The 72,089-nt window shown below is 40.1% G+C and overlaps 1 protein-coding gene across 1 annotated transcript; it reads left to right on the top strand.

The window, feature by feature from the left end:
* The first annotated feature begins 18,088 nt into the window (after positions 1 to 18,088).
* Positions 18,089 to 62,241, top strand: LRIG3 (leucine rich repeats and immunoglobulin like domains 3). Its single transcript, XM_086610067.1, is given in 20 exon segments — positions 18,089 to 18,291; positions 25,595 to 25,666; positions 26,009 to 26,083; positions 40,332 to 40,466; positions 41,116 to 41,259; positions 43,464 to 43,607; positions 43,928 to 44,071; positions 44,495 to 44,638; positions 46,013 to 46,093; positions 47,717 to 47,788; positions 48,156 to 48,227; positions 50,790 to 50,953; positions 54,437 to 54,712; positions 54,715 to 54,759; positions 55,292 to 55,573; positions 56,475 to 56,927; positions 57,139 to 57,297; positions 58,406 to 58,549; positions 58,636 to 58,911; positions 61,997 to 62,241. Coding segments are annotated over 20 exon segments (3,330 nt in total).
* The last annotated feature ends 9,848 nt before the right edge of the window (positions 62,242 to 72,089 follow it).

Genomic DNA, 72,089 nt, shown 5'->3' with positions numbered 1-72,089 from the left:
ATTGTGGAAAAAAAAAAAACGAAAAAAAAAAAAAAAAAAAGACCTATACGAAAACTACGAAAACCAGAACTCCATTATATTTAATGCCATATGAAGAGTTTAGAAACCAGTAATGCACCCAGTGACAAATGCACTGATCAATTTCATCTAGGATTTTTAGATCTTTAGATTTTTACATGATTTTTCAGAAAATATCATATGGTTTCTCATCTTTCTTGAGAGAGAAAATGAGTCTTAATGAAAAGCTTTCAAAGGGGAGATTTTCAGAATGGAGTTTTTGATCAAAACAAGCATAAAGAAGACAGAAGAGCAGCCAGTAGCTGTGAGAGGCAAGTACAGCATAAGAGCTCTGGATTTAAGTTCTTGAATTGCTTATACAAATTGGAACAGCTGCGCCATGAGAGGCTGGGAGGTGTGACTGAGCACTCAGTGATCCTGTGGTTAAGACATTCATGGGGTTGCGCAAAGAACTAGTTGTGCAAAGCATGGGTATGAATTATACTCCTCTACACCACTGCGGTACCAGCCAGCTTATTCCATGGTGGGTCTCTTGGCCTTTGGTTTTGACCAGACATGCCACCTGGTCAATACATACCAGTTTCTGTATTTTCCAATAAATCAAGTTTCACTGGAAAATTCTCAACCAGCTCTCATCAAGAATGGGCTCTTGTTTGTCAGGCCAGATGAGCCACCCCACCACTTGACAACCTCTCCCACACTTTTTGGCACGTAGCACTTGGTATGAATGCCAATGGGCATCATCCCAACCCCGGAAGGTGTTCACTAAACTCAAGCAGCCGTCAAGGGGACTCCCATGAATCGAGACAGCAGCTGGGAATGTTTCCATTACTGGAGCAGAGAGGTCTGGAGAGAAGCAGCCCACAGCCACAGCATCAAGCTTCAGCAGATGCCTACACAGGTGCTAAGGCAGAAATATCGGGCTGAAAGCAAACTGAGGGAAAATTATGTTCACATTCCAGTTAGACAGTGAGACATAAAAAGTCACGAGTCCAGTGCCCAGAAGTAAAAATGAAAACAGACTGTGGTGATGTACCTTTTCAGATACTGAAATTACCTATAAGAAACCAATGCATACTTCAGGCATTAATTATGAAGTGTAAAAACAGACAGAGACACAAGAAAAGAACATAAGCAACGTGTTAGTCCGGAGGTACACAGTCCCTACAGGACAGCTAGAACTGCGCTGCCCAGAGCAGCATTAGCACTGCAGGAAAACCCGAGGCCATGTTCTCTGGAAGGGGATGAGTTAGTGGGATGCGTGGTCTCATCACCAGTAACCATCACAAAGAAAACACCTTGCATGCTGCAAGATGGAGCACAATTCCGGTTACTGAGACACTAGCGTTATGCTGCAAGGATAAGGAAAAACTCACTAACAGCATTACTAATGACAGGGATACACATCAAAGCATGCCTTCTGGAGACAAGCATACTTCCAGCTCTATAAACAAAAAATATATGCAGAATGAAATATTTTTGTTTCTGAGAGTGTTGAGAATGGCAGACAGTAGAAAAGTTCGTACTCCAGAGCTAGCTGTGTCTCAAGGAGCAAATGCCTCAGGAAGTTAGTCCCTATTATAGATGAAGCTACAAGATGGAGTTTTGTTTAAAAAGGTGGGGATAAAGCAGTAGTTCCAGAGGACTTAGAAGTCGGCACAAACGCATTCATCACATGTGGAGAAAGAGACATGTCTGAGACAAGCTGGGGGAACAGCCACTTCACAAGGAAAAATGCTAAATCAGTACCACACGTAGATCTAGGAAAAAATAGTCCAGAAATCAACAGAACAAGGAGATCAGTAGTAGATTGTTTCATTATTAAAAGTTACAGAACTTACAAGATAGCAACAGATCAGTACTCCATTTTCTAGGAGGTGATCTGAATGGAGGGCAAAACTAAGGTCCATAGGCAAAAATATTTGTGATGTTTATAAAGCCTGTCAACTGGTTGCTCTGATTGTGTTGAGACCACTAACATCACACTGACCAAGAGCTTCTTATTGCTTCTTTGCACTTCCCTAACATCATTTCTACTTTCGTGCACTGATTCTCAGTTTACACACAAATTCAGGCAGAGGGTCTCTTTTTGATCTTGGAAAGATTTGTAGCAAACCTGACTTGTCCAGACAACAGGCCTCTGTGCCCCGAGGTAGAACACAAATCAGTCAGTGTCAATTGGGAACTTAAGCACAAATTATCATCTAATAGGTGCTTTGAAAGCAAATGAAGACAGAGCTGCAAGACGTCCTAGAGTGTCACAGTAGTTATCAAGCACACAAGAAGTGACATCAGAAAAGGACGCATCAAAGAGCAATGTTTTTGTTTCACACTCTGGCAGAAGAATGAACGACAGAACAAAAAAGCAGTAAATGACAGGGGATGATAACGATCCGAAAATCCAAGGCCAATGTACTCAGGTCAGCAGATCTGGGTACGGTCCTCAAGGAATGGGAGAATGCAAAAGCCTGAGCCGAACTGGAACGAGAACATGGAAGGCACACGGCAGATTGCCCTGCGGTAGGCAAAGCAAGCAGTGAAGAGTTAATCAGTGATCAGTCTTCTTATATGTAGTTAGGCCAAGGCCGGGATCTGAACTTAACAAGAATCTCAGTGATGAGTGACACACAATGCTTCTGATTTTTCCCCAAGACTTGCAAACATCAGATAACAGCAAACAACATCAGTCAGCTGGAGGCTACATTAAACAGAACTCAAACAAGCACATAGAAAAGACTAGTAAAACCGTTAACGGCATGAAGGGAAAGGATGGCTTCCCAGAACATCTGCACACTGCTAATGCCTGGGCCTAGTAAGACAAGAAAAGCTTTCACAGAGAACACACAATTATTACTAAAGGAACTTGTACGTACAAGGGATACGGCCTTCCCTTTGAGAGTTCATTAGCTGCTGCTGCTTAAGCTGTGGAAAAACGTTCCCTTACAGCAAAACTGTTCAAGAAGTACACGCTGAGCTCGTACTAACTCAGTGGGGATAAGTTATAAACAGTATGCAATGAGGACTGTTTATATTTTCTCTGAAAAGGGATCGGTATTAAGATGTATATTCTCCAAAAACAGCATCTTTGAAACACCTCCAATCCAGACCTCATACTCCCCTCGTTGGTGCTAAGAGAGGATTTTTCTCTGGGTCTGTCCATGAAATTCTCCAGCAAGTTCTGATGATCACACTGGAGGCAGCTAGCACTTCTCCTTCTTCATGCAGAAGTGAAAACAAATAGTGTGAGAGCATCTCTTATTAAAACAGAGTAAATTATTTATGTATGTATTAGGATTTAGATTACATTGAAGCAGATTTACAGCAAACAAATGAGATCAATGAAGGGAGTGCTGACAGATATAGGGAAATGGTTAAGAAAGTCATCAAAAGTTTTTCAAATGTTGGCTGCAGATGTTTGTCCACAAGTAACTATATTCTTTAAGAATCTGTGAATCCTTGTTTGGTGAATTAACTGCTTTCAAAATAAGTAACCGTTCTTAGCATGCCACTCCAGGCAGTGTGCAGGGGGCACTCAGGAACTCCAGTAACCAAAATCTAGGCAGGATTTTGATAACAGTAGTCTTGGGATTAGGAACTTCATTTTAATTTATCATACCTGACTGCTTCCGTGGGCCTAAATCGCTTATTCAAAGGTGTATTTGAAGTCAATGCCAGAGTCGGAAACTGAGTTTTTACTTATGCATTAGAACTCCATGCTGAGGCCATTCTTATGTGACTGAATGAAAACTGAAATTACCAGGTCCATAATTTAGAAAACATGTGGAACAGTGTCCTTGCTTATCTTAAAGCAGAGACAAACTCTCTCTGCCTTTTTTTCTGAGTGGCTTCGTTTCATACATCACTTTCAAGTATGTGTTTTGTTTAAGGTGGGTTTTTTTTAGGTTTTGAGGGGAGTGAGAGAGAGGAAGGGAGGAAGGAGAACAACATCATTAGTTCCCCTTCAAAACTATTTTGCAAATACAGATTTTACTTTTCTGTACATAAAATTTTGATCAGCCCGGTAACATCCATTTTGCCTGAGGCTAAGACAGTCTTTTCTGCTTACGTAAGGGAGAGAACTGAAACCTATTGGATCTGTCTACAGATATCTATGGTCTCTCCATGACCTTATGAATCTTCACTCTGTGGAAGCTCTTGCCTTTGCATAACACGGAGTTTTGGAGATGGAAAGCAGAAGGAGAGGGAGCCCATCTGCTAGCCACAGGAGCTTCCCCTGCTGACCCCACGTATTTCCACTTGGAAATCCAAGGAGTTAATGCCTGCTTCAAAGCCTGAGGCACAGATCACTTTGCTTCCACTCTACTTGGCTGCAAGCCAGAGCTGCTGGGGGTCTCAGTACATGGCAGCCAGCTCTTGTGGCCATGCTGCAGGGACTACACTGGGCACGGTGAAGAACAGGCTCCAAATCGGACCCTAGCTGTCCTCATTCCTGTGAATCAAAGAATCACAAAATACCTACCTACATCTAAACACAAAAAAAGCACAACCTTCTGTTATCAAAATTTGACAAAATTATTCCAGAAACGAATTTACACCTCCACAGGCTACATGAGTCCCAGAGAGCACCATCAGTCACTGCACTGAAATACCTGATATGTTATATACATGTATGAGATAGTTACTACATATTTATTACTTACTATTTTGTGTTTATTTTGGAGAGGCAATAGACTATCTGTAATTAGGTTTGCATCCATTACAAAGTCCTTTTTTTAAATGTTTTATGCCTTTGACTTGCCTTGGCTTGAAAATTACCACCTTTATTCTGCAGGCAATGGGGGATGGGTCGTTTGAAAAAAGCATGTCTTAGCACTTCAGTCACCGAATTTCAACTCCGAAACAGCAAAAGGGAAGTTACTTTTCTCACTCATTTCATTAAGAAGGCAAAAAAAGGTTTGATGGAGGAATTGCATCTGTTTTGTTCAGCTTTGACAAGTTTCCTACGAAATCACTGGCTCTAAAGCACATGGGCCTTAGTCCTGCCACGAGTTCCATCCTTGCAAAAGTCTGAGCATTCACGAAGACTGCGTGAAGCAAATCCACATCTGCCTATTCACAATTCATCCCCAGGCTCAGGGGTTTATGACCCGTTTTCCATTTGTTTCCCAGGCATCATACTCTGTCAGATCAATAGGATATTTGGTCACAAAACAAGGAAATAAACTAGTTTGAACCGAAGCACTTTGAGTTCTTTATGGGTTCCCATTGCCGTGTTTGAACTGGTGGGTGTTTTTTTTAGAACAGATTTTATTACCAAAAGTTTGTGTGCTCTTTTCTTATTACTTAGATGCAAAACATGTTCCCCTAAACAAGGTCCTCTCCTTTTAGTGGTAGAACAGTGGAAAGTAAAACATTTGATTAACACATTCCCTGGCAATTTCCCATCAGCACAACCAGAGATAGGATTATTTTTTATAAGAATAATCTTTTCCCTCAGTAACTGTTACTTGAGGGTCCCTATAAACCTACTAGGGTCAAGCTCTAAGTCCTCAAGTGCAATTGGTTTTATCATACTCCCCTTCAGTACGTAAACGCAGTTGTTTTTATTCCATTTTGCTCTATTCCTTCAGGAGAAAAAAAGTTTTTTACGAGTTTACAATTTTTAAAAATCCTAACAGTGACATCCCATTGACTTCAAAACTTTTTGGCATCTAATTTCCTCATTTTATTTCAACATTTTGTAGTCATCCTAGATTAATTTAAAATTGAAATAACATCTAAAGAGAAGTGTTAAAAGATTTTTTTTTTTCTTCCTTAGGCAATAAACATCTTGAGACTTCACAATGGGTCTTTCATTTGTTTACTTAAAACACATCTTTATTACTTCTTCCAGCTGACGGGAAAAGGTGCAAACATTTCGCCATACTAAAAGCTTTTTGGTGTGCCGAGCTCAGAGAAATAAACAGACCCGGAGCTGCCAGCGATAGTCTGAAAAAGTAATTACCCAGGGACCTTCTAGAAGGATTAGCGCCCTTTAATACGCCGATTCATCAGCTTTTAAATGGTGAAGACCCTTAAGTAAGTCTTTCCGAGTGAAAGGAACGTCTTTACTTGCCGGTATATGACAGTCGTGTTCGAAAAATCGAAAGCGATTAATACCCGAAGTGTGTGTAATTGCACAAACATAATTATTTTCCGAAAGGAAAAAAGCGCTTAGTAACACGTGGATTGCCTACCCAGCCTGCCCGGCTGACCGCTTAGTTCAGGGGTCTCCTTACTCTCTCAGGAGCGGGCAACGAACACCCCACTCACCTGACAGGGCGAGCGACCGACCCGCCGCCTCCCGCCTTCCCGCGGGGCTCGCGAGGGCCGCCGCGTCCTCGCGCTCAGAGCCCGTAACCCCGCCCGCCTCGTATCGTATCGTATCGTATCGTACAGTACAGTACAGTACCGTGCCGTACCGCCCCCCCCCGTACCGTACCGCACCGCCCCGGCAGGGGCGAGTCACGGGGGGAGGGGGGGCGGGCTGCGGCACCTCAAAGCGCCTCGCCCTTTGCGAAAGTTAAGTGCTAAGAGGCCCGCTCTTTCCAGCTCTAATTAGTCCTACGCATCGGAAACGGCTCCCGACAGCTGCTTGTGAGCTCTCAGTAGAAGGCAACCATGAAAAGCAAGCAAATAGCAGATAAATACCGCTTTAAAAGCCCAGTTATAATTGTTTCTTCACTGTAACATAGGAATACTCCGCCTCTTTCTTACGAGTAAACACGGTTATTTGCAAAGGCTTCTTAACTTTCAAGTGGCTTGCCACACCCACGGCTTTATGCGAATTTAATGAAAGGAAAACGTCAAATGTCCCGTTGAGTGAAACGGGATTGAGCCTTCTGTCTGTGGTCAGCTCAGGAGCGTACTTCCCTGGTCTTTCACCTGCACACCTGCTTTTGTGATAATTTTCTTGCCTTCCAAGTATCCTCCGTTATTACAATCTAAACTTCAGAGTGTAATTCACTATATATATTGATTTAACTTTTTATATGTTTTAATCTCCTTCAGAAAGCATACCCCCAACTCGTAACGCCTTTATGTGACTTTAGATATGGGACTGGTCTGCTCAAATTAGAAGACCACTCACACTTTTAAATTTAAGCACATGTATAACTGTTTGCAGAACAGAGGCCTAAATTACCTCGTCTCTATTTCTAATATCTCCAGGTTGCATTTTTTATTTGCTGTCCTTTGTTGTGTTTATATTCTTTACCAATTACAAATATATATATATATAAAAAAAAAACCCCACAACGACTTTTGCCGATTCCTTGAGACCACAAATGAAAACAAATGCAAGCCTCGACATCCTACAGGACCTTTCTTTCCAATGTCTTTCCATATCCTTTGTTGGTCTTTCCTGAAGTTTCCAGACGGTGTGACAGATCAATCAATCAATCAATTAGATTTCCTGATGTCCTGTATTGAGTTCTCCACCTCAGTTCCTTGAATGGACTAAATACTTTCCCAGAATAATTCACCAAACCTATGGCAGTTGTAGGACTGTGTTTAAGGTCACAGCTGGACACTACGAGATAGCGCTGTACCATTAACTATGGAACAGAACAGCATCTTTCTGATGGGGAGAAATGCCCAGCCTTTTATTTCCTGAGGAGAAATGCCAGCCTCCTTAAAGTCATGCAATAAAACTCCCATTAGCTCCGGTGTTATCCCCCATACATGATGCTTATTTACTGTATATGTGGCAATAACATATGCCAAGTTTAGCATCAGAGAGACTCAAAATTGCAGTTGTATAACAGTTTGGTGAGTTTGCAAGAGTGAAGTGGAGGTTCTTTATTTGGGAACTTGTAACGCCTCAGCAGAGAGGATGTTTCTATCAGCACTGCAAGTCACAGAAACGTGTGGGGTGCAGCAGGATTTGCAGGTTTCCCTGCCAGGCTGTTGAGCCTGAGGCTGCCCTAGATAGTCTCGGTTGAAGGCTGCACTAGATGCCCTTGGAACCTGACAAAAATGCATGCAGTACATGAAGATAAATATCATGTGCGCAAAAATTTAAAGTACACATAAAATACATTTGTGTGTCTATGTACATATACGCGTGTGCATATGAATTTACGTATACAATTAAAAAATGGGGGTCTGAGCATTAACTGCACATAATTCAAATTCAGAAAGCAGAATAAAAAATGTGCATTAAAGAACTGTAGGAGACATGCAAACTTTGTGGCTTTAGACAAGCTTCTACAGCACTAGAAATGGAAGAAGAACGTAAAGTACAAGCAGTAATGGATGCTGTCTGGTTTGCTTTCAACTATTTTTCAGTTTTTCAGCCCCTGTACATTGTTTACTGGCAATGTGAACATCTGTCAGGCTTATGAAAATGAGCTTGTTTTTCTTGTACTGCTGGTTGCGTGATCACTAATACCAGACCTGTGCATTACTGGAGTAAATAGAAGTAGAGCCAGATCAGCTGTAAATACGCAATTACATTACGATAAACTGGACAGTAAGATGTTTAGTGCTATCTCTAGTGTCTTATAGCAGTTTTGTTTGAGCTACAGTTAGATCAGATCTGATACAGCATGAAGTTAAACCAGTGGAGAGAGGCAACATTTTTGAGCCAGCACAGTTTCAAGCACAAAGATACCTATGGAAAAAAAAAAAAAAAGAATTCAGTGCCCATAACCTGGATTTGCCACCACATTAAATGGGGTTTTTTTGGTATGTTGTTTTCATTGGTACAACAGTTCAAGGTGCACTTGGGACCCCTAATGCCTTGCCACTTGTCCCCTGGTCCATATCATGGCACCTGACATCGTTTGTGGGGCCAAATGACAAACCAGATGAATGACCAGAGACAGGTTAAAAATAACTCCAACAAAAAAAACGTAATCTGGCTTCCTGTAAGGCACCACAAGCAGCTGTGCTCACACAGTGGAAAGGGTGGTAGGGGCAGGTCTGAGCAAGCATCGTGCTGGATGGGAAAATCTGAAGCCACCACGGCTTGAGAAAATGGTATGAGGAACTGTTCACAGGGATACTGCATTGGCTCTGCACTCCCTCATCCTCGCCACTTGAAAACTTGTCCGTGCATATGGAAAGGTACTCAGGCCACAGGCTAAAGGCTATTCAGGCACAGCTGATTTGCTGAAGGAGTGCCGCTAGAGACAGCTTTGGGCTGCTCATGGTTACCGAAGGCTTGGAATTCATGAAGGGGTCCTGGTCAGAGAGGTTCTCACTATCCCCCCAACAGGCGTTCTCATTTGTGTCCAAACCTTCATCTTAAATACATGCTGGAGTGCTCTTCTGAACCAGAGCTTTTTACGATAGTCTCTTACAGCTCTGGAGATCAGTGCATACCATGAAATAACCACGATGACAAAGGGTTGTTTGCATTTGCAAAGCAGTCAGTAGTAGCTTCTTCAGTAGAATTATTCATTTGTGTGAGCTGCTCTAACATATTTTATAATTAAATATATACTTAATTTAAAGACATCTGTTTAGGAAAATAAATTAGAATGAAGTATTTGGAAAGCATTAGAGTAAGTTTAAGAGATTTAAAATGCAAAAGAAGTCAGACAGCTATACTTAATAATGAAAAAAAAATCCTTCCACTTCATATTTAACTGTTGTCATGTTTTAGACAACGACTTACATTCAAAAGTCATGTAAGAGTTTATGGTTTTAGTTTTAACTCTGAATGCCCTTTTCTTGTTGATTTTATTTCAACATACTTTATTTTTTATGACACGCAGCCATATATATATGTTAAAAGCACATTTACTTATAATTTAAGAGATTAATTTATATATGAATTGAAATACATACAAGGCTAAGTTTCTTGGCTAGATTTCTTTTGATACTATTTTTAAATTGTATTCTTTTGCTAATAAGATGCAAGCCCAAGGGTTTAACATTGCCCCAGGAGAATTATGGTCTCTGAGGAACACATTGCTCACAGCTGCAGTGAAATATCCATCACTGAAAATTTCAGCACTTTTAATTCCATCTCAGTGACATCAGTGGGATAACTGAAATATTACTCGCATGTGGTACTCGGTGAGTGTGTGTATGATTTTATAAAAATTTTAGGCAAGTAATTTTGTGTTTACCATTACTAGTTTTTTCCTAACAAAAAATCAGAATGAAAAATATTACTGTGTGGTGTATTAGTGGTGGATTTTTTTTTTCATTATGATTAAAATAAGATGTAATTTTCCCAAAGTTTAAAATGATCAGCAAACTTCTTTTTTCCTGTTTACTTTAGTTTCTAGCTCCCCCCCAAATTAGGAAATTCGTACTGTAGAAGTAGCTTAGCCAACTTTATGGAGATTTTTCTGATTCTAAATAACTCAAAGGATAACTGAATTGTCGAGTGTCTGCAGTTCGGTGAAACCCATGGTTTCTTAATCATTGCTGCCAGACTTGCATCCAGCCTGATCATGTGGTAGTACTGCTTTGATTTTGACGCTGTACACATGGGCCAAGGCCTCTAATAACCCACCTCGTGGCACTGTGTCTTCTTACCCACCCAGGATGTGGCAGGATGCTGACACTGTTGGTTTCTCTCTAGAAGGTTGGTTTTTGTAATGTTACGGTCAGTACAGTCCAGAGCTATTTGCCATGTAGCACTGCTAAAGCATTGCACCCTTTTATCCTGTTTATTTCCTCTCCATGGGCTGCAAGAGCAATGGAGAACACAGCTGCAAGGAGAGTCCCTGAACCAGAAGTTTCTTGTTTGGAGACGACAGCACACAACCAGAAAAGTATTTCAAGATTGGACATGTGCAACCCTGCACTGCTAAATATTTCCTTTGATAGATCAGAGAGTGTAGAGAGGCCTGTGAGAGGGAGCAAAGACTGAGAGGAGATGACTAGGCTGCAAACCTGGGACAGAAAACAACAAAGGAAAAACTTCACAACAGACAACATTCATGGAAATGTGTGCTGATGGCTGTCTTAGCTGCCCCTAGGAGAAAACTCCTTTGAGAAAGTCACTGAGGGCCAAGAGAAGGTGTCATGGCCATTAGGAAATGGACAAACCTCAGTCTCCCAGTGTTAGCTGGCAGCCAACAAAACTATTTGGAAGGTGACATCTGCATTTCAGAGGCTTCCCAAACCACGTTGCCTGAATGTCAGAGATGTGAAAGAGGCCATAGAAAGTTTTGCTTGTATAAGATTCCCAAACAGCGTCAGTGCCATGAACAGGATCCATGCCAGTATCCCTTGCAGTTTCTCCCAATTCCATATTAACAAGATCAATACAAAGAGCGTGTTGCAGACCATTGTTCACCAATCTGGCTGGCCGGTGCACAGTGCTGGTATTTGCTGCAGCTCCTTCTGGGCTATCGCTGGCCCCCAGCCCATCCAGATTAGCAGGCTGTGTTTGTTGCCCTCTGATTCAGCGCGGTCTTTGATGTTCCGGCTCAGAAAGTCAGAGTTTATTGGCAAACATGGCTATTGCAAGTAACCACTTGAGCAGCTGTGGAAATGGTGCAATGTGTGTTTGGCTAACTTCTTACCGGGACGGTGCTTGCTTATTTTGTTTTATATAATAATTGGGAAAGCAACAGGCAGCAGACAGCAGAAAGGGAGGAGCAAGTCCGGACGACACTACAGTCTGCTATGACTCACTGGTTTCCCAGTGATGGCAATGGGATAGCTTTGTGCAAAATCTCAAGTGCTGCTTGGGGCGCTGCTCACTGGGTATTCATTTTGTGAGAGCTGTAAACTGTGTCCTCCCGAGCCTGTCACCAGCTTTCTGTAGCCCTCTCCTCTCCACTCCTCTCCTTTTATATCTGATCCCCAAATGGGATATAGTACTTCATCTCAGCCCCTCACTGGAACATTATTTGTTTCTCTCACATGGAAAATTCCAACTGATATACCCCAAAACGCCACCTTTGATGTTTCATTGTTGACACATATTTGCTCAGTTTGTGATGCACTACTAGATCCTTTTCCACAGGGTCCTCATTTTATATTTGTACATGATACTTCACTTAAGCGTAGCACTTCCCCTGTTTTACTAAATCTTAAAAGATTTAATCTGTTAATAAATCCTTAACACAACTTGTTACATCAGCAGATAAGAAAGCAAACTATCACAGGGATATAATAAAATTAAACCCTAGAACTCATATTTATGAGAAATTTTGCTTTTTACTGTTACAACGACATTTAAGGTACCTATAATAGAAGTTTGAGAAATGCACTTAGATATTAGTCTACTTAGCTATTTAACATGTATGTTTGAAGGCACAGAGTGGGAATCATCTAAAAATCCAGGGTGTAAACTAGTGATAAGGCTCTTTCTAGTCAATGGAGAAAGAGAAAGTCCTCTAGAGGCTGATTCATTCCAAATGCCTTGATTGCTTATTTTAGAAAGGTAGTAATCACTCTCTGGATGTGTCTTTCTCCACTGACTACAGAAGAAGACAAGACAACTGCTTTAGAATAAATACCAAACTTCCAAATTGCTAAAATTACACAAGATGAGTCCCAGCTGCAGCTTGTTCCCCCCTCCGGAACAGACAATCAGATCTAAATTTTTGAAAGATTTAGGCTGTAACTCCCGTTGATTTCTCACTGTGAGATTCTTTCAAGCCGTTGACTTCAGTGAGACTTACACACCTAAACGTGGTGAATGCTTAACATCGGGGACTGCAAAACACTGACAAAAATCAACTCTGCCCGATTTAAGCAGATGCAGCCTTCAAGCACCCGCGCCTCTCCTCTGGCAAGAATTTCCATCCTCGTTACACAAGGCAACGCGTTCGTGCTTCAGGTGCAGCGACCCCCCACCCCAAGGAAGAGGAGGAGGGGAGAGCTGAAGACAACACTGGGAGAGCCACGGCTGGGTTCGACAGAACGTCTCTTTTGGATTCCCTTTTTGGCCACTTGTTGATCTTTCTTACCGCAAAACGTTTACTTATTTTGAAAAAGATTATTCAAAAAACCCCAACAAACTAAAAAACCGAGTAGAACAGACCTGGTAGGTGTTTTATTACAGCAGCACCATCCTGAAATTGCATCTTCTCATTCTTATTCAAATTGACAACATTTCAACTTGAGTGTTCCCTAATGACATAAAACTAACTCTTCTTTTTTTCCTCTTTGAAGCTCCAGCGTTGTAGATGTTGATTGTTTAATTGTCCTTCCAATCATGCACTTAACTTCCCACTTAGCCCCATGCAGGACACGACTTGAAGACATTAACAGTCGTCACTAATGCGGATTGCCTTAGGATGTTTAAGTTTATTTGTAATGGAGGCAAACACTCACCGTTTGGATGAATTCTATAAAAGCTGAACATTTTCTGCCCCAGGCAAAGTTTTCAGAAAGAGTTCATATGGTTTTTCTGGTTGTAATCAGTGCATTCAAATTATGCATAATTTGGTTTTCATGGTTTCAGTGTTGGATCACATAAAGTCAAGTATAATTACTACCAAAAATAAATTTCTGTATGCACCTTGGGATATTCACCGTGGACTTATGACACATTAGTAGGAGACTGACAATTACTAGGAAATTATTTAAGAACGTTTTATTGTTTTCCTCAAATGCAAGTGAAATTGCAACGATTAATCACAGGAATTGAAATAAACGCTCATAAAATCCTAGTGCTTTTATAAACTAAAAGTAATATCAATTGCTATACTCAATGGGCAGAAGAAAAAGAGGGTGGGAACCTTTGCATTTAGAGTCATTTCCATGAAAAATATTCCATGCTATTAGATGAGATTCTTGTTTACACACACAAAATGAAGAAGTGAAAAGGGTCTTCTGCCTCCAATAGGGAATTTTCGTGGGACTTTCTAGTAACTTTCAAATAGGTGCCTGAGGCAAAACCTTCTATTGCCGGTTACAAGCTATTTTCGTGTATGCAAGCAGGCTCCACAAAAAGCAGGTCCTCATCCACTTTTTTTTTTTTTTTTTAAGCTGGATGGGTCTCACTGGTTCATCTCCCTCTCCAGATGTGGCTTTAGAAAAGGTTTTATTAGCCTTAAGATTTTTTTTTTTAAATGGATTAAATTGGGGAACCTGCAATAGGGAGTGATGATCTTGAGAGGATGGACTCTTGATTTCCTCCTCCCAGACAGTCCTAAACGTCTTCTTTGACTATAAATAAAATGGAACTGGGAAAATTTAGGAATAAATAGATAGGACATTAATTCTACCAGTACTCCTACAGGGCAGTTTACCGATAGGAAAGTGGATAGATGGGCCACTGACTTCTATCTCACTCTATCAGAACTGAGATGTGTCAGAGCATAAGCAATGTTTTTCTTCGTTTCTGCTTTTTGCTGCTGAACATTACCTCAAACACTTTTATTTACCCATGAAAAGTAGAAACTCTGAAACGAATACTAGACACAGATTTGGATTACCTGGTGACCCAGGAGTACATGGTGAGACCCGTAATTCCCAGTGTCCTCAATGGACGTAATAATTTAGTAGATGTAACTGTTCACTCCGTTTGACCTTCTGACATAAATCCTGCAGATTTAACTATACATAACTACATACAACTATATGTAACTGTCTCTTGGAGTGGCTTTAGACTCCTTTGAAAACTGTCTAAACCCCCTGAATTTAGATTAATCAAACTGTTAAAGTTACTAATGTTATAAAAGATGTTCTAATTTTAATTTGGTTTTGCTTAACTTAGCAGTAGGTAAATTACTTTTAATAATCTTCTAAAACCAGCCTGATTTAAGGCTGACCTTTTCTGAAAGTAGGTTACTTGAAAGCAGTGCCTGATTTCAATGCGTTAATGATATGTAAAAAAATCAGACAGCTTCTGGGTGTGTCTTTTGCCTGAAGTGAATGCATATTTTAAACAACATATGTTTGGACTTGAATCTGTAAACCCACATTTATCTTCTTTAAAATATGAAAAAGACACCATTAGAGTCAACCTATAACATCCCAGTGAAGGGTCTACAGTTCAATGTGCAACGTCCTTTCCTCCACTCCCAACTCACCCAGACTACTATGCTCAGTAGTCTCACGGAGGAAACTAATCTTATTAGCTCAAGAGAGAGCTTGAGGGTCTAGTTTTACAAGAATTTTCCTCTGTAGTGTGCTCCCCCCTCCTCAACACCATCCCCTCAGGCTGACCTATATTCAGGCTGCCATGGAAAGGGCCTGTCTTTGCGTAACCACCATGATTAAGTTCTCTTCCTTGTGCAGCTACATGGAAAACTGGAAGAGGGAATTATTTAACTCAGAACTAAAGCGAGGGAGGGGGGGATTTTTTTTGATGGGGTTTCAGTCAAATCAGTCCCTTAATCCTGCTGAATATGCATTCACACTAACGCTGATGCCAAACAAGGGTCGGCAGAAATCCCTTGCTACAGGTGGAGATAACAGGGTAGAGGAACCTGAGACCTCTCGTTTTGATATAAACTTACTTAGGGCAGATACAGTCCAGCCAAACCTGTGAAGGAGACATTTGTATTTGCTTATGTACAGTCATGGTGCACTCTCAACCTACAACTAACGCTGAAGAGACCCCTGGGCTTGAGGGCTGCCAGCGCTTGTAGCATTCATACCAGGTGCACAGTTGGTCCCCGAGACTTCCTAAGACAGCAGATCTCCCTGTGGGAAGACTTTCTGTCATGGGCTCTGCAATACAGCACATAAGCATTTTATAATTCTTAATATAGTCAGTTTTTAAATGTTTTATTGAGTATTTCGAGAAAAGAAGCGGCAAAGACAAATGGATTAATTTTCTGAATTGATTTACCTTGCTTAATTTAAAACAGCTTCATATATTATTAGCACTAAATATGCATTAGGTCTTTCTAAGGGCACAGTATTCCATGACCGCATGAGTGGTTTTCAAAATTACAAAAACACTTCTTGCCCTTTTCAACATTTTAATCTCTTTTTTTTTCCGGCTTTTCTCAGATTCTCTCTTGTTCCGTAGTTCAAATACGCATCGTGTGTATCATTGACTGTTATAATAAAATAAGTTCAAAATGCTATGTTTCTATTTTTTCTTTTGCTTTGATGTTAAAACTGACAGCTTAATGACTCTGTTTCCACTTACCAGTGAATTACTGCCCTTGCCAACACTCAAGATAAGACAAGCTTGCTTTTCCCAAGTAAGAGGCCCTTTGCTGTGCACTCTGGGAACTGTAGTACAAGGCTTAGTTACTTTAAATCCGTTTTAATTTAACTGAGGTGCTCAGTAATTCACCGGAGCCACATAAAACATAAAGGCCTTCCTCCTGAAATTTTGATTACTTCGTAGAAGTAGCGAGTATAGCATATTTTACCTAAATATGAACACAACATGTTGAAGTGTGTCTGTGTCTTAGTATAGTGGTGTGAAACAACTGGACAGCGAGAACAAACGGTGGCACTTTTGAAAGAGAAGGGAGCTTTCCCACTGACTTCAATGGGAACAGGTACAGGCTAACGATGGATAGCTTTGAAAATCTGAATTTGGCACTGTCCTAGTGGCTGTTGAGAACAGCTCGGTGTTTCACAGGCTTTGTTGATCTAATGTCACCCTAACGTTTTTGAAAGGAAGGCAGCGGCTGCAAAGAAACTGAACTGTGACAGGCCAAGGCTGCCGAGACAGTTTTCATTTACAACAAATAAACAGCAGTAACTTGTAAATATATACTAATTAATTTTTATCCTGTATTTTATTTGCTGGCATTTATGAGTAGAAAATTGTGTGTTCCTGCAGCATTTGTTTTCCCGCAGTAGTTTCCTTAAGGAGCACCAGTGGTCAATGGAACACAAGCTGAGGAAGCACCGCCCAGCTCTGCACACCCCGTGCACCTGAAACAGTCGTGCTGACAGTGGCACCTGAATGTCTGCAGTTACTCGGGACTCGCCTGCTTGCCTTGCAAATTCATGATTCCCAACTAAAATGTAGTTTCATTTCTTTAATATAACCTGTGTCCTGAGATGCACATGGGAACAATAAAACAGGAACAAAGTTTCAGCCTTACTGATCTTGATATTGGAGCTGACAGGCTTTTGAGGCTCCAGGTTCCCAGCGTCTTTAGATGTCTACAATCTTTCAGGTGAAACATATAAAGGTGGAAAAGAACAGAGTGTCCACGAGCAGTCTGGTGTCTTGCTGCTGCCGAGTAGGGGTGTATGAAGCCTACACTAACTGAATCTGTTGCAGGGTCCAGGCTTACATATGGAACTTGAACAATAGGTATTTACTTAAATTACATAGATTACCTCAGAGATGTGGAATCTGTTATGCCCTGCCCACTTCCCTGAACCTCTGGAGCTGGGATCCTGTGGGGAACATAATGGGCTTAATTACGGTGTCTGGACTAGCCGCGCAGGACCCGGAAGGCAGGAGTTAACCTCACCTCACCTTTTACATGCCAGTGACCCCAAGCTTGGCTGGGAACCTGTTGGGGCCTCTGGAGCAGCTTCTGGATCGCCCCGACTGGCGCTACCTGGCGCGATGGTGAAGGGAAATCCCGCACGGGCAGGGCCTGGGTGCCCTCGCCTTCGCACCTCGGCCTGCGCGCCGCGGGCGACGCTCATGGCAGCCGGGGCCCGCTGCCCGCTCCCGCCCGCCCCCGGAGAGGCCGGGGAAGGCAGCAAGGGCCCACACGTGCGCCCGCCGTGTTGCGAGGCCGGCCGTCGGCTGCCTCCCAGGGCGGGCAACGGGCCCGGGGTGCCGCTGCCGCCCCACCCGCGCCCCTCGCCCCTGCCCGCCATCATGCACCCAGCCCCCCCCCCCAGCCCCGCGGGGACAGTTCGGCCGCCCCCGGTGCCGGCCGGGGCGGGCGGGGGGTGCGGCTGTCACATGGCAGGGGGAGGGGGCTGCGGCGGGGCGGGCCGCGCTCGAGGCTCCCCCGGCCGCGCGGAGGCGGGCTGAGGCGGCGGAAAGTTTGCGGAGTGGCTGGCGGCGGGCGGACCCCTCCCGCGTTCTCGCTTTACTTTTCTTCCACGCTCCCCCCTTCTCCCACCGCCTTCCCCCCCCTTGGCGGCGGCTCCGGGGCATGAGCGTCAGCCGCCACCCGCGCTGAGAGGCGGGAGGTCGCGCTGCGCCCGGCTCTGTCAGTGAGGGAGCGCCAGGAACGCGAGCGCGGGACGCGGCTCCGAGCCCGCCATGCCCCGCCGGCCCCGCGCGGCGCCCGCCGCCCTCCTGGCGCTGCTGCTGCTGCTGCCGCTGCCGCCGCTGCTGCTAGTGAGGGGCCGCGCAGCCGCCACCCGCTGCCCCGCGCCCTGCCGCTGCTCCGGGCACCTCGTCGCTTGCAGCCGGCTGGAGCTGAGCCGGCTGCCCGAGCGGCTGCCGCGGGGAGCGGTGCAGCTGTGAGTATCGGGGCGGTGGGCACCGGGAAGGGGCGGGGGGAGGCTGGGGGTGCCGGCCCGCGCCCGGCCGCCATCTTCTGCCCCTGGGGGTCGCAGTGTCCGCTGGGGGCCGCGGTCCCGTCCGCTGGCGCGTTTTGGGGAGGGAAACGCGGGTTTCGTGGCGGGAGCGGAGCGGGAGGTGCCGGCAGCGAGGTGCTGGAGGGGGGGCAGCGGCCGGGGCCGGCGGCCGAGCTGTCAGCGAGCGCGGGGGCGGCGGGGCCCGCAACGGGACGGCGTCCCTCGGGCGGGCTGGGGCCCCGGAGCTGGTGGCGATAAGCGCCCAGGCTGAACTCGGGCCCGGGAGCGCTGCTCGGTGTGTTGAGGCGGGGAGGAAAAAAGTTCTGATGATTTTCTTGGAAAACGCGCAGTAGTCATCAACTTAATATCGATTCGTGTGTCGGGAAAACTGATCTCTGTTTTGTTTGCGCAGTTCTTCATCGTCGTTGCCTGAGAGTTTTGGGTTTGGCGATTTTATTAACGCTGCAGCTTGCGCCGTTCGGCCCAGGTTTCCCTGAATCCGCAGTAGCGCGTACTGAAATGCCATCTGTAGAAAATGTAGTTTCAATGACAAACTTTAATGGACAAAGCATAAATTATAGGGAATTTCTAAAAGCCTGAGAACAGCTGAGGAACTTTTCACATTTGTTTTTAATCTCTTGTCACTTGAAGATCTGCTATATTGGTCGTATTAATTTTCTATTACATTTCCAAAGCAGATTGAGATAAGGACTTTAAAGTAAACAGGAAGACTTTCAATTAGTTGTGGCTAATTCTGTTCAATTGCCTCGTCTGGAGGTCATGCTGCTTTACTCGTGAAATGTGGATGGCTGTATTGACACCATATGGAACTGAACATAGGAATGGCTCTGGGAGATTAATATTTCCAGCAGTGGTATAGGAAAGTGTGAGGGGAAAGAAACTTTTTTTTTTTTTTTAAGTTTTGGCTTGTAAGATTGAAGCATACAAATCAAGTACTGGATCTGATTTACATTCAACAACTGGCTTTGCTTCCTATTAAATTTCATTCCTCCTGTTCTTTTGAACTATTTCAGTAGGCTAACAGAAGTTTTCTGACAAAACCTAAGACTTTTTTGATGCTAAGCTTCATAGCTTAATTTCTTAGCTTAGCTTACTTCGGTGCTGTTAAGTTAAAATTCAGGTATGACAGCATGCTAAACGAAAAACAAGGGGAAAATCCACAGAACTTTAGAGTTGCTGTAAAAAGCATTTTGCATTAGCAGTAGTCCAAATTTGTTTTTTCCACTTATGTTACTGAAAGACTAATAAAAACACGTTACAGGGCTTTTTTTGTTAGCACGAGGGAGGTTTTTCTAATTAGAATTCCCTTGGTAGTGTAAATTGTCCTTATGTAAGTTCACATTCCTTTAAAAGTGTGAGAAAATAAGTTCCACTTGTATAAATAAGCTTTGGTCTGTTGTAAGGAACCCTGCTGTGATTAGTCATTGGACAGCTGTGTCACTCGCTCTTAAGCTCACAGGAGTACATCTTTGTAGGTGTCACTAAACCATGTGGTCTGGCCGCTTTTGTGTAAATATTTCTTTTGTTTGTGTCAAATGCCTTAGAAGTACCCTGCTCTTTCTTCCTTTCCCTCCTCTTAATAAGAGAGCAAGGAAGAGTGTAGCCTCCTCTGTTACTTCCAGCTACTCCAGTACTTGGAGCTGGGATTGTGCAATGTTTAAAATTATAATCCGTTTCAGTTTTGCATACGCAAAAATGGTTTGAATAGCCTGGATTATTGTTGCAACAAACTGCGCATTTACAAATTGTAAAGGGCTGTTTATGAATTGTATTGCTATATGTTTACTGTGTTTTCCATGGAAGTCCGTAGCAGGTATAGCCAAAGGCTAGTAGTTTAATTAGAGGCTTTGCAATCCTCTTTGGAAAACAACAACTATTACACCATGTTCTCAACATATGCGGGTGAGATCTCCCAAGGAGGAGAGGTGCTCAGGTGAGAAGGTCTAGGCCTGCGTACGGCTCTACGCCTTCCTCTGCCCATCTGTCTGCTCGCCCAGAGAACCAGTGGCATGAAGTTGGCTTTCTGAAGTGGTTTGGCTCTTTCATTACATTTGTGTTCAAATCACCCAGTGAAATAAAACGAGAGTGCACTAATGTGGCAAGACTGCATGACCTCAGGATGGACAAGGAGGGAGATGAAAAAATGAGCCTGAATACTGAGTTGTGTCCCCTTCTTTTTGGTGGCAAGCATGAGGCTACTGCTTTGTATGGAAATGACTTCACAAAATGGGGAGTAAATAGGGTATAATTGCCAGTTTTGCTGTGATTTTAGCCCAAAATACCATCTTCTGTGACTTCAGGGAAGGTAAGTCCGCTGAGAACTGATAAACATCTGTAATGCTTTTGTGTACAAATAGTTTTGAAGTTAGATTTTGATTTACTTCCAGGATGTGTGTCCTGAGATTGCAAGAATGTGGCTTTGTTAGAGCTGGTGTAGCAGAGCTGGAAGCCGAGGGAGGGAGGGAGGAAGAGTGTTGAGCGTTGGCCGGTGTCCTCCGTGTGCACCAACTCCCCGTGGCACTGCCATACCCCTCGCCAGGTTCACCGAGGAATGCTAAAACGGTTGGTGAGGCAGGAGGGAAAGTCTGAAAGATGGTTTTCACTTGTGTTTGTATTACATCTTTAGTATTTACATTTTATAAATCCTCTAGTTCTCCACCAGAATTGCCAGAAAAAAGGGCCGTATGGTTTTCACAGCTGTTTTTCAATATTTTCCAGACTAAAACTTGAACATAGCAAGCTGATTTATGAGTCACTTTGGATCAGTGTCTTAAAACAGCTACAGCCTGGCTTTTTGTTTTTCAGCCCTCCTGATTTCTGCTGAATTAGCAGCTCTATAGGCCCCAGTGGGACTGATTAAGAAGCTGTTGCTGGATTTGCATTTTAAAATTTGACTTGAGGCTCAGGTTTCTGGGTTCTCTGAGGAAGAAGATGATAATTGTGACTAAGTGTTGTAAATTAAGTTAGAGTCTGAAAGTTATATTTATAAAATGTGTGAAGAAACACTCACCCTCTCTACGCATTAGGCCTTTAAAATTTTTATCGCATAAACATTGATGTTCGGAGTTAGGTTTCAGCTTTCTAATGCAGCGACTTGCGAGTTACGAAAGATGATCATACAAACGTAATGGAATACAGAAAATAGTTTCTTTCATAAAATGGGTTCTTAAAGGGGCTCAAAAACTATGGCGGGCTTTTTCAAGTGGAGGCAGTTTTACTTAAATGTTCAATCACTTTTATTAGAAACCTGAGGTGAAGAACAGGTATATATACTTTTTATTGTTATAAAGAATTTCTCAATAGAAATCTGTTTTCTGAAGTTTCTGAGTGCATTCACTGTTACATCTTTCATGGCTTTTGAAATTCTAGTAGCAAAAGTAATCACAGAGATTTTCTCCCCTCTTGTAACGTGGTTTTAACAGACAAGGAAAACTCAGACATGGAAAATGCACAGTAATAATCTTAGTGTTTTAACGTCAGTTCTGTTTTTGTGAAGGAAAAATTCTTATTTGTTTTCAAACCTTTTCTTCATACTTGTTTTAAGATACATTGAGAAATGCATTGGAATGAAATGTACTTGCGGCTTTGTGACAGGGATGATAGATTTTTATATTTAAAAAATGCCTCAGATTCAGTGCTTATAAGTTTCAGAAACTTCTAAGGCTTATACTTCACAGATAAATAAAAGAAATATTTTAACTTTTGGTTCACTTCCAACTGCTCTGATTTAACTTAAAAATGTAACTTGCAAGGCTTTATTTGGTGAAGTTTCTCATGTCAGTAGCACTGAAATAATGTTTAATAAAATATTTATAACTCATATTTTATCCACAATTGGTACAACGAGCATGTATACAGCTGTGTGACACAGGCAATTCAGTATTGTCTGTTGGTTTTTTTTGTTGTTGGTTTGCTTTGGGTATTTTGCAACTTATGTTGACAACGTGCTGTAAGTAAACAAGGAATGAGGATTTTGTATGTATATATTTTTTTAAAGTAGGTGCTATGTGGAAAATCTGAGGGTATCTTTAGTGTTAAAAAACAAACACAAAAAAATACTTTGAAACCTAGTGTAAGTTGTTATGCTCACGGTTGCTTTGATAGACTCCAGATGGATGTGAGCTTGAGCTATGAGTGAAAGTGTCTGGCTCCAGTGTGGTGATCATGCACAGCAGTGGTTGTAATTGCAGGATTTTTATAGTTTAAGGACTCTGCCAGATTTTTTTTTTTTTTTTAACATGTTATAACTCCAGCAGAACAAATCTACTCACGTCTGTTACTGTCTGGTAGGTCCTTTAGGCAAACATGTTTTAAATAAACCTTTTGCAGGGTTTTTAGATGAAATGAAGAAATGCAGGTTTTTAGCACTAACGTTGAAAGCTCTTTGTTGAAATAATTACTGATTTCTAAGTCCTGTCTGAAGCATGAAGAACAGCAACATATTAGGCACTAACAGCCATAACTTCACTGAATTTTGGCTGTTTATTTGCATAGTTCTTATAATCCCTACAGACTAAAGCCAAATATTGAATTAAGTTTAAGGGTAAAAATTGTCTCTACTCTATCTGCTTTAAAGGACCAAGTTAGATTCTCGTCTAGATCTTTCTAACAGCATACATTTTCAGTCTTTACATTTAAGAATGCAGTATGAGAATTTCAAATCTATGCAGCTAATGTCTTCATGTGATAAACAAAGGGATTTTTCTCTAGTCTATGGCCAGACAAATGTTTGCACTATTTTTTTAAGCAATGAATGATGTGGTCCTCTAACTCAAGTATGGTTAACCTCATTTACAGGAGAACTCAGAATCATAAAGATGAAACTAACATTTGTGGGTTTTTTGAAAATGTTAACACTGTATTGGTTTTCCATCTTTAAGAGAAAAATCTGTAGGGGTTTAGACACCTGGAAGAAGGCATGGATATATATTAGGTGTTTGAGTCTCAGAAAACATCCCCTCTGTGGACACCTGAAGGTAGTGGAGGGTGTTCCTCTTCCCTAGGTGGCTTCCCCCCACCAGCCTTCACCTCCCTTTTTTTTGTGCTGGAAAATGCCTTTTACACCTGCAAGTCTGCCCTGTGCATGCTCCTGTGCCGCCCTGGCTTGGGAAATGTAGTGCCTGTCTCCTCCTGCCTGTGGCCACGAGCCAGGTGCCGGTGCTGCAGCTCCGCAGCTCGCTGGGCCTGATCCAGTTGGCTGGCTCAGAGCACACCTCGTAACCAGGTTCTGGTGGTGCCCCTAGTAATGCCCGGACGTGCCTGGGATTATTTGTAATGTTTGACTTTTATTTATGTTTTTTTTTAACTGCTGACTCCAGAGAAGACAAAAGGGATGCTGGAATTGTCCTGGCAACACTGAACAAGTACTGCATAAAGCACCAGACAGTTGGAAGAGTCTAAACATGGTTTTATATGTCCCAATGTGCTATTGAAGTAGCCTTGGTGCCTAGCTGGGTTGCAGCATTACACCCGCGTCTGAGGATCTGCAATGGTAGGTGCAGAGAAACTGGAGTTCTCTGGATCTGCAGTTGTTCAGGGGTTAGCCACACAGCAGAACACCTGGCACAGACCCTGAACCTGGCGTGATTTAAGCCAGTTCCGGTCTGTGTGCAGCAGGGTTGTGCTGATTGTCAGGTTTCTTCACTTCCAGAACTATAGATGGAGAGTAGACACATCTGTGGCAGTCAGGCCTGTGTTTGGCACGTTCGGTATAGTTGACTGTACTGAGTCGTATTATCCAGAAAAAGTTAGGAATCCTGGAGTTTCCTCATAGATTCAACTTGAAATACACTTCATGCCCACGTGGCTTGATGAGGACCCCAGTCGTGTTGTTCAGTGCTTAATTAGCACTGAATTAAATTAAATTTCTTTACGTTTACCTGGTGCTACAGCAGCTCACTGCTGAAGCACACTGATGCAATTCTTTGTGTCTGCATTGCAAGCTCTTGCTAGAGTGAGTTTAAGAATTTGTTAAAAATTGTGCAGTTTTTGTTTGCCAGCTTGGATAAGCTCAGTATTGTAACGTCCAACGAGTGCTTCACAGATGACTGAATTGGTGGAGGTGAGGTGGTGATAGGCTGTAATATGGGAGCAGGAAGGCGCATGTTACGGTGGATGGGCGACTAAGGAGGGCGAGATCTTTAACAGGGCTAGCCGTGGTTACAAGATCAGTTGTGAATCTGTAACACTTGTGCAGCTCTCTACAGCATGCGAATCTGGGTTTCTGTAATTAGCTTCTCTGCCTTCTACTGTATGGTCATTCTTTTATTTCTGTGGTGTTTCCAGTACTTCAGAGACTACAGCAGAAGTTTCTTGGGACTTTACTTTATGCTGGTGTCAAATATTTGAGAGGTCATATGGTAAAGATGCGTGGTGTCTGTAGGGAAAAGAATCTTCTTGACAGTGGTCAAGAAAATGCGTTGCATTCTTAGTACCCTGGCTTGTTTTGTAGCACGTACTGTAAAGATGCTAACAAGATTGCTTATAAACTGCATCGATGTATATTTGGGATCTTCAGTACAGAGTGACACAAGCTGAGTCCTTGAGCTACTTCTTCAGGTGCCATTAAGTGCAGTATTAATGTGACTGGTACATAAATATCTTAAGACTCAGGCTAGAAATAGGCCTTCCTGTGTCTGTTTCCGAATATTGCTTGTTTAAGATTCCCCATTAAATTTGGTCATGTAGGAATGGAGTCCTGAATAGTGTGAAAGCGTGAAAATAGAATTGAGATTTATGGACAGACCTCATTGTGCACTTAAAATCTGTGCATTGCTTTGGAGAAGTGAGAAGACTAAAAGATACAAATACTATGATTGACTCAAAGAATGAGACTGCAATGAGTATTGGGTTTATCAATTTTCCTTGTAACCAAGAGGTTGCTTTAGTCAGATCTTTGTTGTGAAGGGAAGGGAAATAGGGGTTGTAGTGGTGTATCAGTCAAAATTGTAAGATATTTTTCATGGGTCTTACATACATCCCAATAAACATTTCAAAATTGTTCAGAGGTACAGGAAATTCTTTGACACTGCTGGCAGTGATTAAGGTATTTACCCTTATTTATACCTTGTATACTCATGTGAGTTTCTATTCTAAGCTTACTAATATAAAAAACCTTTTTATGTTCTTGGAAACAAATGATAACATAATTTAGATTGAAATTGTATTGCTTCACTTGATATTTTATGGCAAAACTGATATGCTGTTTGTTTTTGTAACCTTATAGGGACTTAAGTCACAACAAATTATCTTCAATCAAGACCAGTCTCTTGGATCACCTTCATAGTCTTCGGGAAGTGTAAGTTAATTTGTCTTAATTAAAAAACAAAACAAACCAAACCCACCAACAAAAAAAACACACACACCCCCCCAAAAAACAAAAACAAAACCAAAAAAAACCCAACCAAAACCAACAACAAAAAACACAAAACCACCAGAGTTTGTGTATGCTAATGGTATAGATATTTCTCTAGGGATAATTGGTCGAACAACAAAGATGTTTACTGTTCTGATATTTACATTAAGTGAAACTGGTATTATTAGTGAATTTTCGGCTGACACTGTTCAGCAATTTAGCAAATTCAGAGTACATACTTCTGATTAACATCAAAGCTGACTTTCCCTTTTCTGATATTAATAGGAAATTGAACAACAATGAACTGGAGATTGTTCCAGATCTGGGGCCAGTCTCTGCAAACATAACTCTTCTATCTTTGTAAGTAGATCTTACTTCTGTCCCTAGTTAGTGGGACCAACTCTACAGGGTTTGTAGAAATATGTGGATTACAGAGATTAAAGTGAAATAATTGGAAATAGAGCAGCTTGTGGTTAGGAAGTTGATTATGTCATTATTTAGCAGGTTGTTTAAAATGTGTATAATTGAGCTTAATCCTTGTAGTTTTTATACTTCCCTCGGATACAAAGACTGCATTAGAATTAATTTATGTTGTGGTAGTATTCAGAAGCCTCAGCCCTGTTGTGCTAGGCACTACACAAACATTTGTAAATGTTAAACAAAGTTGTACAATGCAGACTTTAGAACAAGAGTTATACTGTATCATTATGCATCTTGGCTGAATCCCACTTGCATTAAATCATGGCAGGAATTCCATTAATTTCAGTGGGCAACATGGGGAAATCCCTCAAGATGCAGCTTCAGGAAAAGTGTCTAGGTTAGAAGTTGTTTTGCCAATATCTTTATAATGTCTTTTTGAGCCTGTTTTAATGTGTGGCATAATTTTTTTTTATGGCTGCAGTTAATGCATATAATTGTGTATCACAATTATGTCTATGTTCATTGTTTTGTTTGAAAGAAATTAGTAGGTTACTTGATGTGGCATCTGTAATATGAGTATAAAGTTGTAAAAGGCATATAAAGCCCATAACCCAAACAGTTGATTTTAAAGGAAATTTTATTCCTGAGGTTTTCACTTGAAATCGGTTCGATTTCCTCCCCCCCCACCATGATCTAATTTCTCTAAAATGTTGAAGGAACTGCTAACAGAAATAGTTACTATCATACTATTAATTGGAAAAAAGAAAAGACACTTTTTCGTGTGTGTGTGGGACTTGAGTTTTATCAATGGGAATCTAAAGTGTCTAAAGCTAGTAATATGTAGCCCTCTGGCCAGATCCTGCCCTTGAATACAAATTTCGAGTTACCCTTCTTGAAGAAGCCTGAAAGGTTAAAACAATACAGTAAACTTTAGAAAGCTGTTCAGTTAATTAAATTGATCACTGTTCAATTGCTTACATCTGGTGATTTATAGGGATTTGTTTTTACTCTAGGCCCAGGTCAGCTAAGTCAGCTGGTGCAGCCGCTGTGTCTGGACGGCTCTGTTTGAATAAGAACTAAGTGATATTCGATACTGATGTGGTTTTTTACAGATCAGAATAAGAAAAGAATGAAAGAAAAGGCAGATGGTGTCTGACAAATAACTGTTGAATTTAAGCAAATCTATCTTTTGTTAGTGTTGATGTTATTTTTACACTTGGCATAGCATTCTGTAGTTGAAGCATCTAATTGAACTAAAGAATTTTTTTTTTTTTTTTACCTTGCTAAGGTTCTTTTAACCACAAGTTTGGAAATACTAGAATAATAAAGTGGTATATATCTTCCTGCCTTACTTCTGATGAATACAAAGTCGAGAATTTGTCTTAGCACCTCTTCTTGTCCTTCTCATGGAAACTTAACTAGTTTAGATAAACCTGAAATAATCCTTCTGCAGCTGTGCAAAAATTTTTGTATTCCTTTGAGAGAATAAATGAAAATCAGTCACTACTGGATTGGTTGTTCCATATTCTTAGGTCACTAGCTTGGTTCATTTATTCAGGTGGTCAAACATGGAAAAACCTTTTAGATCTATGCTCTGTGCTATATATACTGACAGTTAAAAGAGGAAAAGAAAAAGGTATTTCTAAAAGCTCTTATCGTACTACTAATGCAGTTAAAGTTGGCCTGGTTGAGTACTAGCTTGTTCTCGTAATTTCCACTGCTTCTATGTGGTGTCGGGAGATTACTGAATATAAGCGTGCTCCAGCTGAGATTTAATACCTATTCTATGACCACAGCAGAGACTCCTTGAGATTAATATAGTAGAAATAATTCATTAAGTAATTTAAAGGGTTTATGTTAACTTATGAATGCCAGTGTATAGTAGTTAAGGCAATTGTTTCTTCCATATTAAACCAGATGTACCTAGAACATAAAATTAGAGAGTGGTATTGCATTGTTCAAAAAAATAAAGCATCCTGTTTCTTTGCAAAAGATTCTCTTTAAAACATCTTGCAGGTTGGAAGTTGTTTATATAAAGATGTTAAATCTCATTTTACAGAAAAGAATGTAAATAAAGAGGAATAAACATACAGCAGTTGTCTGGCATAAAAATATACGTAATACAGTGATATTATAGACGGACTAATATTCAATCCAATGATTCCTTTTTTTTTTTAAGAAGTGAAAAAATATGTTCAATTCTTTTTTTGGTATTGGGTGTTATTTGGAGGGGTTGAATCAAACTGAGTTAGTTTGATACCTAAATCATGTGAACAGAACACGTGTGGTACAATTAGAATATAATTTTTAAAACCACTCTTTGAAGAATAACTGTACTTGAAACATCTGATTACTTTCTTCAGGATTTTAAACTTTTATACAAAAGGAGCTTGTGGAGCCTTTCCAAAACAAAACCACTGTTTCCTTGTTGAGTCTTTGTTCTGACTTTCAAATAATAGCAGAAAAGAGGTGCTAGTCTTCTGAAACTTGATTTGATTACATTTCTTATGAGACACATTTACGTTTGTTCGTTAGTTTCACTTGAAAAGCTAATTGTTTTTCCAAGGAGCCTTCAAGGAATGCTGTGGAAGTGGTGTCCTGCTTTCTTGCAAAAATCTTCGTTGTTACAGACACTCTTTTTGGAAGAATTTTTTTTTTTTCACTTCTCAGTCCCTGTGGAGCCTTAGAATTTTACCTGTTTCGCGAGAATTTTCTTGTCCTGTGAAGGAAATTACACTGCCGATGTAATTCACTGGTCTACAGTGAATAATAGCACAGGTGTCTCCATGCAGCACTGTATGTCTTAAATTCTTTGAGCGGTATAAACAAGCATGGGTGGATCATTATGTTGGTGTAGTTTCTATTTCTGGTGCCACCTCATTTCTAGCTATCTAATTGATACTTGTCTAGCTTAGATATTTACATACTGTTGAATTATGGGGAGTAAACATACCCAGAGCAGTAGATGTTTGCAGTCTCATGGTCACGGTCTGTCAGTAACATAAAACAATGATGCCAACATTTTGTTTCTATGGATGCCAGTTGAGAGTTGAACACTGTGGGAGAGAAAAGTATCGGGCAGGAGCACACCCCCCACCACCTTGGCAAGACCTTATGTCTGTGTGGAGTATGCTAGCACATGAAGGCACACATGTCTGGAGATTCATCTATGATTTTATTCATGTGATAAATTTGTGTCTTGTCACATGGCATAGGCGAGCTTCTGTGCCTACTGGGAATCTGGAAACTGCTGTGAACTAAATGAGTGGTACTTTGGGCTACATCTGGTCAGGAGGCTTCTAGGTTGTGCATCTGTGTTGCCTTGCCTGAGACTGTCAGGTATAATACATTCTGGACAGAGCAAAGAGTAGGATTCATCTTCCCTACCCTAAATTCTTCAAAGTTGTACATCATAAGTGTGAGTTAGTAACTGTAGATCCTTTTCAGGATGAGTGGAGAAGAAAAGGCTCTCTCTGAAGTGATTTGCATTCCCTGAGATAGTTCAGATGATTTTCCTATGGAAGCCTGTCTAGATACCTATTTTAAACTAGCTTTTAGATGTTTAATATTAGGTTCCTTCTGGAATGTCTAGCCAATGTGCTTAGGCAGGCCTGTCTTAAAGTGATGTTACTTGCAAAGGTCTTATGGCATCTTTCAGCATGTTTGAGCATTTAAGTTATTTGTAATTGAAATTGCCCAGTGTTCTTTTTGCTCAGCCACCCAGCTCTTTTCTCTGTCTTCTGTGAGAGAAAGCAGACAGGAGGCAAGCAGTTTATCAAGGCAGAGGGAGAGAAATTCGGCCATTTGCTAGAGATTACCAGCTCTCCAGTCCGTGTAGTAGCTCTAACCAGGAGGCCAGGTCTCCCCAGGTGCTGGACAACATAAGCTTTTGAGGAGAATACTGTATTTAACAGCTGATTACCACAAATATGTAATGTACAGGTGCCACACACAGTAATGTAGGTTTATTTGTCTATCCCTACAAGTAAAATACGTTAGATGTTTCCTAATTTGCATTCCTGAAGTGCTTATAAAACCAGTTAAATTATGTAGAATTGCTTTAAATGATTGTGGTAGAAATAGAAAATTCTGCAATTCTGGGACAATAATCAAATATTTTTCATTGTTTCTAGATAGGCGGGCCACTTTTGTTTCAGATGGAGAAATGGGCGCTAATCTCCTTTCAGGAGAGCAGGCAAAGGTTCTGAAGTTGATTGTCATTCTAATGGCATTCATTATCAAAGATGTACCAGTCCTGTCCTCTTTATGCTAAAAATCTGCTGGAATTGGTGATGTTGATACATGAGAAGAAAACGTGTTGCTTTTTAGGTCAGTCATTGCTGTAGAGTTTTGTATCTAGGTTGAATCCAGAAACGGATTGAAACCAAACCTTGTATAAAAGTCCTGCATAGTGTTTAACTACCAATTAGCATTTGCATAGGGGTTTTTGCTTTAAAGCTCATCAGAAAATATTAACTACTTTTAGTGTGATTAGTGCTTTCTAAGGAAGAAAGACAATGAATTGCAAATGCTGCAACATTATTTAAGGTTTCCTTTGAGGATATACAGTTTAAATAAGAAACCTATGCTACTTCACTTGCAGAATTTAAAAAAAAATCCATAATTGTAGACACTATTGAACACTGTCAGTGCACTGTATCCTTGAGTACTGTGGAAAATGGAAGACAGCAGTGAATTTTAAAGAGGTATAACAGCTTTGAGTATTAAAGTATCCTACCTCCCCAACTAAATTTTACTGTTCTTGTCAAAATATATATGTAGAACTAGACTTAATATTAAAAAAAGTTCTTATTACCCATATCCAGGATATGCTATATAGTAATCATCTTGCTGTCTGTAGGGACTAGAAAAGTGTGCATGCCAAAGTCTGTAGTGCGTGTAGTAAAATTCTAATGTGAGGCCAGCTTTAAATGAAGTGTTTTAAAATGAACTTGTGATTTCATGTTTTATTGAATAGAAATTATTTATTTGAAAGCACTAGTACATATGGTGCAGGTGATTTAGATGGAAATGTCCTTGTAGCTTATGTTGTAAAGACTGATCGTGTTAGTCTAGAACACAAAACAAATATATGGTCTTACTAAAGCCAGAGTGGAAAATGCAAAGTTCGTGGTGCAGAAGTAAAAGGAGCATGGATGATTCACAATTCAGCGATGTTTTTCAAGTTTTACATTAATATGTGATCTATATTAAGTTGCCACTTCACTTTTTCAGAATGTGAAATCTTCTTTTCATAACAGACATGTAGAATATACAACATGTACAGGTTTTCCTCTGCTGCCCTGAGAGGATCCTCCAACGCGATCTGCTCAGGAAGCCTCTAAGGCAGTTAAAACAAGGAATAACGTGGCCATTCACTTTTGAGTTCTGAGATGATGAAAAACATTGCCAGTATTGAGGAAGCTTCTTGAAATATGCCCACTTGTTTGTTAGGTGCTGGACTGAATCCACAAGTCACTTTTCTGAAGGCTTTCTACAGCCTTGGCTTGTAATGTCTTTCTGCTAGTATATACTGAGTTTAAATGTGTTGGCTTTAAAGACATTGATTTTTAAAAAGGTAAATAAAAAGTATTAAAAAAAAAGATTGATCAGGAGGTAAGAACAGGACAAAAGGACTGTGAAGTAGCTGGTCTTGGGTGACTACAGGGGTCACAAGTTTTGTAGTAAGAAAAATTGTTTTGACTTTTAAGTGTAGCTTTCTCATCGGCCACTACAAAATGACTCTGATTACTTGATTATGATTACTTGATTATTAATCTCAGGCCTTTGGTGTTCATTGAACTCTTCTGAAATGCAAACCTAAAAGCTAGAAGTGAATTGCTGTACTGAAAAAGTAAAAAGTCATTCTCTTCAAAGGAAAAAAATATAGCAAAATTACCTAAACTGTCAACAATGATTTGTTTAAAAGAAATTATTAGTTTGATCACTGAAAACAAACAAAAACCAAGGGAATGCCTAAAAAGTTTCTTCAGGTCCAGACAGTAATGTGTGCTTTGAATGGGAGGTTCTCCTTGTTGCTCACCTAACCTACGAAGCTGCAGTGGGGAATTTACTGGAGGAGATCATCTGCAAGTTTTAGTGTATACTAGGCTTCATAAATAAGATCTGAAATTTAAAATTACGTTATCAGAAGAGCCCAGGTTTGTTTGTGTCTTCCTAGATTAACTCCTTCCTGCTACCTTACGTAGTTACTCATTAATCCTGATTTCAGTCATCAGTAAAATTTTTCAGTGAACAGCATGTTTTGCTCCAATCTGAATAAAGTCCTGTTGATGAAGGACTCGGTTACAACTTGGTTGTTTCTTGAGATTGGTAAAGCACTGTGCGATCTGGCAGTGGAGACAGAGCTAAATCTGATGTGATACAAACCTCTAGTATGTGGAGCTTATGATACTGCAGTGTCAGTATCTTTACTTATAGTACTTTCAGGGTGAATGGGTTTGTTCATGCTACCTAACTTAAATATGTAGTCTGAAAAAGGATTTTTCTTTATAGCTCTTAAAACTAAGTAAACTAACTCTTTAAGTTGAAGTGGCTTCTCATAGATCTTTGCTAAACAAGATGCTGAGCTTGTGACTAAAGATATGTAAATTCATCTATATTTTAGGCAGCTTTGTGCTTGCTTCCATTCCACTTACCGGGAAGAACAATATAGTCTTACCCTCTTCATTTGAGGGGGAGTAATATAATCATAGAATCATTGAGGTTAGAAAGGACCTTTAAGATCGAGTCCAACTGTTAACCTAGCACTGCCAAGTCCACCACTAAACCATGTCCCTAAGCACCACATCTGCACATCTTTTAAATACCTCCAGGGATGGTATTTCAACCACTTCACTGGGCAGCCTGTTCCAATGCTTGACAGCCCTTCCGGTGAAGAAATTTTTCTAATACCCAGTGTAAACTTCCCCTGGTGCAACTTGAGGCCTTTTTTTTCTTGTCTTCTCGCTTGTTACTTGGGAGAAGAGACCGACACCCACCTTCTTCAACCTGTTTTCAGGTAGTACAGAGAGCAATAAGGTCTCCCCTCACCTCCTTTTCTCCAGGATAAACAACCCCAGTTCCCTCAGTGGCTCCTCATAAGACTTGTTCTGTAGACCCTTCACCAGCTTTGTTGCCCTTCTCTGGACACACTGCAGCACCTCAGTGTCTTTCTTGTAGTGAGGGCCCAAAACTGAGCACAGTATTTGAGGTGCAGCCTCACCAGTGCCGAGTACAGGGGGACAATCATGTTTCTAGTCCTGCTGGCCACACTGTTTCTGATACAAGCATGTGTGTTTCTAATGGAGCATATACTGGTGGCTGATTTTCATTCTTGGTTAAAAAACCAAAACAAACCACTCTGTTGCCAAAAAGATACTCTTCCAAAATTCGAGGTGGCACTCCGGCATCCTGGCTTTGATTAATCACATACAGCTTAAACGCTTATCTTAACTTTATGCACAAATGTCGTTACTGAAGAAAGTGATTAATCCCTTATATTATTTAGAAGGGATTTTATTTTAATATGTGTGTCCATTTCGATTTAAAACATGGAAAAGTATATTTAAATATGGTTTGCCATAATGGGCATCCTGGACCATGCTTCTGATAGTCATCTTGAAAAAGTAAAATTCAACATGCAAAGTAGTTGTACACGTGTCCCAGCTGGCAATGTGGAAATAAGAGTGATGGTTGCACTATGTGGCAGTATCTTAACAAGGAAAAACCCCTGCAAAGGGCCTTCTGTAAAGGTAAAAGATTTTTTCATAATCCTTGTTTGCAAGATTATTTGGAATAGGGGCAGGTATGAGAAATCTGCCTCTTTGTCATCTCACAGTAGGCTGGGAGTGGAAGCTGTGTGTAAAATCCAGGAGAACGCTGTCCCAGTTCACGTTTAGAAAGCTATAGTCACAAGAAGTAAGTTTAGGCACAACTCCTGAAAATGAAAGCTTACATTCAGTAGGAGTAGATGCCTTTCTCTTCTATGCTTGCCAGAGAAAGTGGTATTGGTGTTTTATAAAGCTAGCATGCTAAACTGAAGTCTGGCTCCCAATATTAAGAAAATGTTGGTCAAATATTTTATGTCCTTGTCATCTCTTCAGCTACCACTTTATTATAGGAGGATTAAGATTTGGATGCTGTCTGGAAGAGTTTGTTTGAAGAAGGATTGAAAGAAAGGATAGAGGAATGCCAGACTGGGTTTCAGGCATAAGGCTGCTTGGAGAAAGTCCCAAAAATGAAAGTGGTGGTAACCATGTGTGACTTGGGCTGAAGTTGTGAGCAAAAAGCTAGAGCAAAGAAACTTACTGGAATTAGTTCTTGCAGTCTTTGACATTGGTGTGGAGACTAAGAGGAAGTAAATGAAAGAATTTGAAAAGGAACCTGTCTTAGTCAGAGTTGCAGACATGGAAAACTGAATTTTTATGGCAACAATTTAGGCTGAATGATGGGAAAGGGAAGAAGTATGTAGAAACTCAGAGTTTGTTGTAGCAAAAATATGAAGTAGTGAGAGCCTAGACAAAATGCTTTGCAATGAGAATGGAAAAGAATGCAAATTTTATGAGATATTTGCAGTGGAAAAAACTGACATGGTTTTCTGATGAGCAGTGTTAAAGAAAAAGATGAATTAAAAGGAATAGTAATGGATCAGAAAAATAGAGAACACTGTTCTTATGTGACAAAATAGAAGAATGGTAGGAAATTTTCCCAAGAAGGAGGTGCCAAGTTGTAGGGCATGCAGTACAGAGAATGAGGGAAGTCAGAATGAAGGGGTTAAGTGTAAGTGTTTTAAGTCTTAAGAGAAGTGGTCGGTGCTTATTGCATTACAGCAGTGAAATGTACTGACTCAGTGCCTTGAGTGAAATAGAAGTGAACAGGAGAACATCCCTCAACTTTTACTAACAGTTGAGATTAGGAGTAGATCTAGAAGGGCTTGCAGTTTGCACCCTCCAAAAGGGAGAGTTGGCTCTGTAACAGTAAAGGTGTTTTTACTTAGTGAGTCCATACTTAGTGATTTATAATATTGGAGGATGTTATGCTGAGTTTAATCTAGGTCATACTTAGAATTGTCCAATTTTAGCATTAACTAAGTCAAAGAGTGCACCAAGTCTGCAGTGGGTTATTACTCCTGTTGTCAGCTCATGCTGAAATAGCTATGCCTGCATTGCTTTTGTTCACCTTTGTTTTAAAGTGATGAACTTACACATTCACTTGGCTATCATATGCTAAGTAACTTGTGATTGTTTTAGAAAGACCAGAAAGTGGAATGGGAAGGAGACTTCAGGGTATTAAGAAGAGAGTTTGGAAGGAAAGTTTAATTATATTCTGGTACTGTGACTGGAATCATGAGAGAATTGTTACGAAAGTGTCATGTGTTTGTAATTTTGGATTTGCCTCTTTTCTTTTTGATGATGAAAACTTCTCTGATCAGAGTTGATCATTTGATCATCAGTTGTTTCATTTTGCATCTTTCTTTTCCCATTTTCCCAATTTATGTTTGGTTGGGGAATCAATAAATGTTTGGTTTCAAGTTTTGGAGAGAGTACCAGTAGCCTACGGAGTTCTGAGTTTTCATTTCCTGTTTTATGTCTGTATACCACAAAAAGCACAAAAAATAAGAGCAGAGACTTGCTGACATCTGGCTTGAAAGAACAATGACAGGCATGGATCCTGAAATGAAGGAGATCTTCAATAGAAAGAACAACTGCTTGCTGTGAGGAATGTGAGAAGCCTGTGTGTGAAGAAGGCAGCGAACTTGTAGACCTACCAGTAGGACTGGAAGTGAGCCAGAATCCTCACTCTATTTCTGGCATCTTTGTCTTGGAGAAAAACAGTTTCACTTGAAATATTTCTCTATCTTAACAGTTGCAAAGAATCAAAAAAATGGAGGTTCTTAATTTTGTGCAGTTAGGTGTCTAATGGTGGGAAGAGCATGTAGTCCCATTCATGTCAGGGGATTTTTTTGTAAGGGTAGTATTCAGCTTGAAACCATAATTACAATATTTTAAAGAATGTTTATTCATTACATTAAATGATATTCATTCATTACAATCTGGCTAATTTTAGTAGTTGAACGAGTAGAAATTGAAGAAAAAAGAAACCTCCTTTGTCTCCTTCTTCTTGTAGGAGTTACTGAGGCTCTTTCTTCTGGCATGTGCTCCTTAAAGTTGTCCAGGCTTATCCTAAAAGCTACAAAGCATGTGTCTTCCAGCACTTTCTGATGGATTTTATTGCAGTCTTAGTATTTCATCCTTACTATCAATTATTTTTTTTCTTTTTGCTTAAATTTTCTTCCAGTCAATGTCTTGACATCATTGCTTCTTACAAGAACTCCAAAAGCCCAAAAGAGTTTGGGAGGGCAGGAGGGGGAATGCAAGAAACAGTAGGTGATATGCCAGGAGTCATATGACATCAGTGAGTGAGTGGAGGGAAGAACAGGTGAAACAATCACAAAGATTTGAGAAAATGTTAAAAATGAAGCTGTGAGCTGTAGTGGCATGTAACAGAGACCACCCTGGTACAAGCTCAGATGTGGACAGTCATGTCTGCTTTGCCTGTGCGCCGACATGGCTGCCTCCAAGCCAGCTGTAGTCTGGAAGCCACGTAAACACAAGATGGTCAAACTAAACATCTATGAACCCCAGTGTCTTGGCTTCAGCACTGCTCAGAAAGATCTGTTTAGTGCTTTTTTCTCTTTACATATCCTTAGTCTCTAGCAACAGACTCTACTGTGCTTTCATTTGCCTGTTTGTGAGGCAAATTAAATATATCCTGCCTCTTAGGGCTTAGTTGAGGGACAGGAGATACCATCTTAGTCCAGAATCACACAGATGTTAAAATAATTATTTTAGATCTAACAGCTTTGGAGAACAGGCTGCACAGACACAGCTCTCCAAAACTGTCTGTCTAGACAACTTGGTTTTTACCAGGTTCCTTAACCTTCTTACGCATTCTCTTTGTCAGGATCATGGTGTAAGGTAAGACCAAGAGGTTCTCAAAACTCAGCAGATCAAGGTCTGCCTAGAAGAGATGCTGGAGAAGGAAGGGCAAGAGTGTTTTTTTTGTGCTGAGATTTTGGATAGAAACAAAAGATAGGACTTTAGGTCTTAATTGTTGATGCTTCCATGTTGTAGGATCAGAGTAATCAAGCTTGCATAGATACTTCTCTTAGATAGACAATGTTGCACATTGGCAGTCTTTATCAAGAGATACTTAATCATACTATCTCAGATCTTTAAAAATTGTTTTTTTTCAGCACATAAGAACAATTATGTCTAAATGGTGTTAACTAGATCCTTAACAAAATGGATTTGGAAGTTACTGTCCTGCTTTGTTTTCCCAGAGGCAAGGAAAGTAGAAGCCAATATGTCAGATGTGTTGTAGCTGTTGTTTATATAGAAAGAATCTTGAGATCATGATTGATAGGGCTGTTATGGATATTTTCGCCTAGTGGTGTGGTCAAAGGCATGAATGCTGAGAGGGAAGGCTAAGGTTTCTCATACCTGTGATGAAAAACTGGTATTCTGTGCTGGTATTCACACAGGCTTATGTAAAAATAATTAGGTCAGTCTGCAGGCACTCTTGGGTTATTGGGGATTTACTTGCTGCAGGTCAGGGTGTAGACTGTCAAACTACAAAAGGCATATTCAGATCCACGTAGGTATTTTTGGTGGTTTTATCTGTGTTCCTCAGTGCTCCTGTTGCTTTAGCCGTACAGAAGTCGCAAGGAAGCTGCAGCATGTTGCTGTTCCTTGCACATGAAGAAATTGTGATCAGGTTGCTGCAGGTCTGCTGCTGTGAGAACTCCATGTGCTGGTTCTCGTGTTGCAGGGGATCTCTGTTGCTCTGACCTCCCCTTGAGGGGCTGTGGAATGAAACCAGTGCGGCGTGTGCAGCTCCTTTTGTCTGAGCACAGTAATAATAGCACTTCACTGGAAAGTTTTTTTTTTCTTTGTTTGTAGGTTCTCCCGCAGTGAACAAATTTGTATGTCATTGTACTGACACAGAGGATGCTGCTTGGTTCTGCTGTGACAATTAGATAGTCAAACATGTCCTTCTTGACTAATTTTGATGGTGATTTGGCAGTTTTGAGGAAGCTGATAACATTTTTTTTTTTAATTTGATGTACTTAAGTGATAATTGTGAAGAAGAATCAAATTAGAATTGAACTTCCTCATTTTAACTAAAGTTGGGCCTTAAAAGTAGAACTATTTAGACATGCTCAGTGCTGGATAATCTACTTCCAGGTATGAATTATGGCACTTATATTTTCTTTTTTTTTTAAGAGAAGGCTGGAGGAGGAGGTTGGGGCAATAAGGAGTGAACCACTCAGATATTTTTGCATTTGAGTCGCTTCTACAGATATGAGTAAGCAGGAAGGTGCAGTGAGGACTGATTTGATTTTCATTGTGAAACAGACTAGGACTTTGATGTATAGCTCTGTTTCAGTGAACAAAAGAAGTTACTTTCTCCTCACAGTATGACCTTACCATCTCTAAAAAGGAAAACATTCCCTGAAACAAACAAGCTGGGTTTTTTGTTTATTTGTTTTTGTTGGTACTTGGTCTGTGTCAGGTAATTTGCCAGTTAGTTTAAGTGCTAATCTGAAGGCTGTGTAAGAGTTTTATTAGGTTCCATTAGGTCCAACTAAACTTTGTAATACAGGAGCTATTATCCTGCCAGTTGTGAGGAATTTCTGTTTTAAGGAGCAGTGCTGACACAAAGACAGCACTGTGCAAGCCGTCTCTATAACTGAACACTTTCACACTGCAATTTAGGAGGCGTGCAGTCCAGGAAATTGCTGGCTTCTGCTGGAGCACACTTTTACTGCAAGGAAAATTTTATTCGTCACTCAAGTAATTGGCAGTTTTAATACCTTGTTAGTAATTACCTTATAAACAAACTAATGCATAAAGGCAAGGCTCTGTGACCTGTTATCTAACTTGCAGTGTTATTTGGCCAGTGGAACTGACACATGGCGGTGGTGGTTGTTGTTGTTTTTTATTAAAGTAATTTGTTTCCATTTATTATAAATACTTTCAGCTAAGAGTTAAAAAAATGCAGTGTACCTCTACCAGACAGCCTGAGGAATGAAACATGATACGAGCGCAGCATTGGAGGGGCTGCAAGATCACTTACGCATTCCCACATGTGGTCAGAAGGCCCATTAATCTGACTTCTGGTTCAGTTTTTGAGTCAGGACTTTTTTGTCTTGGGCAGTAAACCCCCCACGCTCCTCTAATATGTGAGAGTTGTCCATGCTTTCCTGAATGTGTGGCTTACTATTTGATCCGGAGCAAGTATTTCCAATAAAGGCAAATACTTTCTGGAATCCACATACTTGTTGGTAGTTTTACTGAAATTACCTTTGCCTGTAACCTCTAGGAGCTGGGAAGAGCTTCTAAATTTTGATCATTCATCATACTAGGTACAGGATGACTTGAACTTCCCAAGGTAACAAGGATCATTTTGGGTTACGTTCATTATGTTGCTGAATTCTTGTTGTGGAACTGGCTATGATGCTTAGCTGAAGTTTGACCAGATGTGAAGTCCAGAAACTGTAATGAGCTGTAATAAACACAAATTTTGTTATTTGTAAACTCACTAGAAAAATCTATAGATGAAATACCAGATCTAATTGAAAAAATATAGAATGTCTTTCAGAGGGAGCACACTGTCATCCATCTCCTCTAATCTAGCTCTGTTTTTATGGAAATTCAGTCTGATTTCCATGCTGCAGGAGTTCTCAAAAAACCAAAACACAATGTTTAGCTACTATGATGTTAATTTGGTTGAAATAGAAAACGTCTCTAATCTGGTTTCATTACAAGACTGTGACATAGTGTTCAATGCAAATATTAGATATTTCTACCGTTCAGAAATAGATGATCATAGATCTCATTTTAAAAGCCATGAATTGCAGTAATTGGATTATGATGCAATTTTTTTATCTTGTTTGCTGGGAATATGTTTTAAGAAATGTTAATGAACACATTTATTTAAAGCATTCCAGTTTGGGATGGCTAGAAATGAGTTTTGTGTCTAAAGAACATACTTTATTGTTTTTCTTTAACTAGAAATTATTTTCAAGTGGTGAAATTAAGAACTAACTTTTGTCAGAGTCATGTAGTTAACAAGTGTTTACTCTGGAAATGACAATCTTTTGACTACTATCCTTAAATTGCAGGACCAGTAACAAGATTGCCAACATCTTGTCTCAACATCTGAAGCCGTTTCAGAGTCTAGAAACTTTGGACCTGAGCAACAACAACATATCAGAGCTAAAAATATCATCATTTCCATCGTTACAGCTCAAATACCTGTAAGTCAAACTTAGTATTACTTTTTTCTTTCAGATTACTTTCAAAAAACTTGTTGGAAAACTTAGATTGGCAGCTGTTTGTTAAGGTACTAAATCTTCTTTCAGTTAGACATGCATTAAATATTTATTGCTACTTTCACCTGTTGAGTTTTACGAAAGCTGCTAACTTGAATAAATGAGTTGTTGCAATGAGATGTTTTAGTTCATAAAAAGTGAAGGTCATTATCTTGAGATGAAGCAAATAGATGTGTCTCTTAAGTCCATTTTGTTACATAATTATTTCTCTTAAATTCCCCATGGTTGGGCTTGTCTTGAGTTACACGAAGCTTGGTGGATGTTTTTGAATCTACCTTCGTCCTTGTTCGATGATACTGCAATGCCAGAGCTATACTGAGTGCAAATAAAGTAAAGTAGTGGGGTTCCAACATAGTATCTTCTGCCAATAATACGCTCCAGCAGAGTAGAGCAAAATGTTGGTGGTGAAATGCTCTTTGACCATAGACTGAGCTGTCAAGAGCTCTAATTAATATGATAAATGAAATTTCATTTATCAAGAAGTAGACAGCGCAAGAGCTTTGTGTTTAACTACTTGGTATTGAGAATTTATTAAATAACTGTAAATTTAACCTTCTAGACATTGTTTCAACAGGTACATTAACAGTAACCGAATAACCTCCATGGAGCCTGGTACCTTTGACAATTTGTCTACCACACTTCAAATATTGAAACTGAACAGGAACAAAATTTCAGCAATCCCTCAAAAGATGTTTAAACTCTCCCATCTGCAGCACCTGTAAGTGCAACCTACAATTGACTAATTGTTTTCAGGTTTTCCAAAGCACTGGCAGTGCTTGAACTTTAGCCTTTAATTTAACCAGAGGCAGAGTGAGACAGACACAGAAAACATTGCTACAACCCTTACTGACTGTGACTTTGTACTGAACAAAACTAGTCTTATATGTTGGTGAGATGTGAATAGTCTTTGTGCTTAAAATCGTGTTTGCTTATTAAAAGAAAAAAAAAAGAAAAGACTGGAGTTGGAAAAATACTGTCAAGTAAACTTATGTACTTCACTACAGCAGTTTCTTATTTATTTTGTGCTTTCATGAAGGGAATTAATCAGCTTTCAGAAAGTATGACAATAAGCAATATGCTTGAGGCTTGAGTCTATTAATAGACGTCGATCAGCTTCACTGGTACAATGCTGTTTATAAATGTTTTACCTAATAAATAATAAGTTATTTAGTATGGAGAGGATGGGGAAACATCTCTTACCTTTTTTGTTTTTTAAAAACCCCAAACCTTAAAGAGTGCAGGAAGTTGACAAGAGGATGGGCTAGGACTGCACTTTGTCAAATTGCGAATAATTATTTTCAGTATTAGGTAGTCAAGAACTAAAAGTGATGAACTCTCTTAGGTTAACCTTGAAAGTGAAAGGTCGTAAGAACAGTGAAGTGTTAGGATGCTTGACACATCTGGAAAGAGTGACTCTCTTTTTTGTAGACAAATGCAGGAAGAGTTTGACTTGTGAGTAGAAGAGTTTGAGAATGATCCTGCAAAGCTCATGATTTGTTAACGATCTCAGTAGACTTTATGATCAGCAAATTCAAGTGAAATTTTGGAAGTTGGTTATATTCTTGCTTAAAGTTCTACTCATTCACAGTTTAACCTACAGGTTAGGTAGCTAATCTGCAAGGGAGGTCAAAAATTTGTGTTGTTAGCTGAAAGATGTGTTCAGAGGAGGAGTGGGGAAAAACTGAAGGCTATTCTTACTGAATGTTCTTCACTGCTTATGCACATTTAAACACAGGAAGAGGAGTAGTAGGGCTTTCTATCGAGTATCTGCTATAATGTAGGGTTCATGTCAGGCTACCAGAGAGGCAAGCTGAACTCTTATAAGACCGAGACTCTGAAATAGTTGTGGTATTACTATGGAGAGAGAATTATTTAGGCCTTTACTTCGCATGGGGAAGTAAGTTTTGGAAGGAGAGGATTTTTCCTGGTTTGGCAGGAGGATGCAGGTTGATACATCTAAGATCTTCTTGAAGGGACTGATGATCACTCGTTCTATGAGGGCCTTTTCTTAGTATTGTCTAATCCCGTCTCTTCATACTATATATCAATTGTTGCCAACAAATATAACTGTTAATTTAGTAAATGATAGCTAGTTTAAAATTCGCTGTTACAAAAATAGTTAATATTGTTCTTTGTGCCTGTATGAGGCTAGACTTCCCTTTTCACATAGCTCAAAGTCAGAAAGCTGCTTGGGGTTGGTGCAGGGTTCGGAGTTGAAAAGGACCAAAGCCAAGAAAGTGTTGCAGAGAGCAGGAAAATTGAAAATACTGAGTACTGCTGTCACTGCAGCTTGCCCTCCAGCTAGTTATGCCTTATAACTCCCTTTCGGGATACACATGGGTCCCAGCTTCTGACCTGTAAGAGGTGTGTGTAGTGGCAGAAGGGTGAGTGCCCAGACCGCTTGAGAAGGAGGGAAGGACCTATTGGTAACTAGTTGTGGAGAACGAGGGAGGAATGTGTAATGAATGCTTGACTCCAGATTGAGAAAGAGAGGGATCACCTAGGATGCTTAATTTTGCCTAGTTATCACAACCAAAAAATTTAACTTTTTCTTTCTGACTGATTATTGATTGCAATTACAAGCTAACCGTAATGGTTCTACTGCTGCATAAATACCAGGAACTTGCTTCTGCTTTTGAATTTGTGAGTGGGGCTAACCATGACTTTCTAGGTCTACAAGGGTTCCTTAAATCTGAAAATCAAGGAAGAACTACCACATACTTGTCCTCAGTATCAGAAAAGCAGAACAGTATTAGCATAGTTAAATATAATGTATTACAGTAAAATGTTTGATTTTATTACATCTTGTCTCAATTTTATGTGTGAGAAGAGCATTTAAATAAGGTTTGTGTCCAGAGAGGGAAGGTTTGTTGGCATGCAGGTAAACTTACTCTGCTGTAACTGTAAATTTTATTGATGCAGGGAACTGAATCGCAACAAAATTAAAAAAATAGATGGGCTTACTTTCCAAGGACTTCCAGCTTTGAAATCATTAAAACTGCAGAGGAATGGGGTTACTAGGCTCATGGATGGCGCTTTCTGGGGCTTAAGCAACATGGAAGTCTTGTAAGTATCCACTTTCTGCTAATAGATTCTACGGGTAACACGTCAAGTAGAGTTGCGCAAAATGAATAGAATTGCGTGATAAGATTCAAAGGTGGTTTTGAATTAAATGGTTCTAGTGTGGTTTGAAAAGCAGGAAGCTTTCATTCATTGGTGAATGTGTGGGACAGCACATTCTGAATGCATGCATGCCACTCTGAATGTAAATAGAGGTTGCAGCTATCTAGCTGGTGTCATGAAGTTGGATGTGGACCTGTGGCAAAGCACGCTCACCACCAAGTTTCTGAACCTCATGTCTTTTATCTGTTTGTGTGTGTTTGTAGGCAGCTGGACCATAACAACTTAACAGAGGTAACCAAAGGCTGGCTTTATGGCTTGCTGATGCTGCAGCAGCTCCATCTCAGCCAAAACGCCATCAGCAGGATCAGTCCTGATGCCTGGGAATTTTGCCAAAAACTCAGTGAGCTGTGAGTAGCTTTTATTCTATTCCAGTTTTGAAAGCCGGGTACATGCCAAAGCATGAGCTTCTTACCACTGATCTGTGAATTTTTTGTAACAGAGTTTCCAAGGTGACAACAACTGTTTGGTATGTGAGACAGTTATATTTTGTTGAAAGAAGTTGAAGCCAACCGTGACTGCTTCATTTCACTGAGGCAGTTGTACTAAAACTGCAACACAGTCGTTTTCAAATTAAATAAATTAATTCTACAGTAATTTGTGTATTGTTGGAAATGATACACAAGCTGTGCGATTCGAAATGGTGTAGTAGGTTTTGTGATAGTTATAAGGGAAAAAAACTTTCTCCCTCCCTGAAAATTCACCTGGGTTGAACTGGGTAATAAGCACTGCAGCACAAACATTAAAATACATTTTTTTCCTTGAATATGCAGAGATTTGACGTTCAATCACTTAGCAAGGTTAGATGATTCAAGCTTCGTTGGTTTAAGTGTGCTGGTTGGACTGTACATTGGAAACAACAAAGTGAATTACATTGCCGATTGTGCCTTCCGGGGACTTTCCAGTCTACAGACTTTGTAAGTTGACAAACTCATTTTTTAAGGTCAAAAACCTTAAGAAAAACCCTCAGTGTTTATAGATTTATGGGTTTTTGTTCTTATGAAATACACAAGAACCTTTTGTTAACTTTTCCTAGCATATGTCTTTCTTACAGTAGTTTTTTTTTAAGAATAGTTGAGAGAGGGAGGGCTTCCTCTTTTGTTAAGGCTGTGCAGAATGGATGGTGGTAGTTAGGATACGAGCTTTCAGTGGCATTCTTAGAGGAAAGGCATGTTTCCATTTGGAGACAGCAAGCAGCACTGCTACCCACAGCTTTACGGATCTGGATCATACTTGTGTCTTAACTGAATCAACATTTTTCCTAATGGTAGAAATAGATGACAAAACTCAAAACTCTTTATTACTGTGGATGCTGATGCTTTTTGTGACTGAGGAATTGCATTGAGTGTTTGAGCATTTTTTGAAATAGCATTCTTTAATGGAAGGGGAAGAAAGAAGTAAACTAATCTAAATATATTCTGCTTCATTAAAATCTTGCAATTGCGTATCACTGACACATCTGTCAGCCAGATGAATGAAATGATTGCGTTTCCCTCTAGGCTTTGAAAAGGGTGCTAACATTTTACTTTCAGGGGTTTGCTCGCACACTCACACTTTGAGCATCTAGCAAAGGTGCAGTTCAGAGGGGTATATGCTGTATTTTTTAAATTCACAGAGAGATAGAGATTGTACAGAGAAGTCAGAGACTTGTGAGATGTCCAGGAATTAAGTGTTAGACTTTTCCTCCTCAATTATTTTAGTTGTTTGTTTGTGTTTTCCCTCCTCTAGCCCTTTCCTGTTGATTCTTTGCTGATATGCTGTTCTTTTTACAAATCTCTAATCTCTTTGTGCTTCGCAGATAATTAAGCTAGTGTTGTGGATGTTGTAGGATGTAAAAGTAATTCACTTTAATATAAATCTCTGTGTTCGCTATGTGTTAATACTATGAACTTAAAAAGGACTGAGGGTATTTTGTTTCGAAGGGGCAACAGTTAATCCCTTCCCTTCCTGTGACACTCCTATCTTATGATAGTCCTGCATCTAAATACCCTTATTGGGGAATGTGGTTTTGTTTTCTAATGATTCTTAAAACTGTTGGATTTATGATCTTTTTAATTATCAGTGGAAAAAGTACCAATAGTATTTCAAAGTCTCTCAGTAAAAACTGAAATGAAATAGCTAATCAGGAAAAGCTTCTCTTAAACAGAGAAACAAACCTCAAACAAACAAAAAACAACCTACCAGAAAGCTATTTTAGAAATTGTTTTAAATAATACATGCTCTTGAAGAAGTACGTGCCTTGTTCTTTTTAATAGCTCTTGTGGTTTCATTTCCCCTTCCCCCTTGAACAGGGATCTGAAAAACAATGAAATATCATGGACTATTGAAGATATGAATGGTGCCTTCTCTGGCCTGGATAAACTTAGGAAGCTGTGAGTATTGCTACAATATTTGTATCTCGTCATTCCTTAAAAAATTAGTTTAGATTAAAAAAAAATGAGTTTAGATCGAGTGCACCCTCAGCAAGTTTGCAGATGACACTAAGCTGTGTGGTGTTGTGGACACGCTGGAGGGAAGGGATGCCATCCAGAGGGACCTTGACAGGCTGGAGAGATGGGCCTGTGAGAACCTCATGAAGTTCAACAAGGCCAAGTTGCAAGGTCCTGCACATGGGTCGGGGCAATCCCAAGCACAAGTACAGGCTGGACGGAGAATGGATTAAGAGCAGCCCTGAGGAAAAGGACTTGGGAGTGCTGGTGATAAGAAGAAGCTCAACATGAGCCGGCAATGTGCACTGACAGCCCAGAAAGCCAACCGTATCCTGGGCCGCATCAAAAGAAGTGTGGCCGGTAGGTCGAGGGAGGTGATTCTGCCCCTCTACTCAGCTCTTGTGAGACCACACCTGGAATACTGCGTTCAGCTCTGGAGTCTCCAACACAAGAAGGACATGGAGCTGCTGGAGTGGGTCCAGAGGAGGGCCATAAAGATGATCCGAGGGCTGGAACACCTCTGCTATGAAGCCAGGCTGAGAGAGTTGGGGCTGTTCAGCCTGGAGAAGAGAAGGCTCCGGGGTGATCTTATAGCAGCCTTCCAGTACTTAAAGGGGGGGCCTACAGGAAAGCTGGTGAGGGACTTTTTACAAGGGCATGTAGTGATAGGACAAGGGGCAATGGCTTTAAACTGAAAGAGGGGAGATTTCTATTAGATATAAGGAAGACTGTGCGTACAGTTTGTTCAACAGAAATTTTTCACGGTGAGGGTGGTAAGGCACTGGAACAGTTTGCCCAGAGAAGTTGTAGATGCCCCATCCCTGCAAGTGTTGAAGGCCAGGTTGGATGAGGCTTGGGCACCTGGGTAGTGGAGGGTTTCCCTGCCCATGACAGGGGGTTGAAACTAGATGATCTTTGAGTCCCTTCCAACCCAAACCATTCTATGATTATGTGTGTTTAGAGGGACAAGCTGGACTTTTAATGATGTTATATTTTCCGTAGCTGAGATGATTTTTTTTCTTCCCCTACCATTTTTTTCTCTATAAAATGTTCTTTTTCTGTAAGAGAAATTCCAGATTTTTTCAAGTCAGACTAACCTGAAATATTTAAAATATTATTACTAGTTATGGAGACATTTCCTCAAAGAATGAGGGTTTCTCGTAATAGGAACTAATAAGTGCATTACATGACAAAGGCATAGTGAGAGGGATAGTCCTTGATGAAGTAATGCAGCATGCAGTGGAAGCGCATTGCATTGAATTTCATTGCATTGAATTTTCAAATGCACATCTATGAAATAAAGGATGCATATGTATATACATTTAGAATAATCATATCACTGAACTGTACACATTAAACATCTTCTAAAATAATAGTAAAATCTAGGTGTTTACTCAAGGGGTACTAAATGACGTCTCTTAGAGGTAAGACATTTTGCTGCATTGGGGAAGACTGAATGGTGAATATTAGTCACAGTTTAGAAATATCAAAAATACAATTGTTCAGCTCAAAAAAATGCTTCCATTTTATTGCATCTTTTTTGCATCATGTGCTTTTATTTTTCAGGCTACTACAAGGAAATAGGATTAGATCCATTACAAAGAAAGCATTTTCTGGTTTGGATGCGCTTGAACACCTGTAAGTAGTACAAATTCACATTTAACCCAACATTGCAAAAATTAATTTTGATAGTAATTGAAATAAATGTAGGACTTAAAATCTTTATTTGTAACTTTGAATGAAATACACTTACCCTGGTTGCTACTGTGATCTTGAGAAGATTCTTTTGTTTTGGAGTTATGGTGAATGTGAATTTTGGCATTAATGCAGAAAGTGTTATATTAAGCATGCTATAATACTCTTTAATCCTGTCTCTTTAGTTTTCAAGCTAGGGGATCCTTTACATGTCACTAAGATAGCAGACTATTCCTTGAGTCTTAAATATATTCAGTTTAATAAATTACTCTTTCCTCCTCTAATGTTAATTTTCTTTTTCTCCCCCTAGAGATCTAAGTAACAATGCAATTATGTCAGTTCAAGGAAATGCATTTTCACAAATGAAGAAACTCAAAGAATTGTAAGTTTTGATCTAAAGACATCACCTCTATTAAATACATTTATCCATATAAATATATAAGTAAAGCCTTGTAAGATGTTGCCTGATGTAGTGATAAACTCCCACTGTAATCTCTCTGAGTCGTGTAAAAAGGGTATGTCAGTGTTTTGTCTTTTTTTTTTTTATGTGGTGACTGTATTTAAGTGAGATAGTGTAGCATTCATTTGCTGCTACATTTGGTGTCTAGAGTCCTTATTTTAAGTTGGCCGATCTCTAATAGGTATTAGATAAGGAAGACTTTGATGTAATGTGCTATAAAATCAGCAGTGCTATCACTGAGCTAAAGCTTACTGGAGCAGTGAAATTTAGTTCTGTAATTCTTTTGTAAAGACCTGGTTGTCAGTGCTTGTAATTGGGTCTTTCTGTCCTGTAGTAGCAAAGGGGCAGATCTTCGGAGAAGTCATGATGCGGTCACTGAGAAGAATGTATTCTTCTAGTGAGCTTTCAGGGTTTTTTTTTTGTCCTCTTACCTTCTTTTTCTGTTGATGAATGCAGAAAAATCTCTGTCGCTGTTCCCTGTGTTTTGAGCACAGGTGATTCTTCCCCTTGCATATACCTTATGTTGCCTATGTTCATATCAGCCTTCTCTAGTCAGATCTGTTGTCCTGAGCTGCTCTGTGGACAATCTGTCAACAAACTAAGGAATAACTAAAAGATGTTGCTCTCATAACAAGTAGAAACTGCCTGAAGCTTGTCTGGAGCTTTTAATTTGTGTTCTCCAGATTCCTGTCAAGTATCATCCTAGCAGCTGGCTCTCTACTTCATCTTACGATATTACTCCATGTTGGGTGCCATAGAGGAAGTAATGAGGAGCCATACATATTTCATAGAGTCATAGAACAGCCCATGTTGGAAGTGACCTCAAAAGGTCATCTGGTCCAACCTTTTGTGGAAGAGGGAGCCTAGATGAGATTATTTAGCACTTTGTCCAGTTGTGTCTTGAAAACCCTCAGTACTGGGGACTCCACCGCATCTCTGGGGAGGTTGTGCCAGTGTATGATTGTTCACACTGTAAAATACTTCTTTCTTGTATCTAAACAGTATTTGGTTCATTCAAAGTTCAGTTTGATGTTACCTGTATCCTGGTGTAGCTGCCCCTGTAGCCAGGGGGTTTCTACCTTTCCTCTTCCTTCGGTTGGATCTAGTTGTATTGCTTCATTACTTTGCTGAACTCACTCTGCCAGCTGCAGGGCAATTGCTAGATTTGGCACAAGAGAAGTGGTGGAAGCACAGTGCTGACAATTAGGGATTGATATAGATGATTTGAAGAGTGATCAAATGTGATGGAATGACAGACTAACACTGCTCCAGGAGATGTAAGACGCTACAAGATAGCAGACTCCAAACACTTCAGTGAAATAGCTATTCAAGATTTGTTGGGTTGGGGTTTTTTTGTACTTTTCTTGAAACACTTGGTAGACATCCATTATGTCTGAGGAAGGTCTAGACAGATGGTTGAAAGTACTTTCCCAGAAGTAAGATTATTTAGTATAAATTCCCATCTAGTAATTTTATTCTGAGGCCCCTAGAGAGTAAATGTGAAAATAACATGACAGATGCCCACTGCATCAGGGTAGCAAAAAATGCTGTCGTTTCTCTGCCTCCTAAGAATAACAAGAATGCCTCTAGAACTTCAGTGAAAGATGATCTGTTTCATCTCAATATGAACTGGTGAGCTGGCATCCCTAGGTTTTATCCATGCAGTATTAGTGTGAAAAAAAGAGCACAAAGATGCTCTTCCTTTTCTTCAAGAAAAAAATCAAGAATTGTTATGTCTTCATTTGTCTTTAAAGCTGTTTAGCTTGCTGGATCCATACATTATTTTTGCTTCTCCTTCAAGAACAGTTAAGATTTGAAGACAGGAATTTTATTACTGATGGTGTTTTTAAATACGATTTTCTAAGGGCGATTCTGAATTTTCAGCCAAAACTGAGAACTCTTCTTACTTCAACTCCCAATTCTAGATGCTTCACAGAATGTCACTTTGCTTGCTTATTTTTTCCCCCTCTGTGAATGTAGCCATTCGCACAGGTTAGGTAAGCTGATTAACCGGTTCTGGATTTGTTGTTTCACAACACTTGACTGTTTTTCGTCTCCCCACTCCCCTTTTTAAATGTCTTCCCCAAGATAAATTCTGACTGAAATGGAAATGAGGGAATGTAATTGCCTCAGAATTTTTTGACGTTAGCTTCCAGAGTGCCTCCCTTCTGGATTGTTCTCCTACATGCCCGTTCTGTGTGTTCTACTGCTGACTGTAGTTTTGTACCCAAGACACTACAAATATGCCTGACTGCCTGGGCTCATACTCGTAGCAGAAGCTGGTTGTTCAGAATAACATGTCTGCTTTATAGAATGTAGGAGTCATGACAATGGTGTCACCACATCTGAGCTAAATAATACTGCTGTCTTTCACTTGTGATATATGCATTTAGTCTGAACATTTAGTTTTGTTTACTGCTTGTTTAGCTCTGTATTAGAAAAAAAACAAGCAAACAGGCTTTGAATGTAATTACTTTTTCTTAGGCACTTAAACACATCGAGTCTCCTGTGCGACTGCCAGTTAAAATGGCTGCCACAGTGGATGTCAGAGAACAACTTCCAGAGCTTTGTAAATGCCAGTTGTGCCCATCCTCAGCTGCTAAAAGGAAGAAGTATTTTTGCTGTCAACTTGGATGGGTTTGTCTGTGGTGAGTATAGCCTCTGTTCCTCATTCCATAGAACAAATTTTGCTGAATGCATTGATTTTTGTGTGGTTTCTTTGGTATGTTTTGATTTCTCTAATAAAATGGAGAGGATTTAGTATTTGTTAACATTTCCTTCTCTGTTCCCAAACTGCGATGTAGACGATGGGGAGCGATGGTTGTCTGACTTAATTATTTCATGTACGGCTTGCTTTCGTAGTGCATAGCGTAGCGTGCCAGGGAAAGCTCAATAGTTTGCGGTGGTAAATGTATATGCTTATAGATTTAAAAGATGGATATTGTTTAGAAAACTATCATTTTTAAACAAGACATATTTTGGCAAACTTAAGATACAATTCTTGGTTTGAATTATTTGTAAATTCATACTTCATTAGTCTTGAAGTTATTCCAGAGCTGAGAAAATGTGAAGGTAAAACAGCCATACTGACCTCAGGTGTGACCTTTTTTATGTGTGCTTGTTGTCTACTTTAAAAATTATTTGGACCGTGTAAGTTATTGCCTGTATGTAAACTGTATTTTAAAACATCCAATTACCACAGTTATGCTACTGATATTTTGTATTTCAGTATGCCAGATAGTAAATGCTAGTAAAATATTTTTACTTTAAAACTTGAGAATTTGAGGTGATAGCTTCCGCCTTAAAAATGAAATTTCTCTGTGTGTAGTAACATTCATTATCACCTATATGTTATGTTCTCTATTTAAAGCAAAGTGAAGCTAAGCATTCAGAGTAAAGATGTGCGTTTGAGTACTCTGATACATTAAGTGGGAACTTTGGAATTATCAGGAGATGGAGAGCTAAATGGATTTCATGGATTTTTGTTGACTACATTTTATTTTTCTTACTAAATAAAATTCAAACTTTATGTTCTTTGGAGAAAAAACAGTAACTATTTGTCTTCTCAATAACTTCCTCTCACAGCAAATATGACTGCTTAATTTTTACTGTTGCCTCTCGCACTCTTTTTTCAGTGGGAATGCAGGCACAGAATATAAAATAGTGTACAAAAATGTTTTCTCCCTTGCTATTAGCAGTCAAGTGTTTAATATATTAATGTTAAATAATGAGTAAATGGTGCATAATCTAGCTACTGCTGAAAAGAGGAAGTTGACATAGTACAGGAAATTACAGATAACTCAATAGCTAATGGAGTATGTATGAACTATGCATCCTTATTTATGAGAAACTCATTTTGGCAAGAAATTAAATTGGGGGATTAAAATCTATATCTCTTTGTTAAACCACGGGGGATCATGATCATCTTTTTTTTAGCTGCTGAATGCCATTTTTAATAAATTAATTTCAAAACCCTTAAGATATATTAGCAAAAAGGAATGTACTATGTTATACTTAATACATAAAGTAATTGTCATGCAGAAGTAACTAGAATCTCTTAATACAACTGATGAGTGGTTCACTGTTTATTAAATCTTTAAAGTGTGCTATCACTAGACATTTGAGTGTACATACCTTATAAGTTTACAATGGCCACCTTTACGTTTGTAGGATTTTCAAGTGTGTTAAATCCTGCCTGAGATTAAAATAAATAATCTATTACGTATAATTTGTACGAGTCTATAAATCCTCCAAATCGTGCCAAGTTACATTTTTGAGAACAGCTAGGGGATAGGAGGGAGTCATCCTGGATTTGTTAAAGGAAAGCATGTGTTAGGCAAGGGTTCCCTATCTGTGAAACTAAAAAAAATAGAATATCTGTGTAATTTGTGCTTAAGATCATGTCTTTCAAGTTGAAACAAATTGTGAGACATTTCTATACTAAAAATAACTGTGGAACAAAAACAGAATAGATGCTTTTTTGACCTGTATTAATTACTTCAGTTTAACATCGTGATGCTAAAAGAGTACCATCGAGGTGATATATAGCTCGTTTTCTGTTACATAGTAGTCAAGCGGCTTCTATAAAATGAGAAATGTATTTCTCAGAGAGAGTATGTGTCTCTGTGTGTATCTGTATGTATGTGTTTCTGTGATACAAGTATTTAAATACACTCTCAAATTACTCTGTTTTGACAAAACACATTGCCAGTCTTACCCTAGAATAGTCTTCTGTATTCTGTAGTATCTGCTTATTTGGGTGACCTTTTCATCCCCCCCACTTCCTGCCAAACAGTTACAATTCCAAAATATTCCATTGATAGTACAACTAAAACAGAATGAAGTTATGTTCTTCTGTCCTTTCACAAGGCTAATTTAAATATTCACAGTGTTTTACTTACTTTCACTGACTTTTCACAGGAATAACTACCAATTGCAAATGGTGTAGTTTGTAATGGAGGACTTGAGGCATGGGTATGAAGTACAAAAAACAAATGGCCTGGGAGATCCTTAAGGCTCGTGCTTAGGGCCCCAGATCAGGGGATCCATGTTGCCTTGTCACTGAAGCATGACTCCAGACTTGCAAGTGTTCTGCAGGCAGCTCAAGTTCAGGCTGTCTGCACATCTCATTTTATTTTTGTAACATGCAGAGTGGAGGTTCTTCAAGGAAATTAGACTTTGACCCTGGTATGTTGTTCCCAAATGGATGAGACGTAAGGAGGCGAAGAGGCTAGGTAAAATCTGACTCTGCAGTGCAGGCAGGGTCTGCAGTGAGGAGTAGTTGGGGCCCAGGGCTTTTCCTACAGTGACTATGAAGTTTGAGCCTGTGTCTTCGTCAGGAGGTAGGAGACATCTTGAAAGTTGGGAATACGCTAAGGCTTTTGCTTTGGGAAGACCAAGCATTTAATTGGCCACTCCTTTTGTACATGCAATTGACAGAATAAATAGTTCAGAAGGCAACTAATTCTGTAAACTTGCAGAATGGCACTTTGAAGGTAACTTTCCAATAGTAAAGGGACCTCTAGAAACTAATTTCTTGAAATTCTTGCATGCTGCCCTGCTGAAGGGATTTTCAGCACTGCTGTGTTCGTAAGGTGCTGACCAAACAGCCACAAATCACTGGAACAATGACTTTTGTACATGATTGGTTTTTGTGGGTTTGGGGAAAACCCTTGACTTTAACTTGCAATTTCTGATGGCAGAAGAACTATGCTTTCAATAAAGAAAAACTCACAGCAGCCCGAGGTGTTGTAAAGATGAGGAGTAGGCTTCATGACTGACGTTGAGAATAGTTCTTGCAGATGTCAGGGGGTAGTTCTCTCCTCTTTAGTGCTGTTGTTGAACAAACTGTACGCACAGTCTGCTTTTGAAAGTGCTTTTTCCTCAATAAGAGATGACTTGGCACAATAAACTCATGAAGATGGCATCTTTAAATGCCCTAAGGCTAGCGAAATTTAAAATGAAAGCATTGTGTATCTATTTTACAAATACTTATCTGACTCTTCTTTCAAACCTATAAAATAAGTCTTACAAGCTCTTTCTTAAACGGGTCTTTAGGCCTCACATATTTTTTTGTTGTTGTTGTTGCTCTTCCTCTGTGTTACATTTTTCTTTTTCTCCTCTCTCTGCAGATGATTTTCCTAAACCACAGATCACTGTCCAGCCAGAAACCCAGTCAGCAATCAAAGGCTCCAATTTGAGTTTCGTATGTTCGGCAGCCAGCAGCAGTGATTCCCCAATGACTTTTGCATGGAAGAAAGACAATGAATTACTGCAAGATGCTGAAATGGAGAATTACGCGCACCTCCGGGCACAGGGTGGTGAAGTGATGGAGTACACTACCATCCTTCGACTGCGCAATGTTGAATTCAGTAACGAAGGGAAATACCAGTGTGTTATTTCAAATCATTTGGTTCATCCTACTCTGTCAAAGCCAAACTACAGTAAACAGTAAGTATGTTACTTTTTACTTGTGGATTTAAAGTAGAATGATTTTAATCAAGATATGTAACACAGGTTTTTTTTCCATTCTCATTATCTGTGTCTTTTATAAGATCCCTTAGTAAGCTGAGATTACTTAAAATGTGTCTAGTTCCAAGATCACCATTCAGTTTTACATCTGGCCCCATTGTGCTGAACCATAGTATAGGAAAAAACATAATAGACCCAGTTTGTAGTAAATCTGACAAAATCTGGGTAACAAGATGGAAAAACATTAATCTTTTCTTCACAGGAGGTAAGTGTATACTCTATTTCAAGGTACTATGGAAAGGTCATGTACGAGGCTGTTGGAAGAAATGAGATTTTGATCTAGGCAGTCTCACGTATTTCACAGCCCCTCATTTCTCTTTGCTGGCTATTGATAAATTCAGATTGTATGCTTCACTCACATTTTTAGCCCCTAAAAAAGGTGGAAAGAATGTGCTGTGCAAAAAAGGGAAAGTATGTTTCATTTATTCATTCTGGTGTTGCTAAACTTTCTTTAGTGCTGCCTTCATTTACAAAGATCCCCATGGACTTAACCATTCGTGCTGGGGCAATGGCACGCTTGGAATGTGCTGCAGTTGGGCATCCTGTCCCGCAGATTGCTTGGCAGAAAGATGGTGGAACGGATTTTCCTGCAGCGCGCAAGAGGCGCATGCATGTCATGCCTGAAGATGACGTATTCTTCATTGTTGATGTAAAGATTGAGGACACAGGCGTTTATAGCTGTACAGCTCAAAACACTGCTGGAAGCATTTCAGCTAATGCAACGTTAACAGTACTAGGTAAGACATTGACAATACATTGGCATAATCTCCTTGAACAGAACTATTGCTGAGCACTTTTAAAATTGTCAACTGATTATGTACTACTGGTATGTAGTGATAAGACAAGGGGCAGTGGCTTTAAACTGAAAGAGGGCAGATTTCAATTAGATACAAGGAAGAAATTTTTTACAATGAGGGTGGTGAAGCACTAGAACCAGTTGCCCAGAGAAGTTGTAGATGCCCCATCCCTGGAAGTGTTCAAGGCCAGGTTGGATGGGACTTGGGGCAACCTGGTGTAGTGGAAGGTGTCCCTGCCTATGGCAGTGGAGTTGGAACTAGATGATCTTTGAGATCCCTTCCAACCCAAACCATCTATGATTTTATGATTAAAAATAGCATTGTTAAGGAAGTACCATATAGAAATACAAATACTGTGAAATAATTTGTATTGATACATAGTTGTAGACAAGAAATATGTACTCCAGCACACAATCACTATTATGATGCAAAATAATAAAAGTTAGTTATGTTTCTCAGTGTGAACACAGTGTCTGATAGGCAGGGGGGTAGTAAAAGGGGCTGTTATTTTTGTTTAGGGTCAGGAGATTTTGTTTTATCTTTTAATTTCCTGGCATTTTGTTAACCGTTTTTAGTCTAGTTCTCTGCAGTCTCGAGCATGTATGATTTGGCCTTTTTACCTTCTAAGGTAGTCAAGCATCTAGGTCTGATCAATCGACAAGTAAACTGTAGACTCTAAGTTCAAATTCCTTGAATTTATTTTTTCTGAGAGTAAGAGCAAGCTTCATTAGGCCTAACTGATGCATTTAATTTAGCTTTTCCTCTTGAGCCGTGAAGGAAAGGGACATGTTCCCATTCTTCCAAGGTCATTTAGAACATAAGGCTTATGCTTTCTTTTCAGAAACACCATCGTTTTTGCGGCCTTTGCTGGATAGAACTGTAACAAAAGGTGAAACTGCAGTCTTGCAGTGTATTGCTGGTGGTAGCCCTCCACCCCGACTGAACTGGACTAAGGATGACAGCCCCCTCGTGGTAACAGAAAGACATTTCTTTGCCGCAGGCAATCAGTTACTAATTATTGTCGATACAGATGTAGAAGATGCTGGGAAATACACTTGTGAAATGTCTAATACACTTGGAACAGAACGAGGCAACATCCGCCTTAATGTAATTCCTACTCCCACCTGTGATTCTCCTCAAAACATTGCTGCATCACTTGATGATGATGGATGGGCCACAGTTGGCATTGTGATCATAGCTGTGGTTTGCTGTGTGGTGGGCACTTCCTTGGTGTGGGTGGTCATCATCTACCACACCAGAAGGAGAAATGAAGATTGCAGCATTACAAATACAGGTGCGTAAACTGAAGGTTTGCCTTGGAAAGGAAAAAAAAAGGTTGTGGTTGCTTTGCAATGACTTCATTGTAGGAACATTTGTGTGCTTTGACTCAGTGTCAGAAGAGTGAATTGCTTGTTACCTTCAACACTTTGCTGACAAGTTTAAAAATGCTTCTACAAACTCTAAAGTATGCTGATGGCTTTGGTGTGTGTTTTGCTTCCCTGCAGATGAAACAAACTTGCCTGCTGACATTCCAAGCTACCTGTCATCCCAGGGGACACTGGCTGAAAGGCAGGATGGATATGGTTCATCTGAAAATGGCAGTCATCATCAGTTCTTCACATCTTCCATGGGAGGGTATTTCTTGCAGCAGAGGGACAGTAATGGTAGGTGTAAAACGTTAAGCAGATTTTCTACGTTGCTGGAATAGCTGCAGTTGGGCTACTGTCTTTCTAACTAACAGAAATAAGACTAAAGAGACATCTTCACTGAAGTTTGAGAGGATGTGAAATTTATTGCTTGAGATTGCTTTAACGAGATAATAACAGAAACTTGGTTCTGTTCATCCGAATGACGTTATGGCTTTGCTTAAATCATGAAGTCTTTCTCTAGTCTCAAGTGCAAATTTAAACTGGTGATCGCATCTCCAAAAAAGAGTGTCCAGAAGGAATTAAAACAGCGTGTCTTCTTCTGTTATAGCTTGAAAAGGGTGCTTGTGATGGAATGCAGGGATGGGTGGTAATGCCAGTGTAACTTTAGTATAACATAACTGATTAAACTTTCCTGTTAAAAAAGTCATTAGGGTCAGAGTCAATAAAGGATTTAAGGTGGCTGCAAGTTAAAAGCTGCACTACTTAATATTTATACGTTTGGCCTCTGAGAATCCAGAACATACCTGAGTTAGGGAAGAAAAGGCACCTTGCTGGGAAGGGGTTGCGACCAAGATACAGTCAGGAGTTGAGGCAATTGGGAATGTAGCAGTGATGAGAGGGTTCTGCAGTTGTAGGGCAGTGAGAAGAGCAGCCTCTTTGCAGAGCAAGAACCACAGACCATGTCCACAGCTTTCAGGAAACGTTGAGCTGAAAGTCAGTGTAGCTGTTCGAGCAGCCAGTGACTCCCTCAGACTCTTCCACCTGGGACTTCTGGAGCACAGTGTGTTAATGAGAAAAGTTGCTGTGTGACAGAGCATAAGCCTGGCTTCTAGTGCTTTAGAGAAAGGAAGGTCCCTGGTTCTGATTCCTGTGATTGGCTTTGTTCTGTTATCCAGGGACTGTATAATGAAGCAAAGTGTGACATGTTCTCTCTCAAGCTAATTAATTAAACACTTGCTAGAACTGGAGTTCTCATCAAAAGGCTAGGTTAAACTTGAGAGCTCTAAATGCACTGTGAAATTTAGTTGAACAGACAGGGTTCTTAAAAGGACAAAACTTAAGAAACTGTAAGCTGAAGTTTTAAGAAAAGACCATACGCTGACATGTCAATTTTATTTTTAAGGCATTTGCCATCTAGATAATGGCAGTGAAACAGACTTGGAGGGTGTTGCAGATCCGTTCCTGTGTCACTATCTGGGGACTTCAGGGACTTTGTATTTAAAAGGAAACACATACGGCTCTGAGGCCTTTGAAGCATACAGTGCAAGTAAGTTGAGATGGGGGAGGTTTTAATGCTAATTTGATGTTGTGCTGTGATGAATCTATGTAAAAACAATTTTTCATTTTCTTTAGGTTGCAGCCCTGACCAAAGAACAGCATGCCTGGACCCTTACGAGTCTGGATATCTAAAGAAAAAGGAATGCTATCAATACTCACCTCCACTGGAAGATCCTTTTGATCATTGTGTTGGCATAATTGGGATGCAGGCTACAAGTAGCAAATTGATTAACTCCATTTATACTCAAAATGAAGGAACTGGACTAAAAAGCAAAAGTCTGAACTCAGACACATGTGACGTAAACAGAAGTTTGGAACCCTCATCTATTATCAGTAACAGCACTTTCATGGGTATGTTCTACCTTTTGATTTTCTTTCAAGCTGCTGGTATGCTTGCTGTCTCATTTCCTGCATCCAACACTAAGAAAAACTGATTTCTCAGCTTTTTTCTCTACTCCTGCAACTGGTAATTCTGTAGTAGTGTTTAGATGCTCATATAGCTACTGTTGTGAAAAAACTAATTCTGTGCAATATCGCATGGTTGTCTTTTTGTGTCTGTGAATTTAACTGTAATACAGCATGTGGAATATAAATAGTTCAGAAAGGAGAGGAGAGACAGGAAGTAGCTGAGGAAAGGCAATTGAGAGTTGTCCTTGACATTTTGCATGTGTTCTTGCCTTTTTGTTTTCTTCCCCCCTCTTCCTCCCTGCATAACTTGTGATACTGCAGTATCTATTTTTTTAAGCCTTGCACAACTGCACTATACACGTAGGGTCACTCTTTTTCCACTGCACTGCATGAGGACAGTTGGATGCCCCAGAAGTCAGGGTGCCCTCTGGATCCTACCTTGAGTTAGCCAGGAGATAGGCCCTATCCTGTGTTACAGAGGGAGCAGCTTGGGGCTTGGTCAAAAGCAGAACTGACATACAGTCCTCAGGTCAAACGTGATAGTCCAGTGAGGTGGTTCATCTCTGGGTGTAACTGTGAGCCGCCTTCTACTTCTCAGGAGATCTGACTTCTCAAGACCATTAGATACAACATCCCAAATGTTTAAAGTTCAGGAACAGAAAAGTGTTTAGAGTAAAACTACATAATGAGCATATTTAGATTACTAGGAGATCTTAATAGCTCACTCGTACATAAAAATCTCATCAGTGGTGTGATTCCTGTCTTTTAGCTTAATATAGCTGGCAGATTTCCATAATGTTAGGATACTTACTTAAATGCACCTTAACAAACTGGCAGGCAGAAGATGTGCAAGGTCCCAGCAGGGCTCAGGGCATGTGGGGAGACTTGAACTCCAGTGTATGAGGATATATTTTATAACACAGTGAGCCAGAACTATTTACCCTTCAAAGTAAAACACTGTGGAAAAATGCCCTCTCTACCCCTCCTTTGTCTTCGTTTCTCATGGTGTGTGTGACAAAACAGTTCCTGAAGCTTAATTCAGGGTTTACAATTTTAATCCGGATTGCAAGGAGAGGTAAGGGGAAGGAGAAAAGCGTTTCTTTACCTTTGAAGCTCCCTGAATTTTGAGTGTTGGTTTGGTTGGTTAGCTGAAAATGCATATAAACCCACTTATTGCTTTTGTCTCTGTGATATCCGAGTGCCAAGTGCAGCCCTGGTACCATGGATTGTCTCACAGCTGGTGTGTCAGCATGGTCGATCAAGGCCTGGGTCTGCTGGCTCTGCAGACTTGGGGGAGTGTGTATCACTGGGCTCTTTGTTCTCAGGGGTGGAGAGGGAGGTACAAGCTCTGAAATTTTCCCCCTTTGAAAGCCAGATGTTTGGACTGTAAAACATTGCAGATGCCATGACATCTGGCAGGGGCCCTGGGACTACACACGTTCTCCTGGCTGCCTGCCACTATTGCTGTGGTGGGACTGTGCAGATAGGACTTCACCACGTCTCCTGCAGAAAGTAGTTCCACCGTACGTGGGTACACACGGGAGTTAATGCAACCTTGAGGGCTCATATTCCCTGTTCTGCCCTAAAAATCTATGCAGAGCTACTTTTTTTTTGTCGGTTCTCTGAGCTACTACCCCACTCAAGTTGTATCATCGTTGCCTTAGACACTTCATAATTGTTAGCACTCATCACTCAAAGAACCTATGGTTAGATTTTGGAAGTGGTGCTGTGGAAGAAGTCTTTATAGACTTTGTGTCTTCAGTTGTGGATTCACTTCTTCAGCATCATTGTCTTCAAATTCAGTCCCTCTTTTGCCTCTACAGTCACAATGGAGAAGACAGCTGGCATTAACATTACTGTTGACACATGAGCCAGAAAGTTCACAGCTTGGTTTTATTTATTTTTTTTTTTAAGACAGGATTCATTTGTAGCCTTGGTGCTGTGAGGCATGTCCTTTCATGTTGTGTTAGGAGCAAGATTGCTCTGCAAATCATTGATGCAAATATGGACCTTGTCCAAAACCATTTTTAGTAACTTCTCAGATTGCGGTTTTACTTGAAGCCTTTGCTTCTAGCCGCTAAGAAAAACTAGAAGTATGGCTTTTTGGGTGCAAATTTTATTAATGATTATAGCGTTAAGTTGTTAATAAAACCCGAGTTGTTCAGAATCAGCGTGTGGCACATTGTCCTCTGAAAATCAGTGTCAAATTTTCAGTGTCACTTACGGGCGCTGTGGCTTGTGATGTCCATGTCTGTCTTCCCTCAAAAAAAGAGAAGGCACTTCTTGCAGAGGGATTGATGTTAACACCTTCCCAATGGTGAAGAGTGACAGGCACACTAATTATTTTTTGGCTAGCGAATCTAGATAATTATTAATAAAGGTTCAACTGAAATGCTAAATTCTTTTTGGACTATGTCTTTTCTAGCCGATTGTGGGCAAAAAGATGAAAAAGTGTGAGTGGACAATTGGGCTGGTGGAGCTTTCTTGTTAGTGGGAGATGCTAGCGAGAAAAAGATTGGTTTAGCATTCAGATTGCATGGTGGGAGGATATTGTATAACTCTATACATGTTGGTTTTTTTCTTTGTTTTTTTTTTTTTTTAATTTTTGCTGAACTGCATGGCAGATTTAATGTGCCATTTGTTGACTGAAGAACAAAGCAGGGAGATAGTTCTGACTTTTGCATTAGAAAAGGTCTTGTGATACCTTTGCAGTTTGGTCTCTGTGCCCACCCTCCCCAAAGAAAAACGGGCATGGGAGTAGTCCTGAAAACAAAAGTAACAAAGTTGTGTGTGGCAATACGTTTACTTTGGAAATGTTTTTAATGTCTCAGGTGGCAGGATCTTGCCTTACGCTTGTGATCACATGGATGTTTTCTTTGAAGGGGTAAAAAAACAGTGAAGTAAAATCTGAGTTTAGTGAACTTTTGCTTGTGTTGATCTTTGGTTCGCATCCTAACATGCAGTCCTTAGTGAGATACAAAACTGTCAGCATCAGTATTGCTGTACTTACTCATTTACTGTCTTTCAGGAACATTTGGAAAGCCTTTATGGAGGCCTCAGCTGGACTCTCTTTCAAGTTGTAGACAGCCAGCAACTTGCCAAACAAAAACCTCCCATCATAATCCTCATGCCTCACTGGACTTCGATGCAGAGGCAGACGAAGATGGAAAGGAAAGGACAGTTTCTAGAGGAGAAAATAGCATTTATACTTACAAACAGTCCTTTGAAAACTTTAGGACTTCAACTTTCCCATCCTGTGATTTGGATACATAGCTCCTTTTGGACCTGCCATTGATTTCTGGAACCAAAGAAATACTTTGACATACTACTACCTCAGTGTGGAGTTTTATTTAAAAAGGGAGTAAGGAGAGGAAGAAGGGAAGAAAGAAACTACATGATGCTATGAATTCAGACAAATAAATGCATTTTTATTCAAATAAAACATAATTGCCAAAATGCTCTATGTTTTTATACAGGGAAAACATTCCTTATGAAAGTACTATATTTCTAATTATTTTATAGCTTTGTTTTATGCAAATAATATCTTTTGTAAATTAATGGTGTAAATAATACATCATATGTATTTCTATGTCAGACTTCATTTTATTGAAATGAGTAACAATCATTCTAATTTTGTACTGTTACTTGTACCTTTTTACAAATGGAAACTCCATGCTATTTGCAGGTATCATGCATCTTATTTGCACATTACTTTTAATAAAATATGCTGCCATGTGGTCTCTGACCTGCATTAGTGTGTGAAGAATGAAAAGTGTGAATTATGTCTGTAGATAGAGAAATGTTGCATATGTAGGTGCCTTCAGTTGCATGTCTGCACCTTTGTTTGACTAGAAGTTGCATCTCTGGATTTACTGTATTTAATTATGTTCAGCTTCTAAGAGCGGGTGTGGTCCTGCCACAGCTACTGGTGGCTGGTAAAGTGGGTTGAAGCTATTTGTGACAAAATGAGTATGCAGATTTTCTGCTCCGTGAATTCCCACTATCAGATGTGTGCACGTGTTCTCAGTTCTCGTGCACATAAGGCTGTAGTACCAACAGTCTGCCCGTCCCTGTGTGCAAATAGTGTGCACACATCTGGTGGAGGGTGTGCACCGTAGATTCACAAATCCATATCAAGCTATTAAGTAAAAGAAGAAAAAAGGCACTGGATCTTTGCCTGGCAGCATCACTCTTTTCTAAGTGGCTTAGTGTCACGCGTTTGCCAAGTACAAAGTGCATGCCTGAGTCTTTGCTTTCCCATACCCTTTCTCCCTCGTTTCTGTTTCTGCAGCCACTTCCACGCCCAACATGAGAAGATGATCCAAGTGCAAGATAATGTTTTCTTTGGTTTAACTCATGCTTCTGTTCCTTACTCAGCTGCCTTTTTCTGGTTATAGATGAATGAGACCTGTGCTTTATTCAGTTGCTCAGTAAACTTGAGCAATTGTGAATTCTTGCTGGATTAAAATTGCAATAATGAACTCGATGCCTTTAACCATACAAAGTCAGAGATAGAGGGTTGCTTATTATAAAATGGTAATTAAAACTAAGTGAAAACACTGTTTTGTTTTTCTATGTACAGATGCCTATTATTGTAAAAAGCTGTGAATCCTGTTGTCATCACTGCAGTAAAACAGCGAGACTCCAAAATGGTTAATATTACAGGACATCAGCTTTTTACGTCTGTCTGCTTTGAAGGTGCAAACTTACATGGTTGCCAAATCACTTCTTTTAAACTAAATTAAAAGCAGCTGTTAGAGTAGGCCATCACAGACATCATGGCTAAAGCTAGAGCAAAGGTTTCGCTGCCTGGTGTAGCTGAGCTCAGGGCTTTTTGTTGTTTGTCACCAGAAACCTGGTACCCAGATTGCGATGCAATTTCCCTTTAATTTAGGCGCCAGTATTAGAGACGGGAAGTTAATCCATCCTTAGTTGCTGGTGGTCCAAGTGTAGAGAATGGATTTTGTGTGCTTTAGTTGATCATATTGCCAGATTTTCTGACTCTTATTGTTAATTTGTCTTCATTGCTGCCAGATGTGCTGATGTGGTGACAGACATTGATATGAGTATTTGATTATAATTAAGTGCATTTTGAAAGAGATTAATTTTGCCTAAGTACATACTGTAAGTCAATAAGGCAAGAAATCTTAAATTTGATCTACTAAATAAGTCTCATTCCACACACCCCCCCCCCCCCCCCCAACTTTTTTAGGGGGAAGAGAGCTGGGGGCCGTGATAGCTTGTGCTTGTAACCAGGCATTGTGTTTTAACATACCGAAAAAAAAAAAAGTTAAAAACAGTAAGTGCATCTTTCATTCCAGAATTAATGTTTATGCATAAGGCTCCATGTTAAAAGTGCATCATGAAAAACTAGTTTTAAATTTGTTTTCTGTACCAGGGGAAGGTTGGCAATGGTGGCAATGTAATTTTATTCTATTTTCATCCTCAAATACTTCTTTTTTGGACTCGCTATTGCAAAGATCCTAATCTTCCAAGGACATGGATCTCTGTGCCCAAATGAATATTCAGGGTCAATGACTGAATTTTAGATGGTTCCCATCAAGTCTCATTTAGCATCCTAAAAATACGAATTACTAGAATTTTGTTTGATGCCTTAAATACCCAGAAATGGAAATGAATGCTCCTGAGTCCTCTTTTTTGCCAGTGTGAGTTTTCGTGTTTGGTAAGTTATTTGTTCTTAAATACAGTGGCAATCTGTAACTTGCAAGATACTTTCAGTGTCTTAATAGCTCTTTTTAAGACCAATGATATAACTAAACATCTGTTTTAAAGGTGTGCAAGTATTTCCTTCATTCTCTCTTTTTTATTTTTTATTTTCTTTTTCCTTTCTTCCTCTGAAGATCCAGGCATTAGGGAGCTGGTAGTTTGCTATTTACACAGCTGAAAGCTGAATCGTAAGTTGATGTGATGGAGAAATAAATTGTGGCCAAGACGGAATAAAGCTTACATTGCATCTCAGAGTCTTAGAATGAGGAGCAAGACTTTTTGCAGTTTTACGACCAGCAGCAACTGGAATCTTGTAATGGGCTCACTTAAAACTTGTAAAATGTTCTTTAAAGGCAGTATCCTCTTTGCACTTTACAAAACAAAATGTTTTACCCAGTGAATTATATAAACAAGTTATTATATATGTCAGTTACTGTTAACAGTTTAAAACACATAAAACCTTAAGGAATGCTACAGTATTTCAGGATGAAATACTTTAATTTAAAATTCTTTTTTCTTTACTCGACTGTAAATGGATCTTCACAGTGCTACAATGGCAAAGAGTTAGGCCCGAACTTTCTGCTGAAGAACATTGCTATTTTTCCAACTCAGGACTCTTTAGTGTCACCAAATGTTTCTTATTTCAGTCTCAGGGATCTCTTGAATGCTTAGGTCTTGTTCCTTGAACTGCTACGAAGAGGCTTAAAACTAAGACTTAAAACTCAAGATCCATTAAACATTTGTGAAGATCTATCCTGCGAACATTTGTATTCTGCCAACCTTACAAGCCAGGACAATAATTGGGGATTGAATTTCTTTTCAAGTGTAAATGTAAGCAGAAGTTTTACTTGCTAGATTTCTTGTGGCAGATGTAACATGTTTCAGAGAATTATTTTGTCTCAGTGAAGTCTTCTCCCTTCTAACTTAATGTGTTGCTGTATTGTCATAGAGAGGGTGTCTGACTAGTTGTATGTTAGTTCAACAGCTATGTGAAATTCTTATATTAAGAGATTAAAGGGGAGGGGAGAGCCTCAGCCCGTTTAGTGAACGGAGGAAACCAGTGTGTAACAAGGTGCAGTTCTTGTAGATACAGTTTTACTCAGGTGAAGAACTTGCCAGATACCTTCCTTTGTTATATTTTAGGGAAGTGTTAACAGCAGGGAATAAAAGCCGTAGTGTCTCTGTTGGCTTACTTGTGGTGAAAAGTGCTGCTTCTGGTGGTTGTTCCTAAGCATTAGGGTTCAGTAGTTCCACTGAAACAACGTATGTCCACATCCTATGACTTACGGAAAGGCACAGGAGCCCTCTCCTGTGTCCCATGCAGCTTTTTTCTCTTGTAGCTCAATACCACCTGTGTGTCCTTTGGGGGCCCTCTTTGGTAACCCACACTACTCTGTTTCCACTTCCTTGGCTTGCCGTGTCGCTGTGGTTAGAGGATAGGACAAATACGTGCTGTTAGACAGCACAGTGCAGTTGAAGGCGGTAAGTCAGCAGTGGTCGAGTGCTGGAGGAGCGGAGGGGCGCGTGGGGAGACAGGCTAGCCACAGCTTTAGGAAGCTCTTGGTATGAAAATGCGGTAAATGCATAACTGAGGAGTCAGATATAGAATATTTATAATACAATACATACATTCCTGTGCTCTTCACAATACTAATCCCACTTACCCTCTGTGCTCTAAAATGCCAAAAGCAGCTATGCACCGAAGAATGTGTCATCTGGAGAGTTATGTCTTAATGCATCTGGAATATCCTTTTCTGGTAGACAAGATCCATTTGTAATTTCGTGTTTGTGTTCAAGACTAAATATTGCTGGTGCAATGCATAGTTTCCCAGAGTCGTGGGGCCCGTGAGGTCCGCTGTGTCAGAATGCCTCTCTGATCAATGTGACTCAAGAATGCCATGGGACAACAGGACCTGAGAGTGAAGTTGGTAGTAATTCAAGTCCACTACTTGTAAAACAAATTTAGGCTTCGTGACTTGAGTCCAGGATTTAATTTCCCACACAGCAGAGAACAGAACCGTAAATTACTCTAGACTATGGACTGCTGATAGCACTTCAGCATGATCGCTTTTCCTTAGCTATCAACAAGTGCTTTCGTGTTATACCCGTTGAGCTTGGCTGTTGACCGTGGGCTGCTCACCAGCAAATGCAATGCAGGAGGAGTCTGCAATCTGAGCACCTCTATATACTATGTTTTGAAATTAATGGTGACTGATTTTAAACCCTGTTGATTTCACATATGATGGCACTGGCAATTAAAATTTTACTTTATTTTTGTTACAAGGTAATAAGATCTGCTGAATATAAGGCAGGCTTTGAGGCCTTTACTTTGAAAGACTTGTGTACAGCATGGACTGAAGACCCTCTCATTGGACATAACAGTGTGCATCCTACTTATTTTCAGCACTTCCTTTGTAGATGTGCATGGAGGAGCTGTGACTTATGATTTTGGTCTACTGCTGGATAATCAAAATTCAGGTATTGATTATACAGCCATTTGAAATAACATCTTGAGCAGTGAGGCTCCAGCTTCTTTTACAGCAAAATGATGCAAAACCACATCCTTTCCTATCCAGTTAAAGAAACTACCTTTGACACTAGTCCTGGTGTCCAGACTACTTATTTTAGAAATCTACTGAAAAAGACTGTAATAGAGGATTTGACATCCATGTCCTTAAGTTTTGTTTGTGCCTCTCTCTTCCATTTTGTGTTGCTGTAACATGGAAAATTCAGGGCTTCGGCCTCCATTCGTCAGCAAGTGGTGGGGTTTCATGCTTTCGTAGATGTGCCAGCACTTGACAGTCATATCTAATTCTGTCCTGCTGCTAACGTGCTGGCAAGCCACATGGAAGAGAAGTAGTCAGAGCTACTGTCAGAGCTACAGAGATACTGTGAGCTGAACACAGGAGGAAGGCTGGATTTCCTGTCATACATAAAATGGATTTGAATAATCCCCTTGTTTCAACGGAATGGCTTGGGCAAGTTTTAACGTTTACTTCTCGTACCACGGTTCAGTGAGCTTATAGAGGAGTTAGAGCTGCCGCTCCATCAGCCGTCGAATGTGACAGCTGTGCCGTTTTCTGCAGGACACAGTGAACGTTGGAGCTGAAGGTACGTGGAGAGATGCTTATCAGATGTTCACTCCACGTATGGCAGAATTGTTGCTGACAACGAGCCCTCCAGGTGGCAGGGAGAATTGCATCTGAAGAGCTAGGCACATTTTCCCCAGAAACGTTAGAGGAGTTCTTGAAACTGCTTTTCAATCTCATTGTGGTTCTAGACTCTAAGAAATAACCGGAAAGACTCAGTCCTTCGTTTGGCATCAGGAGGTCCCTCATGACCTGCCTTACTGCATGCAGAAAGATTTTGCAGACTGTTGACTGACATAGTTGAAAACCAGAGAGCTCACACACAAAAATATTTGATCCACCAGTAACCGCATAGTAATTGTGACACATCTCTAAATGAGGCTTTTGTTCAACAGTTTTTTTAACAGCTGTGGCTCACTCGCACGGCGATGAAGAAGCTATTATTTGGTGGAAAGAAAAGTGGTAGAATAAGTGGTAGAAAACATATATAAACAAGCCAGCTCTTACAACTGAAACTAGCTCGATCTTCTGGCTTAAAATAAACTACATGCATTGCTACCTGCTCCGGGTCTGTACGCCAACAGCATTAGGAAAGCATCGGCGCTACAGCCGCCAACTGCCCAGAGCCCAGCTTCTGCCACAGGCTGATCGTATTCTTTATTAGCGTAAACTTCTTTCTCTATTAACCTTCCCTCAGGAAAGGGGAAGCACGGCCTCCATAGTAATTAGCTTACACAGCATTCCACGTAAGCTAAGGAATGGGAAGTGTCAGGGGCGCTCGCAGCAGCCTCGGAGGCATTTGCTGTAAGCAGGGAAAAGTTAATCTGCTCTCAGGTTTTGGCAAGGCGACAAAAACCTATGTGTAAAGTAGTACTTAGAATGAATTAAATTTCACGTAACTGTGACCACACGGTAGGTAAAGCAGTAAAGCGATGGCGATGATGGAAAATATGACTAATCAGAAAGCTGTATGAACTTAATGAATAAAATTAGGCTTTAATATAAACAGGTTCTTAAGAGCCTTGTTTTAAAAATGTATTTGTTTATTGCTGTGTAGCTTGTAAGAACTGTGTTATTTCACCTACCAGCACACTCTAGCAGTTTTATCTGAAATAACATTTTTCACTTAAAGTAGGTTTAAAAAAAGAAAAAAGATGGAATCAAAAAGAAGCTCTGTGATGCTGAGCCACTGAAATCATTTTACTAAACTGCTTAAATCACAACACCAAAAAAGTTCTGAAAAAAATGGAGATGCTTTGATTTTTCACTTTGAAATAACTTGTTGCACAATTATTTTTATTTCTATTTTTAAATTAGCACTTTTCTGTTCAGAACTGGAACATAGAGTGCAGAGCGCTTTGGATTATCAGGGCAACACAGACCAGGCACAGAGGCTGGTGTGGGCAATGCTGTTGCTTGTCCTCTCCCCACCGCGCATCCCTCTTCCCAGATCTATTCGATCTGAGTTTGGCAGGTCCCTGTTGATTGATTTTCATTGCTGCCAGAGCCCCTTTCTTTTCCTGATTTCTTCTTAGCAGTTCTGACTCGACAAGTTTCTACAGTTGTAAAGAGTCAGGTTTCATACTTTTCTGTGTGATCAGAAATGTTCTGCTCTCTCTATGCTTTGGGAATTGTAGGAATCTGGTCCCTTCCCTTTCTGCCAAAGCCAAGGTTGGTTTGCTTCTGAGCAAGTACTGAGTGGACTCTCCAGCGTTGCTGCTGTGCGTGCTGCAGGCAGGGGAGCCACAGCGACAGGGGTGACCCCAATCCCTTGCTCCAGGGAATCTCAAACAGCACCTCGGATTCAGGGGCTGTGTGAGCACCACCCAAATGATCACTCCTATTAAACTGAAGTGCAAATAAAAGGCTGCATCACACAGTTGTCTCTCAAACAAGGCAGCTGAGAAGACTTCTTGAAGTCTATAATGTTTGATCAACTTCATTTAGTGTTTAAAAAAACAACTTAAACAGCACCATGTTGCAGGATGATGGAAATCATATTCAGCATTCCCAAATATCATCAGCTATCTTCCTTGCTTTCTTCAACATCTTACTGTTTTGCAGAGAAAATGTTTGATAAGCAAACAGAAAAGCAATTTATTGTAGATGTGGAGGCTGAGGAGAGAGATCTGGAAAAGGTATTCCTATGTCTTTCCTCTACCCAAAGCTTTCCAGCACTTCGATAGTGTTGGACCTCTTTTCTCCTCACAATATATTCTTAAATGGAAAAGTAAGGATTTGTTCATATAGTACATAGCAATTACAAAGTAACTATTATATAAATTTGGTGGATTTTTTTTTTTAATGAGATCTTTCACAAAGGAATTTTGAGCCTATGTGGGCTTCCTGTTTAAGCTTCATATTTTCCCGAAGAAAAAAAAAAAAAAGAAAAAGGTCTGCTTTTTTAGGGCCAGGTGTTTTATATAGCTAAGTTAAAACATGCCTGGAAAGGCTGTGGTTATTCTCCTGTCTGAAAAGTAATGCACTTCCCCCCCTCCCTGTTTTTGTAACATTTAACATAAATCCCTCCCTTTAAACATATTGTTTATTTGTAGTGTTTTCTGTTTGTGAATGTCCCACCACCATTAGTTTCTTTGAAACACTGGATTCAAAAGTGGACATTGGCTTCCTCCTCTTCCTCAAATGTTCTTACAGATCTTGCTCTAAATCAATTATGGGGCCGACACAGCATTTGGCTGCCTGACGAATGTGCCATAATAATGCAGCTCAGTAAAACGTGGAATTTCTGAGGTACTGCTCGTAACTTTTTCAATGCTGTTGTAAATTCCAAGCCATCTCAGCGCAGGTGGAAACAGAGTCATAAATAAAGTGTCTGTGTGCGCATGCGCACATGTGTATGTAGACGGTGGGGAGTAAAGATTGCACGTATTCATTCTTCCTAAAGAGTTCCCTAGGTTCACTGCTTCCATGATTCAATTCAGCTACTTGAAGCAAATTAAAAGAAAAAAAACTTCATTAAAATCAAAATAATCTTGCTAATAAAGTTTTAGAGAGAACTTGTGTGCAAATTGCAGTGAGTAGGCTGTTGCTGCTGTAGGTATGAGCCAGCCCTGGTAAGACGTGCCAAGTGCCACAGCAGAGCTCCAGATAATGGTGAAAGAGCCGTTTCAGTTACCCACCATGAGCTTTTCAGAGGGCTGAGCTGAGCTGTTCCTCATTACCTTCAAGGGAAATCAGCAGTGAGCTGGAGCGCTACACTGATGGCTCATAGCACTGGGCAAGGACAGGAATGTACGTTGTCCCAACATCATTTGCTTTCCTTTTTCCTTGCAGGATCAATTCCGAGAGGCAAGACATTTGGATATTTCCTTTTTCCTTTTTCCCTTAGGCTGCTTAAAGGTAGAGTCATGTTTAGGAATACAGCTGATGTGATTGAATGATCCATGCTGACGAGGCAGCCCCCATCCAGCCCACCTGGCTGGGCCCATCCTTCTGCTCTCCCCTGGGGAACTGGCTTTCACCTGAACATGTGATGAGCCTGGCAAAGAGTTAGACCATCCTCCCCCCAAAATAAATAGTATCTGGCTGCTCCCTTTGAATTCATGAGTGCAGGACTACTCCGGAGTTGTTACACAATAGCTGAAGGGAAAACATTTGGAGGTATCTTAGAGAGAATTGGATGAGCTGGTCCTGCTGAACTATCAGAGAGGACAGCAGGGCTCTGGGAACACTGACTTTATGAATATCACCTCTTCTTACAATCAATGCTAGGAATTACAATTGATTTTTAACAGTCAAATAATAAACAGCCTAAGAACCTCTTTCTTAGCTGTTATTTCAATCATCACTAGAAAAACATAAATTAGAACAAAAGACCAAGTTATGGTACACAATAATATCTATAGTCCACAGATACGGTGACTAACATTAAGCTGCACACAAAACTAAAGTTAAAAGATTATTTATTTTGACAGTTACAGGCTTTAAAATCAGATATTGCTAAAGGTAAAAAGGAGTATTTGGCCTTATCAATGTCTTCATGCACTATCTGTCTTTAGCTGCTTGAAAACAAGTGATTTCTTAAATATGGTGGTGTATGTATATTGTATTTTCACTTCTTAAATTTATTTCAAATACAGTCTACCCACTAAGATGCTACAAGATCATCAACTGACAAGGATTATTAGACTTTAAAATTTGCAGAATTAATCAGCTTACTTAACTGGAAGACTGAACAATAAGTATTATAATTTTTTCTGTTATGTACTGTTTTATGGTTGTCAGTATTTAAACCAGCATTTCCCAAACAGAGCACGTTTAAACATAGGTCGTCTCATCTATCAA

Source organism: Tauraco erythrolophus, chromosome 4, assembly GCF_009769465.1.
Source record: "Tauraco erythrolophus isolate bTauEry1 chromosome 4, bTauEry1.pri, whole genome shotgun sequence".
Classification (NCBI taxonomy): domain Eukaryota; kingdom Metazoa; phylum Chordata; class Aves; order Musophagiformes; family Musophagidae; genus Tauraco; species Tauraco erythrolophus.
This window is presented reverse-complemented; position numbering and strand designations above follow the sequence as displayed.